The sequence below is a fragment of the Eriocheir sinensis genome, chromosome 1 (genome assembly GCF_024679095.1).
Source record: "Eriocheir sinensis breed Jianghai 21 chromosome 1, ASM2467909v1, whole genome shotgun sequence".
Lineage (NCBI taxonomy): Eukaryota > Metazoa > Arthropoda > Malacostraca > Decapoda > Varunidae > Eriocheir > Eriocheir sinensis.
In genome coordinates this window covers 42,734,173-42,804,749 of record NC_066509.1, presented here as the reverse complement: position 1 = coordinate 42,804,749, position 70,577 = coordinate 42,734,173, and the positions used below count along the sequence as shown (strand labels likewise).

The following is a 70,577-nucleotide window of genomic DNA, read 5'->3' as shown; positions in this document are numbered from 1 at the left end:
GTGTTTCCAGCTTCCTTTCTTTTTTAATCTTCCTTAATTTTTCATCTCTCGAATCAAATGTAGTAATCCCCATTTTCTTTTTTTCTCTCTCCTCACTGGTGGCTAGTTGGTGTGTGTGTGTGTGTGTGTGTGTTTGTCGTAATCGGTTTGGTTTGGTTTTCCTTTCTGTCTATCTGTCTGACTCTTAAACTGTACTTTTCTCTTTTTCCTTTGGCCTCTTTTCCTATTTTTTCTCCTCCTCCTCCTCTCCATTGATCCTAGACTGCTTCCCTCTTGTTTTTGTAATCTTATTTCCTCTTCCTTCCTACCCTCCTCATTTGTATCTTTTGTTTCTTCCTCCTCGTCCTCCTCTGAGTCTCCCTCCTTCCCTTCCTTCATCTTCCTTTTTTCCCTTCCTTCACCTTCCTTATTTCCCTTTCTTTTTTTTGTTTACACCTTTTCCCCCTTACTCTGTCTTTCTTTATTTCCACTTCCTGCTCCTTATCTTCCTGATGTTTTCTTCACTTCTTTCTCCTCCTCCTCTTCCTCTCCTTCTTCTTCATTATCCTTCTGTTCACTTTTCCTATATTACGCAATTCTTTCCTCCTCCTCTTCCTCTTTTTCTTCCTCAAATGTTCTTCTTGCCCGACAAGAACTTTTTATTCTTACTAAATGTCGTCTTGTTCATAAGATACTTTAGAAAACTTTACTTTAATTATTTATTATTATTATTGTTCTCTCTCTCTCTCTCTCTCTCTCTCTCTCTCTCTCTCTCTCTCTCTCTCTCTCTCTCTCTCTCTCTCTCTCTCTCTCTCTCTGAAAACGATAAGCCCCCCACTCTCTCTCTCTCTCTCTCTCTCTCTCTCTCTCTCTCAGAAAATGTAACCAGAAGAGAGTAAAAGAGAAGGAGAGAGAGACATACAGAGACCGACAGACACAAACAGACAGGCTGACAGACAGACGGCCAGACACACAGACAGCCACAGTAACACACGTTTAATGAATCACCTTCCCATTACGCTGGGCCCATAATTAATTAACCTGCTAATATTGAGCTGACCTGTCCGCGTCACCTGGGCTCAGCGCGGGGAGAAGGTGCTGCAGGGAATGGTTGGGGGTAAGGGGAGGACCGAGCGGGGGAAGGAAGGTTTGGGAATGAGAAGATATGAGGCAGGATAAATCGTAGAGGGGAGGGATAAGGGGAGGAAGAGAGGAAGAAGGGGAATGATTAGGGAAAGAGAGGGGAGAGAAAAGGAGGTATGAACGAGAGGTGAGGGGATGAGGGGATATGAGGCATGATACATCGTAGAGGGGAGGGATAGGGGGAGGAAGAGAGGAAGAAGGGGGATGATTAGGGAAAGAGAGGGGAGAGAAAAGGAGCTATGAACGAGAGGTGAGGGGATGAGGGGATATGAGGCAGGATGAAGTGTGCAGGGAGTGAGGAAGGAGAAGGGGAGAGGTAAGGGAGGAGGTAGAGGAGGAGGGAGGGAGTAGAGGTAGGGGAAGAGGGATAGATGTGGGAGGGATGAGAGGTGAGGAAACATGGAAACATGGACTAGCAGGCAGCAGAAAGCCTGTTGGGTCATTACTAGGCTGCCTGCTTTCAGTGATCTAATCAATCCGTTTGCCATAGGAGTGGATTGCAGGGAAGGATTAAAGCACTTGTGCAATGTGCACCTACTCTTGGATACGTTCAGTTCACTCCCGATGCAGCAAAGTGGCGATCAATGCGTTTCTTGAAGGAGTTGATGCTCTCTGCGCTAACCACTTCTGCAGGAAGGCTGTTCCAGTGGCGAACAACTCTATTCGAGAAATAACTCCTGCCGATGTCGGTATTGCATCGCTTTGCTTGAATTGTTTTTCCGTTGTTTCTTGTTCTCAGGTTGGTTTGTAGCGTGAAGAGTTTGGAGTGATCAACGTTGCTGAGCTTGTTCAGGTACTTAAAGACTTGTATCATGTCTCCCCGCAGTCGTCTCTTTTCCAACGTGAAGAGGTTGAGTCGCTCGAGTCGCTCTTCATAGGGCTTCGTCCTCAGTGATGGTATCATCTTCGTGGCGCGGCGCTGTACTCTCTCAAGTAATTCAATGTCTTTCCTGTAATTTGGAGACCAGAATTGCACGGCGTATTCCAGGTGGGGCCTTACCAGCGAATTATACAAGGATAGTTCCTCGCTATGAACCCGAGCATTGTATTGGCTTTCTTACAGGCGGACTTGCAGTGTTTTGTTTGTTTCAAGTCACTGCTGATGGTGACCCCGAGGTCTCTTTCCTCTTGCACTACATGTAGTGGTTCGCCACCCATGTGGTATGTGTGGTTGCTGTTTCTGGATCCGATATGCACTACTTTACATTTGGTAGTGTTGAAGGACACCTGCCATTTTTTTCACCACCGAGTGATCTGGTCCAGGTGTCTCTGGATAAAATTTCGCAGTCTGCTGTCGTGAGGGCCTTCCCACCCACCTTTGTGTCGTCGGCAAATTTTGAAAGAGTGAATTTTAATCCTAGTTCTAGGTCGTTGATATATATGATGAAGAATATGGGTCCCAGCACTGACCCCTGTGGCACTCCACTTGTGACCGGGAGCCACTCGGAGGCCTGTCCGTTGAGTACAACTCGCTGTTTTCTTAATGTGATCCAGTCCTTGATCCACGGTGTCAGATTGGGTGTTAGAGGAAGAAGGAAAAGTGACAAAGAGGAAGAAGGGTGACAACTGGGGAAAGAATGAAGAGATGATGGGTCAGAGGAAAGGAAGCGTAGGAAAGAAGAGAAAGAGTGGGAGGAGAAAGGAAGGCGAGTGGTTGAATAGGGGACGATATATGAAGAAAGAAGATAGCGAGGAGAAGATGGAGGGGAGAGGCAGGAGATGGGCAACGTGAAGAGGTATAGAAAAGGGTGAAGGGGCTTGAAGGGTGAATGAGGGTGAAGGGGGTAATTATGTTAAATGTGAAATGATAATGAGAACGAGAACGCCGAGGCTAATGAGTGCTAATGAGAATGAAAAGGTGGTGAGTAGATAATGAGGTGATGGGAGTGGTGATGAGTGAGTTATGAAAATGGAGGTGACTTGACTGGTGGGTGGTGATGATGAGGTTCTGGTGATGTTAATAATGAGGGTGATGATTCTGATGATGATCTTACTGGAAGGATAAGGAGGGAATGAGAAAGGGGGTGACGTGTGGTGATGAAGATGGAGATGACGTGGTGATGAGGTTATGAGGGTGACGATGGAGGGATGGCAATTGTTATGTGAAGGCTTACGCAGGGGGACAATAAGAACGGAGGTGACTGTTGGTGGTGGTGGTGTTGATGTGGTGATGAGGTAATGGTGCCGATACAGGAGGTGGTGATGAGTGGTAATGAAATGAAGGGCGAGTGTGACGAGCAATTTTATTAATTCTTTATCTATACATCTTTAACAACTCATTTCATTATTTTTCTTCATTCTTCTTTACATACTTCATTCAGTCTTTATTTCAGTTTTCTGTCTTTCTCTATTCACATATTCATTTAGAAGCTGGAAAGTTTATTAGTTCACATTGATGTGTTTAATTGCATGCTTCTATATTTTTTTACGTATTCAGATAACGTTATATACTAATAATTCTCTTATCCCAAATAACATGGTACACACCAAAAACTTTCGCCTGATAGTTAAAAAATACGAAAAAAAATATCTCAATGCTTACTGTACATTTTCCTTTTTTTTTCCAACGTTTATTCATTCCACGTACACACCCTGAACGTGACCGTATAACAAAGGCTTCTTTACATACATACGTACATGAGTACGCACACATACATATACATAGGCATAAACATACATACATATTTTTTTTATTCTTCCTCGCTCCACGCGCCGAGACTTATTCATTACTTTAACAGCAGCAACTTTTAGTTCTCCGTGAGCCTAAGGTATTGCGCGCATATTCAGAACACTTGGAGCATTGCCGCCATCTGCCCCGCGAGCCAGTGGGGGCGGTAAGGTGGTAAAAAGGAGACCCTTCACGTTAACTCGATTAATATATTTTCGGTCAAAACCTGTTAGCACGAACACACCATCAGAATCACAGAATCAGGAATACGAAAGTCACTACGTTTTACATCAAAGAGCAATAAACCATTGTTGAGTCACTACATTATATCAAAGAGCAATAAAGCCCTGTTGAACAATTAAATCATCATTTAACCCGCACATCAGAATATGGCAATGGCAAGAGATATCATTCAGAAAGACACAATTATACCTCACGTGTCGGGGTCTATTAATCACTTATGGGTTCTTTGTTGTGTGACCCTTAACCACACTGTCCATGCGAGGAAATAGCTCTTCTCCTCTCCGCTGCAAGCCCTCCTCTCTGCTCCTCAAGTCAACCAACCCAGCCAGAGGGAGGAACTTTGCCCCGCGGAACCCCCGCGTCAGCAGTCTCTATCTCCCCTTTCCGCTGTGTTGACATCTTGGTGCGGCCATCTGGCCTCACTATACCATCTCACACCACTGCTTTGCATTGGTCCCCATCTTCAATCCTACAATCCTCCCTATCCTCCCTCTACATCGCCCTTTCTATGAATGTATGTACCACATTACACAGCATATAATCTGTCATAATCAGCCTAAGCGCACTAATAACCTATGTCAGCCTTCGGGCGGCAACATGGAGAGTAATTAAAAAAAAAGGTAAAGGTGAGAATATTCGTTTTTTTTAAACATCTCACTTTATCTCCTCCATATCTTTCCCTCCCTCGCCTCTTTCTCCTTTCCCTATCGTTCTCTTTCTCGCTTTTTCCTCCCTTCCATATCCTTCCCATCCTATCTGCTTTCTCCCTTTTTCTTCCTTACTTCCATCTTTCTTTTCCTACTTTTCCCTCCTTCCCTCAATCTCTCCCTTCTTCTGCTTTTGTTCTCTCTCTCTCTCTCTCTCATTACATTTACTTTAATTTCTCCCAGGTCACGTCTTATGCTTACAGGACACACACAAACACACGACGAAGCTGTGGGTGCTGTATATTATTAGTGTGAGTGTAGGAGGAGGAGCAGGAGGAGGAGGAGGAGGAGGAGGAAGAGGTAAGGCAGCGAAGGTAAGAGGAGGAAGGAGGGACAGGGGTAAAGGAGGAAGGGAAGATGAAGAAGGTAAATGAACAGAGAAAAAAGGTGTTATAATTATCTCTTGTGAACAGACTTGGAGATTAGAAACACCATCACCATCATCATCACTTTTATTATCATCACTACAACCACTACCACTAATATTATTACAAGCATCATCACGGGCACCAGTACTAATACTGCCATTATCACCATCATCATTATTCCCACATCATCATCCTCTTCATTATAACCATCACAGTGAGTCATTCCCATCGGCCAGTATCGTGGTTCAGAATTAAAACAGCCGTCAAATTAGCATCAGATTAATCCATATATTTTGCATTATGAACCAATATTATAATGATGAATGGCGGCCCTCATGTGTGTGTGTGTGTGTGTGTGTGTGTGTGTGTGTGTCGTAAAGTATAGAGTGGAAACCTCCGGAAACGAAGACAAACAAACAAACAAATGCACGCTGTTTACCCACTTCCTCTAATCCTCCTCCTCCTCCTCCTCCTCCTCCTCCTCCTGTTCCTAACAACCTCTCCTTTTCTCCATTTCTCTAAACTTTCCTAGTCTCTTACATCTCTTTATCTAATTTTATTATGATATTTATTTTCATCTCTCTTTCATCCTCACATTTGTCTCTGTGTCTGTCCTGTTCGTCGTCTGTTTTCACGAGACAGTTTCCGCTCATCAGCATATTCTGTTTAGCATTTTTTTATCGAGGATTCTAAAGGATTTTTTTCCTTTCCCTTTTTTTACCTCGTGCAGCGGATATGCTTCAAGCTTTTCCTCTGTTTGTTTTTTCGTCATTCAGGGACACAACCTTTTAAATAATACACTTTGTGCATGCACTTTAATTTTTTCTATTCTGCGTTAATCTCAATAAACGGTACTTGACAATCTTCATGAGATACAACTCTTTAGTCTGTTTACTTTTCACTTATGCTTCAGGTCATCTATACAGTTTGTCTTCTTTTGAAGTACTGAACATTAAACACCATTCTCAATTCAACATAAATCACGGTACATAACTTCCACACTCCTCAGCTAATACAACTCTTACATAGTTAACTTACACATATACTTCACACCGTAAATTTTGTTTGTTTTACAGGAAAACACTGAATATCAAACCCCATTACTAGTTAAATTTAAGTTTCGATAAACAATGTTAACACTCTTATACTTTTAACTCCTTATATACTGTTCAGCCTAACTTTTCGCATAAACTTCACATCATCTATACTGTTAGCCTTCCATTACATCACCGAACATTATGAATCCCGTCAGCCGTACAAGGTTTTCCTCATTTTCGCACATATGTATATTTCAAATCACCTATACAGTTTGCCTTCCACATAAACCAAACATTAAAAACCCTATTAGCCGCCCAGCCATCCTCCCAATATACTCACTTACTCATTATACTTATCAATTTTCACATATACTTCAAATCATCCATACAGTTTACCTTCCATATAAACCAAACATTGAAAACCCAATTAGCCGTCCAGCCATCCTCCCAATATACTCACTTACTTATTATTCTGATCAATTTTCACATATACATCAAATCATCTATACAGTTTGCCTTGCACATCAACAATTAGCATTACAAACCCCACCAGCCGCTCAGCCTTCCCTGCCCCCATACTCCCGGCCAGCCTTTAGGCCCCGGCCCGCCGCCCCGGCCCACACTGCAATATAATTAGTGGAGGAAAAGAACAGCGGCCTGGCTTTTATGTACTCTCGAGGATAATGACGATTGGAAGGAAGGATTTTACAGTTGACTGCCAAGAATATATATGGATACTCTCTCTCTCTCTCTCTCTCTCTCTCTCTCTCTCTCTCTCTCTCTCTCTCTCTCTCTCTCTCTCTCTCTCTCTCTCTCTCTCTCTCTCTCTCTCTCTCTCTCTCTCTCTCTCTCTCTCTCTCTCTCTCTCTCTCTCTCTCTCTCTCTCTCTCTCTCTCTCGACCTCTTCCTACCACCGATTCCAAATGTTTTCCTTTTATTTTTATTTTTATTACCTCCTTTACGAGTATTTTACTCCGCTATCGTCTAGTTCACTCTTTCCTCCTCCTCCTCCTCCTGCTTCTCCTCCTCTTCTTCCCTAATATGAGGATAACCTTGGCTCTCATCTCATACCTCTCATACCCTTCCTTCCTTCCTCCTTTCCTTCCTTCCTCTCGTCCTTCCTTAATTCCACCTTCCCTCCCCTCTCTCCCTACCTTAACTTCACAATGGCTTTGGAGAATTATTGACGTAATAATTTTGTGGAGAAAGACCAGCCAACAAAACGCCCAAGCACACACACACACACACACACACACACACACACACACACACACACACACACACACACACACACACACACACACACACACACACACACACAAACCCGAGGTGAACTTTTCGCCAACCTTAAATAACGTCTAACCAGACAATATAAAAACGAAGAAGAGAAAGCAGAGAAAACAGAATAAAAGCGAGCACAAACAGGACTCGCCGGGCCGCGGAGAGGAAGATAAATACAACTACGTCAAGGAAAGCGACGACGATGATGATGATGATGCGGAGGTGAAGAAGGTGAGGAGCGAAACGTAATGAGACAGGTGTGAGCGGAGGATGATGCACCTGGATTTGTATAGAATGATGATGATAGTGATAATAACAATAATAATAATAATAGTAATAATAAAATAGTCACACAGACACAGAGACACCTCAAGGATCACCAAAACCACCACCACCACCACCATCATTATCACCACAAGCACCGCCAAACAGGCAACTCCTGAAGGCAAATACATCTTCTGCTGTTGTGAGGAGGAGGAGGAGGAGGAGGAGGTCACCTTGGCTATCACCTACTATTCAAGCCGACGAGGAGGAGGAGGAAGAGGAGGAGGAGGAGGAGGAGGAGGAGGAGGAGGAGGAGGAGGAGGGAAGGAAAAGAATCAGGAGGAAAGAGTGGATTGGTGAGTGTGGAGGAGGAGGAGGAGGAGGAGGAGGAGGTAAGGATCGCAAAAGGAATGTTGCTATTGGAAGAGAGAGATTAATGGTTAGACTTTCAACAATCTCTTAATTATATACTGCATACATTTTACACCACCACCACCATCACCACCACCACCACCACTGATAATGTGGATATTGGACTTATTCATGAAGGGAAAAATTAAAGGGAGTAAGAATAAAGGAAGGAGGGGGAGAGAGAGAGAGAGAGATAAATTTAGATAGATTTAAATAGAAAATCAGACCACAGAGACCACGGTCCAGACTAGGTGGTCTGTCCTTAAACCTAAGTGATTTTACATTAATCAGAAGGCTCCAAAACGTTGCATTTCTACTCTAGTTGATATTGTTGAAGGAGAGAGAGAGAGAGAGAGAGAGAGAGAGAGAGAGAGAGAGAGAGAGAGAGAGAGAGAGACGAAAAAGAAAAATCATATGGAGCAGGCGATATTGGGTGGATGGAAAATAATGAAGGGAAGATTAGAAGGAGGAAAGGATGATGGAATACGGTGGAAGGAGAAGAAGGGCGCGGTGCATGTGGAGGGAATGGAAGAGGGAGGCGGGAAAACATGGAACAGGACGAAGGGAGGAATGAGGACAGGACGGACAGGAAGTGAGGGAATAGGAGGAGGGGGAAGGGAAGGTGAAGGATCAGGATGGAAAGTTAATGGAGAAGGATGTGCAAAGAAGACAACAAGAAGAGAAAACAGTATGAGAATAAAAAAAAAGGATAAAATGATAAATGGTTAAAGAGAAAGGATGTGAAGTAAAGAGGAGAAATAAGAGAAAACAGACAATAAAGGAAGAAGAATGATAGAGGGGATGTGATAGGCAATGGGAGAAGGGAAGATGAAATAACTCATGGATAGGAAGGGAGAAGAGAAGGGGAAGAGGGCGGAAGGGACGGAAGTGACAGAATGTAAGGATGAGAAAAAGAAAAGGAAGGAAAATGTAAAAGTATACAATTTCCCGTGTTTTAAGTGATTTTATTTTATGTCTAAATCAATGATACCATTTTAAGTGTTACCTCTCTCCTCTCCTCTCCTTTCTCTCTCTCTCTCTCTCCCCCATGGCTGCCTAAAACAGTCAACACCAAGAGACCATAAAAAGACACCAAGAAAAGAGAAAAGAGAACTTGACACTTTCTCAAACTGACTCAAAATAAAACTAATTGTCAGGAAAAAACAATAGGAGTCATTTTGTGAGAAAAGAAAAACAAGAAAGGAAGAACGGAAGCGACTGAATGAAAGAATGAAGTGAAAAAAATAGGATTTGAAAATGGGAAGAAAGAAGGAATGAATGAATGAATGCATGAATGAATGAAGGAGGAGAGAAAAAAGAAAGGAAAAAGGAAGAAGGAAAGAAGGAATGAAGGGAATGACGTATAAAGCAATGCGGAAAGATGGAAGGAAGGAAATGAATGAATGAGGGGAGGAGGGGAAGGGAGATTGGTTTGTAATTGCTCGTGTGATGAGGATTCGACTTTCATTCCTGAGACTCGCTTCATTTTCTCTCCTCCTCCTATTCCTCCTTCCCAGCCTTCTCTCCTCTCCCTCTCTGTCTCATATACTATTCCGAATCCTTCCTCTCTCTCCACTCTTATTTCTTCGCCTTTACCACTTTTTTTTCCCTTTCCTTTTCAATATCATAAATCCTTCCTGTTGACCTTCTCTCTCTTCTTGTCCCCCTCTTTCTCTCCTCAAGGTCACACTACACCAGCACGTTAACGGGCTGTGACCATACCGGATCGGGCCGGGAACACAAAGAACACAAAGAAAGAACAAACAACAGCAGACCTGCTGGTCCTTTCGAGGCTGTTTGTGACAAGCTACACTAACTATCTAATCAAAGGTGGAAGATGAAGGACAGCAAAGGCGAAGGCTCCTCCCCACCCCCCCCTCCTTCCAGCCAAAGCTGGCAGGAAAGGAAAACATGCAGCATGGAAAAACTGCATGGAAATTATGTAGGAAAGAGGAAAGAACTACCATTACTGCAACCACTAACAGGGCGATACAAGCGGACAAGGACAACAGTATCCGAAAGAACTTAACGTTATTACGACAATGAGTAATATTTTAGATGCTGGTTGATTCAAAATAGTTGTCTAATTTTGTCTTTATGGCCGTAACGGTTGTACTATCAAGTCCCTCACCGGGTTGGGAGTTCCAAACATTAACGACTCGATTGAAGAAGAAGTGTTTAGCTTCGTGAGACGAGAATCTTTTACCACTTATCTTCAAATTGTGATTTCTTCTTGTTCTATTTGATCGATCAATTGTGAAGTAATCTTCCGCATTAATATCACTGAATCCTTTAAACATTTTAAACACTTCTATTAGATTGCCTCGCATTCTTTGTTTTGATAGGCTGAATAAATCTACTTCCTGAAGCTTTTGTTCATATGATAAATTTCTCATCCTAGGAATCATCTTTGTTACTCTTCGTTGAACCCGTTCCAACTTTTTTATGTCTTTTCTGTAATAGGTAGACCAAAATTGTACACAGTACTCTAGATGGGGTCGAACCAACGAATTATACAGTTTTAATATTACTTTTTCTGATTTATTATTAAAGACTCGTCCGATGAGGCCAACCAATTTGGTTGCAGTTTTAACTACCTCTGAACAATGCTGACCGGGCTTTAAATCGCTTGATATAGTGATTCCAAGATCCTTTTCTTTACTTACTGCAGAAAGTTGTTGGCCATTCATTACGTACCGAAGGCGATTGTTATTTTTTTTCCGATGTGCAACACTTTACATTTGTCAACGTTAAATTTCATTTGCCATTGACTGGCCCAACGTGCAAGTCGATCTAGATCTGATTGTAAAGCTTCTTCGTCGAGTGTCGCAGTTACTTTACTAGCAATTTTTGTGTCATCAGCAAATTTTGATACTTTGCAAGTGAGCCCATTATCGATATCATTAACATAAATCAAGAAGAGCATGGGGCCAAGCACTGATCCTTGAGGTACGCCGCTTCTGACATCGAGCCAGTTAGATTTAACACCGTTTAGAACTACTCTCTGTTTCCGCTCAGAGAGCCAGTCCACAAGCCAATTGTGAATGTTACCCGAGATACCGTGCGCCAATAGTTTGCTGAGCAATCGTTGGTGGGGGACCTTATCAAATGCCTTTTGAAAATCCAGATATATGATATCAACTGATCTGCTTTCATCGAACACCTAAAAAATAATGAATAAAATCAAGTAAGTTTGTTAATCACGAACGTTTACTACGGAAGCCATGTTGTGAATTTTTTATTATATTATTTTCTTCGAAGAATTTCACCATATTGTCGCGAATGATAGTCTCCATTAACATACAAACAATAGATGTCAGGCTAATTGGTCGAAAGTTTCCTGATGAGACTTGTCCCCTTTTGAAAATTGGTGTGACATTTGCTAGTTTCCAATCCGACGGAACTTTTCCAGCTGTTAAAGATTTATTGAATATGATGGAGAGTGGTTTACAAATTTGATGTTTGATTTTATTTAAGACCCTAGGGGTAATTTTGTTCGACCAGGAGCTTTGCTTACTTTAATCTTTTCAATTGTGCGTAAAATGTCACTTTCTACGATGAGCACGCCACTTAACATCTTTTCGGTCCTTCTAACCTCCGGCGGTTGAGGTGATAAACAATATTCGTCGGTAAATACGGATGCGAAAAAGTTATTTAGGATTGTAGCCATTTCATTTTCATCGTTCGTGTGGTTACCATTATCATTAGCAAGCGGTCAGATACCACAAGTGAGGGACTTTTTATTATTTACATAGCTAAAAAAATCTTTAGGATTAGATTTACTCGTTTCCGCTATATATTCTTCAAGATTTTTCTTGCCTCGTTTTATTAATTTCTTGGTTTCGCGGCGAATTCTGTCCAACTCTAGTTTGTCAGCCTCGCTCTGAGATGATATGTACCTACTGTATACGCGTTTTTTAAGAGATAGGCTATTTTGAATTTCGTTATTCCACCATTTGGGTTTCTTCTTAAAAGCTGAACGTTTGTTTCGATAGGTACTCATATGCTTATAGCATTGTTCAATATTGTGGTGAAGGCCCCAAAGATTTATCAATATCTGTTTCCGCCGAGATTTCAGTCCAGTCAGAATTATTTAGAATTGATCGTAGTCTTACGAAATTGCTCTCTGATAATCAGGCACCTTTTCTTTACTAGGAGTTACTTTACTTTCTTTCATATTGATGCTGAATGTGATTGTTTAGTGATCGCTAGAACTAAAAATTGGACCAACATTTACTTCGTTAACTAGATCAGCTGTCGTTGAAAAGATAAGGTCAAGTATATTATTTTCCCGAGTCGGTTCTTGAACGTGTTGATGTAAATCACTTTCTAGTAAATTTGTGTACAGGTCGAGCTCTGTATGACAGTTCAACGGTTCACCCCATCTTTTCACTGCAGTTAAAGTCCAACAATTACTACCTCGCAACTGCTACTTGTTTCTAGTAATAATTCACTTAATGCGTGGTCAGTATCAAGAGTCTGCCTGGCGGTCTGTAGATAAGTCCAATTACTATTTTACGAGATTTATTTTTAATTTCAATGAAGACCGTGTCTACATTGGTTATAATATATGTTTTCACGGATACTGGATGGAGAGAGTTGTGGATATAAAAGATAACGCCTTCACCCCGTCTGCTCTCTCTTTCATGACTAAAGATGGTATAACCAGGTAATATATATTCCGCAATGAAATCTTAATTTGAAGAGTCTATCCAAGATTATGTGACTCCGATGATGAGATCATGATATGTAGCTGCGAGGACTTATCAGTCTTCAAATTTGTTCCGTAGGCTACGAGCGTTTATATAGCAGTTTAATGTGATTCGAATCGGGGTTTCGCGGTTGAGTACTCTTACGGTGGAGCTGCTGGTGTTCTCCTCCGCGTTTTTTGGCTTTCGAAGAGCCACTTTGGTCACAGAGCAGCCTCCCGAAACGGCTGCTCCAACAGTTTAAGTGGATGCCATCAGCAAGGAACAAGTCTGAATCGTAGTAAAAACTGTTCCACAAGTTAGCGACTGGACGTTGTCTTGTGAGGAAGTGACTGAAGTCTGTTGTTTGTGCTGAAGGCCTTACTATAAAAGCTAGATTCGGCACCGACCCTCGGGAGGATTCCTGAGATTATGATGTTACTGGCATCCGTTTAACCTTTATACTGCTTGATCATGCGGCGGTATTTCTCAAGCAGTTCCTCAGAACGGGTTGTCTTTACGTCATTTGTTCCAGCGTGAATGACAAAGAGGGTGTTTCGGTCGGCATTTCTCGTGACATCATCGCACGCTGCGGTGATGTCGTCCAGCCTAGCACCTGGATAGCAGTAACGTTTTCTGCGGCCGTTTGATGAACGACCACAGAACTCAACCAGCTGGACACGCACCATGGAGTCCCAACTAGGCGAGTCTCAAACTCATTCTTCATGGTGTCTGCCAGCACCTGGAACCTATTGAAGGTAGTGGGGGTCAGTAAATCCTTGGTTGCCTGCTTCGGTTTGGCTCCATTCCTTACAGGTTGGAACCTGTGATGCAGGAAGAGAAGCGTTAAGTGGGGCAGGCTGGCAGGTGTCCTGTGAGGCAGGCTGGAGTTAACCTGTGAAGCAGGCTGGGGGTTAGCCTGTGAAGCAGGCTGGGGTAAGCCTGTGAAGCAGGCTGGGGGCCAGTGAGGCAGGCTGGCAGTTGTCCCAGAGGCAGGATGTCGGTAGTCCCAGAGGCAGGCTGGGGGTTAGCCTGTGAGGAAGGCTGGGGGTTAGCCTGTGAGGCAGGCTGGGAGTCAACCTGTGAGGCAGGTAACACGTCCTCCCGTGAAGCAGGAGATTCGTCTGGAGAGGGCACAGTCTCGGTGGAGGGCCTCTCCACCATCGATGGTGGAGTCACTGCCACATTATTTGAAACAAATTCCTGAAGGGCTTCGAATTTCATTTCAAGATCATTATGTTTGACTTTCCATTCAGTCACAGCTTTCTGAAGTTGTAATCTCTGAATGCAGAGGCGGCAAGTTCTACTCAGCTGGAAGTACTGAGCTGCAAATCGTCCGGGACAGACGTCACACTTACGGAGGTTCGAAGGCATTGTTAGAAATTTAAGCGAGTTTACAGTTTGGGCAGGAGGAGGAGGAGGAAAAGGAGGAAGAGGAGGAGGAGGAAACGGATGGATAGATAAAGAAACTATCTCTCCTCAACTCTCTTCTCTCTCTCTCTCTCTCTCTCTCTCTCTCTCTCTCTCTCTCTCTCTCTCTCTCTCTCTCTCTCTCTCTCTCTCTCTCTCTCTCTCTCTCTCTCTCTCTCTCTCTCTCTCTCTTCTCTCTCTCTCCCCTACCGTTTTTTCCTCCCTTCTCCCTCTTCCCGTCCTCCCACCTCCCTTGCCTTCCCTTCCTTCCTGTCTGATGTTTTCTCTCCTCCTTTTCCTCCGTTCCGTTGCCAATCAATGTCAAATGAAATTTAACGTTGACAAATGTAAAGTGTTGCACATCGGAAAAAATAACAATCGCGTTCGATACGTAATGAATGGCCAACAACTTTCTCCAGTAAGTAAAGAAAAGGATCTTGGAATCACTATATCAAGCGATTTAAAACCCTTTCGGCATTGTTCAGAGGTAGTCAAAACTGCAACCAAATTGGTTGGCTTCATCGGACGAGTCTTTAATAATAAATCGGAAAAAGTAATATTAAAACTGTATAATTCGTTGGATCGACCCCGTCTAGAGTACTATGTTCAGTTTTGGTCTCCCTACTACAGAAAAGACATAGAAAAGTTGGAACGGGTTCAACGAAGAGTAACAAAGATGATTCCTAGGTTGAGAAATTTATCATATGAACAAAGGCTTAAAGAAGTAAATTTATTCAGTCTATCAAAACGAAGAATGCTAGGCGATCTAATAGGAGTGTTTAAAATGTTTAAAGGATTCAGTGATATTAATGCGGAAGATTACTTTACAATTGATCGATCAAATAAAACAAGAAGAAATCACAATTTGAAAATAAGTGGTAAAAGACTCTCGTCGCACGAAGCTAAACACTACTTCTTCAATCGAGTTCTTAATGTTTGGAACTCTCTACCCTGTGATGTCGTTGATAGTACAACAGTTACGGCCTTCAAGAATAGATTAGACAAGTGTTTTGAATCCAACCAGCAACGAAGATATTACTCTTTGTCGTAATAACGTTAAGTTCTTTCGAATACTGGTGTCCTTGTCCGCTTGTATCGCCCGGTTAGTGGTAGCAGTAATGGTAGTTCTTTCCTCTTTCCTACATAATTTCCATGCAGTTTTTCCATGCTGCATGGTTCTTTTTCCTTTTCCTGCCAGCTTCGGCTGGAGGGATGGGGGGGTGAGGAGGAGCCTTCGCCTTTGCTGTCCTTCATCTTCCACCTTTGATTAGATAGTTAGTGTAGCTTGTCACAAACAGCCTCGTAAGGACCAGCAGGTCTGCTGTTGTTTGTTCTTCCTTTAGTGTTCTTTGTGTTCCCCTTTCCTCCATCCCTCCTGCCCTGCTCCTCCTTCATCACTTCTGCTACTCTCCTTTTTCAATCCTATTTTTTTTATTCATTACTTAATTATTCTCTCTCTCCCTTACTTCCTTCCTCATCACTCTTATTTCCTTCCTTCCTTCCTTCCTTCTATACTCGCCTCACACTTCCCTACTCCCTTTCTTTCTTACTTCCTTTTTTCTCCTTTATTTCCTACCCCCACCCCCCACCCCTTCCCCAGTGTCTCCTTTTCCTAGTTTCTTCCTCCCTTTTCCTTTTCCTCCATTTTCAGCTTGTATCTCTCTCCATTATTGCCGTTCTTTCTTATCCTTCTCAGTCCCCTTGTCCCCCTCTCTTATTATCCATCACTTAACGTTCACTTTCTCTCTCTTCCCGACACTTTTTTTTCTCTCCCTCCAATCACACATTTTTTATTAACTTTCACAAAATTTTCTCTATCTTTCTCTTCTTCCACTAACAGCTCCCTTTTTCCCTCCCTTTCTTTCTCTTCCTCCTCGCATTTACACTTCCCTTTATCACCTTCCCTTTCAGTTTCCTCCCTCCACTTCTTCTCTCCTTCCACTTCCAGCTCCACTTTTTTTCCTTCCCTTTCCATTATCTCTTCCGCCGGTGACGTCACGGCCGTAACCTTGGGACAAATACCAGTGTTATTATTCATATATTTCGCACAATACTTAAGATGGTGGGAGTAAACAATTACGGAATGGAAAAAATGCTCACTTTTTTCCCAAAAGCGCCATTATGTTAAACGTATCGGGCTGCCATTACGACTGTTTCCCAAGGCCGCGGAGAAGCCTGGCCAAGTTGTCACGGGTGACTTTACCATTCATGACGCTGAAGTCGTGTACAGCCATCACTAGGGTCACAAAACAGTCCGTGAATACCCCGGCAACTTCAACGAGAGGCTTTTCAAACAGGCGAACCGAGGCCAAGATTCTACCCAGCCAATCAGATCCCGTAGCTAACATTACCCTCCTTCCATCCAGCCAACCAGCTCCCGTAGCTAACATCACCCTCCTTCCATCCAGCCAATCAGATCCCGTAGCTAACATTACCCTCCTTCCATCCAGCCAATCAGATCCCGTAGCTAACATCTCCAGCCAATCACTCCCGTAGCTAATGAGTCATCTCCTTCCATCCAGCCAATCATGAGATCCTGTGACAATATTACCTCCTTCCATCCAGCCAACTAGCCCCAGAAGCTAACATCACCTCCTTCCATCCAGCCAATCATATCCCGTAGCTAACATTACCCTCCTTCCATCCAGCCAATCAGATCCCGTAGCTAACATTACCTTCCTTCCATCCAGCCAATCAGCTCCCGTAGCTAACATTACCCTCCTTCCATCCAGTCAATCAGCTCCCGTAGTTAACATCACCCTCCTTCCATCCAGCCAATCAGCTCCCGTAGCTAGCATTATCCTCCTTCCATCCAGCCAATCAGTTCCCGTAGCTAACATCACCCTCCTTCCATCCAGCCAATCAGATCCCGTTGCTAACATTACACTCCTTCCATCCAGCCACTCAACCTCTGTAGCTAACATCACCTCCTTCCATCCAGCCAATCAGATCCCGTAGCTAACATTACCTTCCTTCCATCCAGCCAATCAGCTCCCGCAGCTAACATTACCTTCCTTCCATCCAGCCAATCAGATCCCGTAGCTAACATTACCTTCCTTCCATCCAGCCAATCAGATCCCGTAGCTAACATTACCTTCCTTCCATCCAGCCAATCAGATCCCGCAGCTAACATTACCCTCCTTCCATCCAGCCAATCAGATCCCGCAGCTAACATTACCCTCCTTCCATCCAGCCAATCAGATCCCGTAGCTAACATTACCTTCCTTCCATCCAGCCAATCAGCTCCCGCAGCTAACATTACCTTCCTTCCATCCAGCCAATCAGATCCTGCAGCCATTACCCTCCATCCATCCAATCAGATCCGCAGCTAACATTACCTTCCTTCATCCAGCCAATCATCCCTGTAGCTAACACCTTCCTTCCATCCAGCCAATCATCTCCCGTAGCTAACATTACCTTCCTTCCATCCAGCCAATCAGCTCCCGCAGCTAACATTACCCTCCTTCCATCCAGCCAATCAGATCCCGTAGCTAACATCACCCTCCTTCCATCCAGCCAATCAGATCCCGCAGCTAACATTACCTTCCTTCCATCCAGCCAATCAGCTCCCGTAGCTAACATTACCTTCCTTCCATCCAGCCAATCAGCTCCCGTAGCTAACATTACCCTCCTTCCATCCAGCCAATCAGCTCCCGTAGTTAACATTACCCTCCTTCCATCCAGCCAATCAGATCCCGTAGTCAACATTACCCTCCTTCCATCCAGCCAATCAGATCCAGTAGCTAACATTACCTTCCTTCCATCCAGCCAATCAGATCCAGTAGCTAACATTACCCTCCTTCCATCCAGCCACTCAGCTCCTGTAGTTAACATAACCCTTCCTCCCCCCAGCCACTCAGCTCCCGTAGCTATCATCCCTACAAAGGTGCAACTAGCTCTAGATTTCGCCCCATGCAATGTCAACTGAGCCCTAAACGGCATATCTCAAACCGAGGTGATGTGGTAAATCTCGACCCTATGTGGGGTAAGAGAAAGGAAGGGTGACTCCATCTCAAGAAATCAAAATCCCGTGCCTGATCCCCACCCACGCCCACCCCAATCCAAGAACAGAAATTCCTGAGCATCAAGCACGGGGAACTCATCGCCCAAGAGGCTGTGCTGCAGCACGCTGGAAGGCCAGCACCAACACATGCACGCACAGCACACCACTCCGGCACCACACCGTGACGCACGGCGCCTCGATGGCCACCACCAGACACTACCACGGCCTCCTGGGGCTGGCGCGCGGTGCCACGGAGAGGGCGATAAGGAGGCAATGCTGGAGCCTCGCCCTCGCTGCCCACCCTGACAAGAACCTGCAGGACGTGGCGGCAGCCACGGCAATGCTCCAGCAGCTGCAGCTGGCGGTGCAGAATTTCTGCGACACCGACTCAAGGGCCACCACGACGGTGGCCCTCACTCCACACGGACGTGGCAAGGGCCAAGGAGGAACAAGGAGAGAAGAGCAAGGTGGAGGAAGGAGGAGGAGGAAGAGGGGAGCAGAAGGAGAGTGGAGGCTGTAGAAGTGGAAGAGGTATTAGCTGAGACAGACACGGAAAGGAGGGAGGAAGGAGGAAGAAAAAGAAGAAGAAGCTGACGTGCAGCTGACGGGCACAGAGAGGGAGCCGCCCTATCCGCTGGCTGGGAGGAGCCAGTGGCTTGCTCAGGTGTGCTGAACACCTCGTCTGCTTCAGCAACTGTGAGGAGTGCCTCAGCAGTATGACTGCCCAGGAGCAGCAAAGGCGCCTGCAGGAGCAGCGGGACCGTATCAGCGAGCGACGTGTCGAGCGGCAGGAACGACTGCAGCAGCTCAACAGCGATGGCAAGACGAAGAAGCGTAAGGGACGCAGGGCCCGGCGGCTACAGGCCAAGGCGGAGGAGGAGCTTTCTGGCGGCCTCGCAAGATCAGGTTCAACCTGAAGGACGTCCCCAAACCCGTCAAGGACTGGGTTCCTGTACCGCCTCTACCAGTCCAGGAAAGGCGGCATGGTGCAACAGTGGCGCAACCGCCTGCCGCCCCTCAACAACAGCGAGGCGGCGTGGCGGCAGGAGTTGGAAGCCCTGGCTGGCCAAGCAGGCTGGCAGGAGGGCCTGAGTACACGGGAGCGGAGTGTGCAGGAGGAGTGGGGAGCAGAGGCCAAGGACGAACATGGAGAGAAGGAGGAGGGAGTGCTTGGAAGGAAAGGGGTGAGGAGGGGTGGAAGAAAGGGAAGGAGGAGGAACAGGGTGAAGAAGGGAGGGTGGAGGAAGAGAGGTGGAGAAGGAACAGGGGAAGGGAAGGTGAAGGGAGTGATGAAGGTAAGGAGGAACAGAGAAGAGGAATGAAGGAGAAGAGAGAGAGGGAAGAGAAGGAGGAGAGAGAGGAAGGAAGGTGAAGGGAGTGATGAAGGGATAAGGAGGGAAGAGGCAGAGGAGAGGAAGGTGAAGGAGGGATGAAGGGATAAGGAGGAACAGGGAGAGGAGAGGAAGGTGAAGGGAGGGATGAAGGAAGTAAGGAGGAAGAGGCAGAGGAGAGGAAGGTGAAGGGAGGGATGAAGGGTAAGGAGGAAGAGGCAAAGAATTTGAAGGGAGGAGGAAGAGAGGGAAGAAAAGGAAGAGAGCAAGGAAGGTGAAGGAGAGAGAGGAGGAAGTGGGGCACTGTCAATGTCTGGGCTCAAGGATTTGAGGCCTGGAGGTGAGGCTTATTTTCCAGCGACAGACGCAACACTAGCACCGGCAGCAACAGTGGCACGTCAGGGGCAGGCGGGCGCGGCAAGGGCGGAGTTACGAGGCTTTTTTACTTTTCGTTTTGTCCTAAAAAAAAAAAATCCACAAAAATGAAAACAAAAAAATCTAAAAAAAATAAACAACACCAAAAAAAAACCAAAAAAAACTAGAAAAAAGTAAAAAAAAAATACTAAAAAAAAAATTAAAAATCAACAACACCAAAACAAAAAAAAAAAGTAAAAAAAACAAAAACAAAAATAAACAAAAACTGAAAAATACAAAAATAAAATAAAACTATATAAAAAAGGAAAATAATGCAGGAAGAGGAAGAGAAGGAAAAGGGAACATGGAGGAAAGAGGGAGGAGCAGGAACAGGGAGAGGAAGGGAAGGTGAAGGAAGAGGAAGGAGAAGATACAACAGGGAGAGGAAGGGAAGGCGGAGAAGGAGAGGAGGAGGATGAGGAGGAGGAACAGGAAGAGAGGAAGGCTGTGTAGGAGTGGGAAGAGGAATAGGAAAGAGGAAGAGTGGAGGGAAGAGGGAGAGGAAGAGAAGGAGGAGGAGGAGGAAGAAGAGGGAGAGAAAGAGGAGGAAGAGAATGAGGAGGAGAGAGGAAAACGAAGCTTGTTTTTTGTTTCTCTGTTATTCTGTCTTGCTTGCTATGCAGTGTGTGTGTGTGTGTGTGTGTGTGTGTGTGTGTGTGTGTGTGTGTGTGTGTGTGTGTGTGTGTGAGGGGAAGGGGTGGGATGCTGACCCTAAAACTTAAATATTGTGAGTGGGATGCTGACCTGGCTTAAATGTTAGGGTGGGATGACTGACCTGGCCGTGATAGGGGTGGGATGCTGACCTTGCCTTAGATGTTAGGGTGATGCACCCAAGTTGAAATGTCAGGGTGGGGATGCTGACCTTGCTTGAAAGCCGTCAGGGTGGGATGCTGAATTCTGGACAAATGTTGGGGTGGGATGCTGACCTTGTAGATGTTGGGGTGGGTTGCTGACCCTAGCTTAAATGTTAGGGTGGGATGCGGCCATGCTTAGATGTTAGAATTGGGATGCTGGCAGGAGTGCGTGGCATGGGAGCGGGATTACGGAGGTTATTCGGAGATGTGCACTTGCTGAGCATACAGCAATATCATCAATGTGTGTGTGTGTGTGTGTGTGTGTGTGTGTGTGTGTGTGTGTGTGTGTGTGTGTGAGGGAAGGGGGTGGGATGCTGACCCTGGCTTAGCAAATGTCAGAGTGTTGCTGGACCCTGGCTTAAATGTTAGGGTAGGGATGCTGACCTGAAAGCTTAAATGATAGGGTGGGATGACCTGACCCTGTTTTAGACAAAGGTTAGGGTGTGATGCTGATTCCCTGGCGTAAAAGGTTAGGGTGGATGCTGACCCTGGCTTAAATGTCAGGGTGGGATGCTGACCCAAACTTAAATGTCAGGGGTGGGATGCTGGAACCTGCTTAAATGTCAGGGGTAAGTGTGTGTGGGATGCTGACCACAAGCTTAAATATTAGGTGGGATGCTGACCTTGCTTAGATGTTAGGTGGGATGCTGGCAGGAGTGCAGCGGGCGGAGTACATGAGGTTTTTTTACTTTTCGTTTTATCTCAAAAAAAAAAATCAAAATAAATCTGAAAACAAAAAATCTAAAAAAATCAATGCCAAACAAAACCAAAAAACTAGAACAGAAGTAAAACAGAAAAAAATACTAAAACAAAAAATGACAAAAAAAATCAACAAATACCAACAAAACAGAAACAAAAATAGAAAAAGTAAAGTAACAAAACAAAACAAAAACAGAAAATAACAAAATAAAATAAAACTAAAAGGAAAAATGCAGAAAGAGAGAGAGGAAGACAAGGAAAGGAATGGAGGAACAGAGGGAGGAGCAGGGACAGGGAGAGGGAAGGAAGGTGAAGGAAGAGGAAGGGAGAAGATAGAACAGGGAGAGGAAGGGAGGCCAGGGAGAAGAGAGGAGAGGAGGAGGAGAAGGAGGAAGGAAGAGGAAGGTTGTGTAGGCTAGTGGAAGAGGGAAGAAGCTATGAAAGAGGAAGAGAGGAAGGGAAGAGGGGAAGAGAAAGGAGGGAGGAGGAGGAAGAAGAGGTAGAAAGAGGAAAAGGGAGAAGAGAATGAGGAGGAGGAAGGAATTTGTTTTATTTCTGTTTTCGTCTGTGCCTACTCAGCCTTGATGTGTGTGTGTGTGTGTGTGTGTGTGTGTGTGTGTGTGTGTGTGTGTGTGTGAGGGAAGGAGGATGCTGACCTGGCTTGTCATGCAATGTTGAGTGGGCGTTGACCCTGGCTTAAATGTTAGGTGATGCTGACCGGCACAAATGATAAGGGATGACCTGCCTTAGATGTGCCATAGTGTGATGCTGATTCGGCGTAAAGCAGGGACGCTGGACCGGTTTAAATGTCAGGGTGATGCTGACCCTGGCTTACAATAAAGTGGGATGCTGACCTACAAGTACAAATGTTAGGTGGGATGCTGACCTGCTTGTTTAGATGTTAGGGTGGGATGCTGACTGGCGTAAAGCGTTATGGGATGCGGCGTGGTTTAAATGTTTGGCCGGATGTTGACAGGCTTAAAAGGTGATGCTGACCCTGCTAGATGTTGGTGACGTTGGCGAGTATGCAAGTGGACATGAGGTTTTTTACTTTTTCGTTTATCCAAAAAAAAATTCAAAAATAAATTGAAAACAAAAAATTGCAAAATATCAACGCCAAAACAAAACCAAAAACTAGAAAAAGAAACAGAAAAAACATGTAAAACTTTACTTTTCGTTTTGTCAAAAAAAATCAAAAATAAATCCAAAAACAAAAATCTAAAAAAAAATCAACATAAACAAAACCAAAAAACTAGAAAAGAAGTAAACAGAAAAAACACTAAAAACAAAAATATGAAAAAAGGCGGGATGCTGACTGGCTTAATGTTGTGGGTGGGATGCTGACCCTGGCTTAAATGGGAAGACCTTGTTTAGATAGGATGCTATGGGAGGCGGGTGAGTTAGGTTTTTACTTTTTTGTTTATCTAAAAAACCAAAATAAACTGAAAACAAAAATCTAAAAAAAATCACCACTAACAAAACAAAACAAAAAAATAGAAAAAAGTAAAACAGAAAACACAAAACAAAATATGAAAAAAATTCTGGGCCAACACCAAAAACAAACAAAATAGAAAAAGCAAACAAACAAAACAAAAACAGAAAAATGAAAAATAACAAAAATAAAATAAAACTATATAAAAAAAAATGAATGCAAAGAGAGAGGGGAAGAGGAAGAGAAGGAAAAGGGGAATGGAGGAACAGAGGGAGGGCAAGGGACAGGTGGACAGAGAGGAAGGGAAGGTGAAGAAGGAAGAGGAAGGAGAAGATAGAACAAGGGAAGAGGGAAGGAAGGCGGAGAAGGAGAGAGGAGGAGGAGGGAGGAGGAGGAGGAGGAGGAGGAGGAGGAGGAGGAGGAACAGGAAGAGAGTGAAGGCTGTGTAGAGTGGAAGAGGAATAGCTGTGAAAGAGGGAAGAGTGGAGGAAGAGGAAGAGGAAGAGAAGGAGGAGGAGGAGGAAGAAGAGGTAGAGAAAGAGGAAAAGGAAGAGAATGAGGAGGAGAGAGGAAACGAAGAAGTTTGTTTTCTTTTGTTTCTCTTTTCTGTGTGCGCGCGCGCGTGTGTGTGTGTGTGTGTGTGTGTGTGTGTGTGTGTGTGTGTGTGTGTGTGTGTGTGTGTGGTGAGGGAAGGGAGGATGCTGACCTGGCTTAAATGTCAGAGTGGGATGCTGACCCTGGCTTAAATGTTAGGGTGGGATGCTGACTGGCATAAATGATAGGTGGGATGCTGACCCTGCCTTAGATGTTAGGGTGTGATGCTGACCCTGGCGTAAAGTTAGGGTGGGATGTTGACTTATTTAAATGTTAGGTGGGATGCTGTTACAACCTTGTCAGGGTGGGATGAGCTTAAGCAAATGTCAGGTGGGATGCTGACCCTGGCTTAAATGTCAGGTGGGATGCTGACCCTGGCTTAAATGTTAGGTGGGATGCAATGCTTAGATGTTAGGGTGGGATGCTGACCCTGGCTTAAATGTTAGGGTGGGATGCTGACCTGCTTAGATGTTAGGGTGATGCTGGCGGGAGGCAGGGTGGGAGCGGAGTTATGAGGTTTTCTTTACTTTTCGTTTTATCCAAAAAAAAAATCAAATAAACTGAAAACAAAAATCTAAAAAAAAATCAACGCCAAAACAAAACCAAAAAACTAGAAAAAGCAAAACAGAAAACACTAAAACAAAAATGAAAAAAATCAACAACACCAAAAAACAAAACAAAAAATAGAAAAAAGTAAAACAAAACAAAACAAAAAACAGAAAAATGAAAAATAACAAAAATAAAATAAAACTATATAAAAAAGGAAAAGAATGCGCAGGAAGAGGAAGAGGAAGGGAAAGGGAACGTGGAGGAACAGAGGGAGGAGCAGGGACAGAGAGGAAGGAAGGTGAAGGAAGAGGAAGGAGAAGATAGAACAGGGAGAAGGAAGGGAAGGGAGAAGGAGAGAGAGGGAGGAGGGAGGAGGAGGAGGAGGAGGAGGAGGGAGGAGGAGGAGGAATGGGAAGAGAGGAAGGCTGTAGGAGTGGAAGAGGAATAGCTGTGAAAGAGGAAGAGGGAGGGAAGAGGGAGAGGAAGAGAAGGAGGAGGAGGAGGAAGAAGAGGTAGAGAAAGAGAAAAGGAAGAGAATGAGGAGGAGAGAGGAAAACAGAAGAAGCTTGTTTATTTTGTTTCTTTCTGTTCGTGTGGGAAGGCGTGTGTGTGTGTGTGTGTGTGTGTGTGTGTGTGTGTGTGTGTGTGTGTGTGTGTGTGTGTGTGTGTGAGTGTGAGGAAGGGAGGGATGCTGACCCTGGCTAAATGTCAGAGTGGGATGCTGACCTGGCTTAAATGTTAGGGTGGGATGCTGACCTGGCATAAATGATAGGTGGGATGCTGACCCTGCCTTAGATGTTAGGGTGATGCTGACCCTGGCGTAAAAGTTAGGGTGGGATGCTGACCCCTGGCTTAAATGTCAGGGTGGGATGCTGACCCTGGCTTAATGTCAGGGTGGGATGTTGACCCTGGCTTAAATGTCAGGGTGGATGCTGACCTGGCTTAAATGTTAGGGGAGTGGGATGCTGACCCTGGCAAATGTTAGGTGGGATGCTGACCCTGCTTAGATGTTAGTGGGATGCTGGGGAGTGCGTGGGCGGAGTTACGAGGCTTTTCTTTACTGTTTTATCCAAAAAAAAATTCAAAATAAATTGAAAACAAAAATCTAAAAAAATCAACGCCAAAACAAAACCAAAAACTAGAATGAAGTAAAACAGAAAACACTAAACACAAAAAATGAAAAAAAATCAACAACACCAAACAACAAAACAAAAATAGAAAAAGTAAAACTAACAAAACAAAAAACAGAAAAATGAAAATAACAAAATAAAATAAAACTATATAAAAAGGAAAAGAATGCAGGAAGAGGAAGAGAAGGAAAGGGAACGTGGAGGAACAGAGGGAGGAGCAGGGACAGGGAGAGGAAGGGAAGGTGAAGGAAGAGGAAGGAGAAGAAGAACAGGGAGAGGAAGGGAAGGAGCGGAGAAGGAGAGGGATGAGGAGGAGGAGGAGGAGGAGGAGGAAAGGGAAGAGAGTGAAGGCTGTGTAAGAGTGGAAGACGGAATAGCTGGGAAAGAGGAAGAGGTGAGGGACGAGGGAGAGGCAGAGAAGGAGGAGGAGGAGGACGAAGAGGTAGAGAAAGAGGAAAAGGAAGAGAATGAGGAGGAGAGAGAGAAAGCTTGTTTTCTTTTGTTTTCTTTCTGTTATTGCTGATGTGCGTGTGTGTGTGTGTGTGTGTGTGTGTGTGTGTGTGTGTGTGTGTGTGTGTGTGTGTGTGTGTGTGTGTGTGAGGGACGGGAGTGGGATGCTGACCAAGGGTAAAATGTCAGTGTGTGATGCTGACGCTGGATTAAATGTTAGGGTGGGATGCTGACCTGGCTTAAATGATAGGGTGGGATGCTGACCCTGCCTTAGATGTTAGGGTGTGATGCTGACCTGGGATGCTGACTGGCTTAAATGTCAGGGTGGGATGCTGACCCTGGCTTAAATGTCAGGGTGGGATGCTGACCCTGGCTTAAATGTTAGGGTGGGATGCTGACCCTTGCTTAGATGTTAGGGTGGGATGCTGACCCTGGCTTAAATGTTAGGGTGGGATGCTGACCCTTGCTTAGATGTTAGGTGGGATGCTGGAGGTGGCGTGGGAAGGAGTTGAGGTTTTTCTTTTCGTTTTATCCAAAAAAAAAAAAATTCAAAATAAATCCGAAAACAAAAAATCTAAAAAAAATCAACGCCAAAACAAAACCAAAAAAACTAGAATGAAGTAAAACAGAAAAAACACTAAAACAAAAAAATGAAAAAAAATCAACAACACCAAAAAACAAAACAAAAAATAGAAAAAAGTAAAACAAAACAAAACAAAAAACAGAAAAATGAAAAATAACAAAAATAAAATAAAACTATATAAAAAATGAAAAGAATGCAGGAAGAGGAAGGGAAGGAACGTGGAGGAACAGAGGAGGAGCAGGGACAGTGAGAGGAAGGGAAGGTGAAGGAAGAGGAAGGAGAAGATAGAACAGGGAGAGGAAGGGAAGGCGGAGAAGGAGAGGGAGGAGGAGGAGGAGGAGGAGGAGGAGGAGGAGGAACGGGAAGAGAGTGAAGGCTGTGTAGGAGTGGAAGAGGGAATAGCTGTGAAAGAGGAAGAGTGGAGGGAAGAGGGAGAGGAAGAGAAGGAGGAGGAGGAGGAAGAAGAGGTAGAGAAAGAGGAAAAGGAAGAGAATGAGGAGGAGAGAGGAAGCTTGTTTTCTTTTGTTTCTCTTTCTGTTATGTGGTGTGTGTGTGTGTGTGTGTGTGTGTGTGTGTGTGTGTGTGTGTGTGTGTGTGTGTGTGTGTGTGTGTGTGTGTGTGAGGGAAGGGAGTGGGATGCTGACCCTGGCTTAAATGTCAGAGTGGGATGCTGACCCTGGCTTAAATGTTAGGGTGGATGCTGACCCTGGCATAAATGATAGGGTGGGATGCTGACCCTGCCTAGATGTTAGGGTGTGATGCTGACCCTGGCTTAAATGTCAGGTGGGATGCTGACCCTGGCTTAAATGTCAGGGTGGGATGCTGACCCTGGCTTAAATGTTAGGGTGGGATGCTGACCCTTGCTTAGATGTTAGGTGGGATGCTGACCCTGGCTTAAATGTTAGGTGGGATGCTGACCCTTGCTTAGATGTTAGGTGGGATGCTGGGGAGTGGCGTGGGGCGGAGTTATGAGGCTTTTCTTTACTTTTCGTTTTATCCAAAAAAAATTCAAAATAAATCAAAACAAAAATCTAAAAATATCAACGCCAAAACAAAACCAAAAAACTAGAATGAAGTAAAACAGAAAAACACTAAAACAAAAATGAAAAAATCAACAACACCAAAAAACAAAACAAAAATAGAAAAAGTAAAACAAAACAAAACAAAAAACAGAAAATGAAAATAACAAAATAAAATAAAACTATATAAAAGGAAAAGAAGGCGGAAGAAGACGAAGAGGAAGGGAACGTGGAGGAAAAGAGGGAGGAGCAGGGACAGGGAGAGGAAGGGAAGGTGAAGGAAGAGAGAAAGGAGATAGAACAGGGAGAGGAAAGAAGGTGGAGAAGGAGAGGGAGGAGGAGGAGGAGGAGGAGGAGGAGGAGGAACGGGAAGAGAGTGAAGGCTGTGTAGGAGTGGAAGAGGGAATAGCTGTGAAAGAGGAAGAGTGAGGGAAGTGGGAGAGGAAGAGGAGGAGGAGGAGGAGGAAGAAGAGGTAGAGAAAGAGGAAAAGGAAGAGAATGAGGAGGAGAGAAAAATGAAGAAGCTTGTTTTTTTTGTTTATCTTCTGTTATTCGTGGGCCTTGTGTGTGTGTGTGTGTGTGTGTGTGTGTGTGTGTGTGTGTGTGTGTGTGTGTGTGTGTGAGGGAAGGGAGTGGGATGCTGACCCTGGCTTAAATGTCAGAGTGGGATGCTGACCCTGGCTTAAATGTTAGGGTGGGATGCTGACCCTGGCATAAATGATAGGGTGGGATGCTGACCCTGCCTTAGATGTTAGGGTGTGATGCTGACCCTGGCGTAAAGGTTAGCGTGGGATGCTGACCCTGGCTTAAATGTCAGGGTGGGATGCTGACCCTGGCTTAAATGTCAGGGTGGGATGCTGACCCTGGCTTAAATGTCAGGGTGGGATGCTGACCCTGGCTTAAATGTTAGGGTGGGATGCTGACCCTTGCTTAGATGTTAGGGTGGGATGCTGACCCTGGCTTAAATGTTAGGGTGGGATGCTGACTCTTGCTTAGATGTTAGGGTGGGATGCTGGCGGGAGTGCGGCGTGGGGCGGAGTTACTAGGCTTTTCTTTACTTTTCGTTTTATCCAAAAAAAAAATTTCAAAATAAATCCGAAAACAAAAAATAAAAAAAAAATCAACGCCAAAACAAAACCAAAAAAACTAGAAAAAAGTAAAACAGAAAAAACACTAAAACAAAAAAATGAAAAAAAATCAACAACACCAAAAAACAAAACAAAAAATAGAAAAAAGTTAAACAAAACAAAACAAAAAACGGAAAAATGAAAAATAACAAAAATAAAATAAAACTATATAAAAAAGGAAAAGAATGCGCAGGAAGAGGAAGAGGAAGGGAAAGGGAACGTGGAGGAACAGAGGGAGGAGCAGGGACAGGGAGAGGAAGGGAAGGTGAAGGAAGAGGAAGGAGAAAATAGAACAGGGAGAGGAAGGGAAGGCGGAGAAGGAGAGGGAGGAGGAGGAGGAGGAGGAGGAGGAGGAGGAGGAACGGGAAGAGAGTGAAGGCTGTGTAGGAGTGGAAGAGGGAATAGCTGTGAAAGAGGAAGAGTGGAGGGAAGAGGGAGAGGAAGAGAAGGAGGAGGAGGAGGAAGAAGAGGTAGAGAAAGAGGAAAAGGAAGAGAATGAGGAGGAGAGAGGAAAACGAAGAAGCTTGTTTTCTTTTGTGTCTCTTTCTGTTATTCGTGTGTGTGTGCGCGTGTGTGTGTGTGTGTGTGTGTGTGTGTGTGTGTGTGTGTGTGTGTGTGTGTGTGTGTGTGTGAGGGAAGGGAGTGGGATGCTGACCCTGGCTTAAATGTCAGAGTGGGATGCTGACCCTGGCTTAAATGATAGGGTGGGATGCTGACCTTGCCTTAGATGTTAGGGTGTGATGCTGACCCTGGCGTAAAGGTTAGGGTGGGATGCTGACCCTGGCTTAAATGTCAGGGTGGGATGCTGACCCTGGCTTAAATGTCAGGGTGGGATGCTGACAAAGGCTTAAATGTTAGGTGGGATGCTGACCAAGGCTTAGATGTTAGGTGGGATGCTGACCCTGGCTTAAATGTTAGGGTGGGATACTGACACTTGCTTAGATGTTAGGGTGGGATGCTGGCGGGAGTGCGGCGTGGGGCGGAGTTACGAGGCTTTTCTTTACTTTTCGTTTTATCCAAAAAAAAAAAAAATAAATAAATCCGAAAACAAAAAATCAAAAAAAAATCAACGCCAAAACACAAACAAAAAAATGAAAAAAAATCAACAACACCAAAAAACAAAACAAAAAATAGAAAAAAGTAAAACAAAACAAAACAAAAAACAGAAAATGAAAATAACAAAAATAAAATAAAACTATATAAAAAGGGAAAGAATGCAGGAAGAGGAAGAGGAAGGAAAGGGAACGTGGAGGAACAGAGGGAGGAGCAGGGACAGGGAGAGGAAGGAAGGTGAAGGAAGAGGAAGGAGAAGATAGAACAGGGAGAGGAAGGGAAAGGAGAAGGCGAGGGAGGAGGAGGAGGAGGAGGAGGAGGAGGAGGAGGAGGAGGAGGAGGAACGGGAAGAGAGTGAAGGCTGTGTAGGAGTGGAAGAGGGAATAGCTGTGAAAGAGGAAGAGTGGAGGGAAGAGGGAGAGGAAGAGAAGGAGGAGGAGGAGGAAGAAGAGGTAGAGAAAGAGGAAAAGGAAGAGAATGAGGAGGAGAGAGGAAAACGAAGAAGCTTGTTTTCTTTTGTTTATCTTTCTGTTATTCGTGTGTGCGCGCGCGCGCGCGCGTGTGTGTGTGTGTGTGTGTGTGTGTGTGTGTGTGTGTGTGTGTGAGGGAAGGGAGTGGGATGCTGACCCTGGCTTAAATGTCAGAGTGGGATGCTGACCCTGGCTTAAATGTTAGGGTGGGATGCTGACCCTGGCTTAAATGATAGGGTGGGATGGTGACCTTGCCTTAGATGTTAGGGTGTGATGCTGACCCTGGCGTAAAGGTTAGGGTGTGATGCTGACCCTGGCTTAAATGTCAGGGTGGGATGCTGACCCTGGCTTAAATGTCAGGGTGGGATGCTGACCCTGGCTTAAATGTTAGGGTGGGATGCTGACCCTTGCTTAGATGTTAGGGTGGGATGCTGACCCTGGCTTAAATGTTAGGGTGGGATGCTGACCCTTGCTTAGATGTTAGGGTGGGATGCTGGCGGGAGAGCGGCGTGGGGCGGAGTTACGAGGTTTTTACTTTTCGTTTTATCCAAAAAAAAATTCAAAATAAACTGAAAACAAAAATTAAAAAAAATCAACGCCAAAACAAAACCAAAAAAACTATAAAAAATTAAAAAAGAAAAAACACTAAAACAAAAAAATGAAAAAAAATCAACACCAAAAAACAAAACAAAAAATAGAAAAAAGTAAAACAAAACAAAACAAAAAACAGAAAAATGAAAAATAACAAAAATAAAATAAAACTATATTAAAAAGGAAAAGAATGCAGGAAGAGGAAGAGGAAGGAAAGGGAACGTGGAGGAAAAGAGGAGGAACAGGGACAGGAGAGAGGAAGGGAAGGTGAAGGAAGAGGAAGGAGAAGATAGAACAGGGAGAGGAAGGGAAGCGGAGAAGGAGAGGGAGGAGGAGGAGGAGGAGGAGGAGGAGGAGGAGGAATGGAAGAGAGTGAAGGCTGTGTAGGAGTGGAAGAGGAATAGCTGTGAAAGAGGAAGAGGAGGGAAGAGGGAGAGGAAGAGAAGGAGGAGGAGGAGGAAGAAGAGGAAGAGAAAGAGGAAAAGGAAGAGAATGAGGAGAAGAGAGGAAAACGAAGAAGCTTGTTTGTTTTTTCTTATGTTATCGTGTGTGTGTGTGTGTGTGTGTGTGTGTGTGTGTGTGTGTGTGTGAGGGAAGGAGGATTGAGGTGCCGGATGGAAACATTTTTCTTTCTTTAGAGAGAGAGAGAGAGAGAGAGAGAGAGAGAGAGAGAGAGAGAGAGAGAGAGAGAGAGAGAGAGAGAGAGAGAGAGAGAGAGATTGGGTGATCGGGCGTGGCGGGCGAGCGAGCGAGCAAGCCAGCTAATGATCTAATGAATGAACGACCGAACGAATGACAAACGACCGAACGAACAAACGAACGAGCGACCGACTGACCACACGAACGAACGAACGAATGAGCAAGCGAATGACCAAAAGACCGACTGATCGAACGAACGAGCGACCAAACGAAAGAACCATCAAACCGAACGAACGAATGAATGAACGAACGGCCGGCCGAACGAACAAACGACCGAACGACGAACCGAGCGAACGACCAACAGACCGAATGATGGAACACCATCCGAATGATCCAATAACCGACCGACCGAACGACCGACCGATCGAACGAACGCTCGACCGGCCGACCGAACGAACGAAAGAACGACCAACCGACCGACCGGCCAAACGATGGACCAACCAAACGACCGAAAGACCGACAGACCGACCGACCAAACAAACGAGCGATAGAATGACCAAACGACCAATGGACCAACCAACCGACTGACCGACCGACCGCACGAATCAAGGAAGATTAGAGGGATGAGCAAGAGGAAGAATAGGAGGAGAAGGTAGAGGAAGAGAGGAATTAAAAGGAACAGAGAGAGGAAGGGACGATAGAGGAAGAGTGTGTGTGTGTGTGTGTGTGTGTGTGTGTGTGTGTGTGTGTGTGTGTGTGTGTGTGTGTGAGTTTGTGTGTGTGTGAGATGCTGACCCTGGCTTAAATGTCAGAGTGGGAGTCTGACTCTGGATTATATGTCAGTGTGGTATGCTGACCCTGTCATAAATGTCAGGGTGGGATGCCCCTGGCTTAAATGTCAGGTTGGGATGCTGACCCTGGTTTAAATGTCATGGTGGGATGCTGACCCTGGCTTAAATGTCAGAGTGGGATGCTGAACCTGGCTTAAATGTCAGGTTGGGACGCTGACCCGGGCTTAAATGTCAGGGTGGGATGCTGACCCTGGCTTAAATGTCATGGTGGGATGCTGACCCTGGCTTAAATATCAGGGTGGGATGCTGACCCTGGCTTAAATGTTAGGGTGGGATGCTGACCCTGGCTTAAATGTCAGTGTGGGATGCTGACCCTGGCTTAAATGTCAGGGTGGGATGCTGACCCTGGCTTAAATGTCAGGGTGGGATGCTGACCCTGGCTTAAATGTCAGGGTGGGATGCTGACCCTGGCTTAAATGTCAGGGAGGGATGCTGACCCTGGCTTAAATGTCAGGGTGGGATGCAGACCCTGCCTTAAATGTAAGGGTGGGATGCTGAACATGGCTTACATGTTAGGGTGGGATGCTGAACTTGGCTTGAATGGCAGGGAGGGATGCTGACCCTGGCTTAAATGTCAGGGTGGGATGCTGTCCCTGGCTTAAATGTTAGGGTGGGATCCTGACCCTGGCTTAAATGTCAGGGTGGGATGCTGACCCTGGCTTAAATGTAAGGGTGGGATGCTGACCCTGGCTTAAATGTCAGGGTGGGATGCTGACCTTGGCTTAAATGTTAGGGTGGGGTGATGACCCTGGCTTATATGTTAAGGTGGGATGCTGACCCTGGCTTATATGTAAGGGTGGGATGCTGACCCAGGCTTATATGTTAGGGTAGGATGCTGACCCTGGCTTATATGTAAAGGTGGGATGCTGACCCTTGCTTAAATGTTAGGGTAGGATGCTGACCCTGGCATAAATGTAAAGGTGGGATGCTGACCCTGGCTTAAATGTTAGGGTAGGACGCTGACCCTGGCTTAAATGTTAGGGTGGGATGCTGACCCTGGCTTAAATGTTAGGGTGGGATGCTGACCCTGGCTTAAATGTCAAGGTTGGATGCTGACCCTGGCTTAAATGTAGGGGGGGGATGCTGACCCTGGCTTAAATATCAGGGTGGGATGTTGACCCTGGCTTAAATGTTAGGGTGGGATGCTGACCCAGGCTAAAATGTTAGGATGGGATCCTGACCATAGATTCAATGTTAGGGTGGGATGCTGACCCTGGCTTATGGGTTAGGGTGGGATGCTGACCCTGGCTTAAATGTTAGGGTGGGATGCTGACCATGGCTTCTATGTTAGGGCAGCGACGGAAGAAGAAGAAGCAGCGACGGAAGAAGAAGAAGCAGCAACGGAAGAAGAAGAAGCAGCGACGGAAGAAGAAGAAGCAGCGACGGAAGAAGAAGAAGCAGCGACGGAAGAAGAAGAAACAGCGACGGAACAAGAAGAAGCAGCGACGGAACAAGAAGAAGCAGCGACGGAAGAAGAAGAAGCAGCGACGGAAGAAGAAGAAACAGCGACGGAAGAAGAAGAAACAGCGACGGAAGAAGAAGAAATAGTGACAGAAGAAGAAACAGCGACGGAAGAAGAAGAAGCAGCGACGAAAGAAGAAGAAGCAGCGACGGAAGAAGAAGAAGCAGCGACGGAAGAAGAAGAAGCAGCGACGGAAGAAGAAGAAGCAGCGACGGAAGAAGAAGAAGCTACGGAAGAAGAAGAAGCAGCGACGAAAGAAGAAGAAGCAGCGACGGAAGAAGAAGAAGCAGCGACGGAAGAAGAAGAGGCAGCGACGGAAGAAGAAGCAGCGACGGAAGAAGAAGAAACAGCGACGGAAGAAGAAGAAACAGCGACGGAAGGAGAAGAAGCAGCGACGGAAGAAGAAGAAGCAGCGACGGAAGAAGAAGAAGAAGCAGCGACGGAAGAAGAAGAAGCAGCGAAGGAAGAAGAAGAAACAGCGACAGAAGAAGAAGAAGCAGCGACGGAAGAAGAAGAAACAGCAACGGAAGAAGAAGAAGCAGCGACGGAAGAAGAAGAAGCAGCGACTGAAGAAGAAGAAGCAGCGACGGAAGAAGAAGAAACAGCGACGGAAGAAGAAGAAGAAGCGACGGAAGAAGAAGAAGCAGCGACGGAAGAAGAAGAAGAAGCGACGGAAGAAGAAGAAGCAGCGACGGAAGAAGAAGAAACAGCGACGGAAGAAGAAGAAGAAGCAGCGACGGAAGAAGAAGAAGCAGCGACGGAAGAAGAAGCAGCGACGGAAGAAGAAGAAACAGCAACGGAAGAAGAAGAAACAGCAACGGAAGAAGAAGAAACAGCAACGGAAGAAGAAGAAACAGCAACGGAAGAAGAAGAAGCAGCGACGGAAGAAGAAGAAGCAGCTACGGAAGAAGAAGAAGCAGCGACTGAAGAAGAAGAAGCAGCGACGGAAGAAGAAGAAACAGCGACGGAAGAAGAAGAAGAAGCAGCGACGGAAGAAGAAGAAGCAGCGACGGAAGAAGAAGAAACAGCGACAGAAGAAGAAGAAGCAGCGACGGAAGAAGAAGAAACAGCAACGGAAGAAGAAGAAGCAGCGACGGAAGAAGAAGAAGCAGCGACGGAAGAAGAAACAGCGACGGAAGAAGAAGAAGCAGCGACGAAAGAAGAAGAAGCAGCGACGGAAGAAGAAGAAGCAGCGACGGAAGAAGAAGAAGCAGCGACGGAAGAAGAAGAAGCAGCGACGTAAGAAGAAGAAACAGCGACGAAAGAAGAAGAAGCAGCGACGGAAGAAGAAGAAGCAGCTACGGAAGAAGAAGAGGCAGCGACGGAAGAAGAAGCAGCGACGGAAGAAGAAGAAACAGCGACGGAAGAAGAAGAAACAGCGACGGAAGAAGAAGAAGCAGCGACGGAAGAAGAAGAAGCAGCGACGGAAGAAGAAGAAGAAGCAGCGACGGAAGAAGAAGAAGCAGCGAAGGAAGAAGAAGAAGCAGCGAAGGAAGAAGAAGAAGCAGCGAAGGAAGAAGAAGAAGCAGCGACGGAAGAAGTAGAAACAGCGACGGAAGAAGAAGAAGAAGCAGCGACGGAAGAAGAAGAAGCAGCGACGGAAGAAGAAGAAGCAGCTACGGAAGAAGAAGAAGCAGCGACTGAAGAAGAAGAAGCAGCGACGGAAGAAGAAGAAACAGCGACGGAAGAAGAAGAAGAAGCAGCGACGGAAGAAGAAGAAGCAGCGACGGAAGAAGAAACAGCGACAGAAGAAGAAGAAGCAGCGACGGAAGAAGAAGAAACAGCAACGGAAGAAGAAGAAGCAGCGACGGAAGAAGAAGAAGCAGCGACGGAAGAAGAAGCAGCGACGGAAGAAGAAGAAGCAGTGACGGAAGAAGAAGAAACAGCGACGGAAGAAGAAGAAACAGCGACGGAAGAAGAAGAAGCAGCGACGGAAAAAGAAGCAGCGACGGAAGAAGACGAAGCAGCGACGGAAGCAGAAGAATTAGCGACGGAAGAAGAAGAAGCAGCGACGGAAGAAAAAGAAGCAACGACGGAAGAAGAAGAAGCAGCGACGGAAGAAGAAGAAACAGCGACGAAAGAAGAAGATGCAGCGACGGAAAAAGAAGAAACAGCGACGGAAGAAGAAGAAGCAGCGACCGAAGAAGAAGAAGCAGCGACGGAAGAAGAAGAAACAGCGACGGAAGAAGAAGAAGCAGCGACGGAAGAAGAAGAAGCAGCGACGGAAGAAGAAGAAACAGCGACGGAAGAAGAAGAAACAGCGACGGAAGAAGAAGAAACAGCGACGGAAGAAGAAGAAACAGTGACGGAAGAAGAAGAAACAGCGACGGAAGAAGAAGAAGCAGCGACGAAAGAAGAAGAAGCAGCGACGGAAGAAGAAGAGGCAGCGACGGAAGAAGAAGAAGCAGCGACGGAAGAAGAAGAAGCAGCGACGGAAGAAGAAGAAACAACGACGAAAGAAGAAGAAGCAGCGACGGAAGAAGAAGAAGCAGCGACGGAAGAAGAAGAGGCAGCGACGGAAGAAGAAGAAGCAGCGACGGAAGAAGAAGAAACAGCGACGGAAGAAGAAGAAGCAGCGACGGAAGAAAAAGAAGCAACGACGGAAGAAGAAGAAGAAGCAGCGACGGAAGAAGAAGAAACAGCGACGAAAGAAGAAGATGCAGCGACGGAAAAAGAAGAAACAGCGATGGAAGAAGAAGAAGCAGCGACGGAAGAAGAAACAGCGACGGAAGAAGAAGAAGCAGCGACGGAAGAAGAAGCAGCGACGGAAGAAGAAGAAGCAGCGACGGAAGAAGAAGAAACAGCGACGGAAGAAGAAGAAACAGCGACGGAAGAAGAAGAAGCAGCGACGGAAGAAGAAGAAACAGCGACGGAAGAAGAAGAAGCAGCGACGGAAGAAGAAGCAGCGACGGAAGAAGCAATGAAATCTCTATTTGAAGTGTCTATCCAAGATTCAGTGACTCCGATGATGTGATAATGATTTGTAGCTGCGAGGACTTCTAAGTCTTCAAATTTGTTACGTAGGCTACGAGCGTTGACATAGCAATCTTTAATGTGATTCGAGTCGGGGGTTTTGCGGGTTGAATACTCCCTTACGGTGGAGCTGCTGGTGTTCTCGCCTCCGCGTTTTTTGGCTTTCGAAGAGCCACTTGGTCACAGAGCAGCCTCCCGAAACGGGCTGCTCCAACAGGGTTTAAGTGGATGCCATCAGGAAGGAACAAGTCTGAATCGTAGTAAAAATTGTTACACAAGTTAGCGAACAGGACGTTTTCTTTTGAGCAAGTGACTGAAGTCTGTTGTTTGTGCTGTAGGCCTTACTGTAAAGGCTAGATTCGGCACCGACCCTCGGGAGGATTCCTGAGATTATGATGTTACTGGCATCCGTTTTACATTTATACTGCTTGATCATGCGGCGGTATTTCTCAAGCAGTTCCTCAGAATGGGTTGTCTTTACGTAATTTGCCCTTGCGTAAATGACAAAGGTGTTTCGGTCGGCATTTCTCGTTTGTTAAGTTGGTCCTGATGTTTGAGCCAAGTAACACAGGTAAACACATGCCAGCGCTTGGACCGGGTGAAGTAGTGAAGGTTTGTTAAGTTGGTCCTGATGTTTCAGCCAGGTAACACAGGTAAACACATGCCAGCGCTTGGACCGGATGAAATAGTGAAGGTTTTTAAAGTTGGTCCTGATGTTTGAGCCAGGTAACACAGGTAATCACATGCCAGCGCTGGGACCCCGGTGAAGTAATGAAGGTTTATTAGTTTCCTTCAACCTCCAGGAAATGTACGTCATGAATTTACCAGGAAGAGTTATTATGATACACTTTTCATGGCACAAAACTGAACTACACACACACACACACACACACACACACACACACACACACACACACACACACACACAAACTTATTCAGTGATTTAGGGGGTAATTAGGCTCTAAGGACAAATGGAAAGCTGATCGATTGCTTGTGCCTGTTGTTAATTATTTCTCCTTGTATGCTGTGCCAAAAGGTCATTGGAAGAAAAAAAATGAATAAATAAATAAAGTTACGTAACGAACGTCACAAATTTCAAAATGAAGGGCTGAGCTAAATGAAAAGAAAAAATGGGACGGAAAACGAAATGCTTAATGAAAAGAAATGGTGCAAAACGAAAGTCCAAAAGCTAAATAAAACGAAAACAGGGATGCAAAGCGAAAGGCTAAGACCTAGATGAAAAGAAAAGAGGAATGCAAAAGAAAGGCTAAAAGCTAAAGGAAAAGAAAAGAAGAGGGGTGCAAAACGAAAGGCTAAAAATTAAATGAAAAAAAAAATAACGAAAGGCCGAAAGCTATATGAAAAGAAAAGTCACCAGGACTGCAAAGTGAAAAGTTAAGAGAAATTAAATAAAAAGAGGGATGCCAACAGCAACTGTTGTTTCCAGGCGGTCACCCATCCAAGTACTACCCATCCAACGTCGCTTAACGTCGCTGATCGGACGAGAAGCGGTGTTTTCAACGTGGTGGCCGTTGCTAGAAAGGGGAATTGGCTTTGATTTTTGAGGCAGATAACACAGGTAAACACATGCCAGCGCTTGGACCGGGTGAAGTAGTGAAGGTTTGTTAAGTTGGTCCTGATGTTTGAGCCAGGTGACACAGGTAAACACATGCCAGCGCTTTGACCGAGTAAAGTAGTGAAGGTTTGTTAAGTTGGTCCTGATGTTTGAAGCAGGTAACACAGGTAAACACATGCCAGCGCTTGGACCGGGTAAAGTAGTGAAGGTTTGTTAAGTTGGTCCTGATGTTTGAGCCAGGTAACACAGGTAAACACATGCCAGCGCTTGGACCGGGTAAAGTAGTGAAGGTTTGTTAAGTTGGTCCTGATGTTTCAGCCAGGTAACACAGGTAAACACATGCCAGCGCTTGGACCGGGTGAAGTAGTGAAGGTTTGTTAAGTATATCCTGATGTTTGAGCCAGGTAACACAGGTAAACACATGCCATCGCTGGGACCCCGGTGAAGTTATGAAAGTTTGTTAGTTTCCTTCAACCTCCAGGAAATGTACGTCATGAATTAACCAGGAAGAGTTATTATGATACACTTTTCATGGCACAAAACTGAACTACACACACACACAAAAAAAAAAAAATATTCAGTGATTTAGGGGGTAATTAGGCCATGGGACCACGCCCTCTAAGGACTAAGGAAACCTGATCGATTGCTTGTGCCTGTTGTTAATTGTTTCTCCTTGTATGCTGTGCCAAACGGTCATTGGAAGAAAAAATAAATAAATAAATAAATAAAGTTATGTAACAAGCGTCACAAATTTCAAAACGAAAGCCTGAGCAAAAGGAAAAAAAAAAAGGAAGGAAAACGAAATCCTTAATGAAAAGAAATGGTGCAAAACGAAAGTTCAAAAGCTAAATAAAACGAAAAGAGGGATGCAAAGCGAAAGGCTAAGACCTAGATGAAAAGAAAAGAGGAATGCAAAAGAAAGGCTAAAAGCTAAAGGAAAAGAAAAGAAGAGGGGTGCAAAACGACAGGCTAAAAATTAAATTGAAAAGAAAAAAATTAGAAAACATAACTAAAGGCCGAAAGCTATATGAAAAGAAAAGAGTCACCAGGACCGCAAAGTGAAAAGTTAAGAGAAATTAAATAAAAAGACAGATGCCAACAGCATCTGGTGTTCCCAGGCGGTCACCCATCCAAGTACTATTCAGATCCAACGTCGCTTAACTTCGCTGATCGGACGAGAAGCGGTGTTTTCAACGTGGTGTGGCCGTTGACGAGAAAGGTGAACTGGCTTTCATCTTTGAGGCAGGTAACACAGGTAATCACATGCCAGCGTTTCGACCGGGCGAAGTAGTGAAGGTTTGTTAAGTTGGTCCTGATGATTGAGCCAGGTGACACAAGTAAACGCCAGCGCTTGGACCGGGTGAAGTAGTGAAGGTTTGTTAAGTTGCTTCTTATGTTTGAGCCAGGTAACACAGGTAAACACATGCCAGCGCTGGGACCCCGGTGAAGTAAAAATAAACAAATGAATGAATAAATAAATAAAGTTACGTAACCAGCGTCAACATGTTTAAAACGAAAGGCTGAGCTAAATGAAAAGAAAAAAAAGGACAGAAAACGAAATGATTAAGGAAAAGAAATGGTGCAAAACGAAACTCCAAAAGCTAAATAAAACGAAAACAGGGATGCAAAGCGAAAGGCGAAGACCTAGATGAAAAGAGAGGAATGCAAAAGAAAGACTAAAAGCTAAAGGAAAAGAAACGAAGAGGGGTGAAAAACGAAAGAAAAAAAATAGAAAACATAACGAAAGGCCGAAAGCTATATGAAAAGAAAAGTCACCAGGACCGCAAAGTGAAAAGTTAAGAGAAATTAAATAAAGTGAGGATGCCAGAAACTGGTGTTCCCAGAGGTCACCCATCCAAGTACTTTCCAGACCCAACGTCGCTTAACTTTGCTGATCGGACGAGAAGCGGTGTTTTCAACGTGGTGTGGCCGTTGACGAAAATGACCTGGCTTTCATCTTTGAGGCAGGTAACACAGGTAATCACATGCCAGCGTTTCGACCGGGCGAAGTAGTGAAGGTTTGTTAAGTTGGTCCTGATGATTGAGCCAGGTGACACAAGTAAACGCCAGCGCTTGGACCGGGTGAAGTAGTGAAGGTTTGTTAAGTTGCTTATGTTTGAGCCAGGTAACACAGGTAAACACATGCCAGCGCTGGGACCCCGGTGAAGTAAAAATAAACAAATGAATGAATAAATAAATAAAGTTACGTAACCAGCGTCAACATGTTTAAAACGAAAGGCTGAGCTAAATGAAAAGAAAAAAAAGGACAGAAAACGAAATGATTAAGGAAAAGAAATGGTGCAAAACGAAACTCCAAAAGCTAAATAAAACGAAAACAGGGATGCAAAGCGAAAGGCTAAGACCTAGATGAAAAGTAAAGAGGAATGCAAAAGAAAGACTAAAAGCTAAAGGAAAAGAAAAGAAGAGGGGTGCAAAACGAAAGAAAAAAAATAGAAAACATAACGAAAGGCCGAAAGCTATATGAAAAGAAAAGAGTCACCAGGACCGCAAAGTGAAAAGTTAAGAGAAATTAAATAAAGTGAGGGATGCCAACAGAAACTGGTGTTCCCAGGAGGTCACCCATCCAAGTACTTTCCAGACCCAACGTCGCTTAACTTTGCTGATCGGACGAGAAGCGGTGTTTTCAACGTGGTGTGGCCGTTGACGAAAATGACCTGGCTTTCATCTTTGAGGCAGGTAACACAGGTAATCACATGCCAGCGTTTCGACCGGGCGAAGTAGTGAAGGTTTGTTAAGTTGGTCCTGATGATTGAGCCAGGTGACACAAGTAAACGCCAGCGCTTGGACCGGGTGAAGTAGTGAAGGTTTGTTAAGTTGCTTCTTATGTTTGAGCCAGGTAACACAGGTAAACACATGCCAGCGCTGGGACCCCGGTGAAGTAAAAATAAACAAATGAATGAATAAATAAATAAAGTTACGTAACCAGCGTCAATATTTTTTAAACGAAAGGCTGAGCTAAATGAAAAGAAAAAAAAAAGGACAGAAAACGAAATGATTAAGGAAAAGAAATGGTGCAAAACGAAACTCCAAAAGCTAAATAAAACGAAAACAGGGATGCAAAGCGAAAGGCTAAGACCTAGATGAAAAGTAAAGAGGAATGCAAAAGAAAGACTAAAAGCTAAAGGAAAAGAAAAGAAGAGGGGTGCAAAACGAAAGAAAAAAAATAGAAAACATAACGAAAGGCCGAAAGCTATATGAAAAGAAAAGAGTCACCAGGACCGCAAAGTGAAAAGTTAAGAGAAATTAAATAAAGTGAGGGATGCCAACAGAAACTGGTGTTCCCAGGAGGTCACCCATCCAAGTACTTTCCAGACCCAACGTCGCTTAACTTTGCTGATCGGACGAAGCGGTGTTTTCAACGTGGTGTGGCCGTTGACGAAAATGACCTGGCTTTCATCTTTGAGGCAGGTAACACAGGTAATCACATGCCAGCGTTTCGACCGGGCGAAGTAGTGAAGGTTTGTTAAGTTGGTCCTGATGATTGAGCCAGGTGACACAAGTAAACGCCAGCGCTTGGACCGGGTGAAGTAGTGAAGGTTTGTTAAGTTGCTTCTTATGTTTGAGCCAGGTAACACAGGTAAACACATGCCAGCGCTGGGACCCCGGTGAAGTAAAATAAACAAATGAATGAATAAATAAATAAAGTTACGTAACCAGCGTCAACATGTTTAAAACGAAAGGCTGAGCTAAATGAAAAGAAAAAAGGACAGAAAACGAAATGATTAAGGAAAAGAAATGGTGCAAAACGAAACTCCAAAAGCTAAATAAAACGAAAACAGGGATGCAAAGCGAAAGGCTAAGACCTAGATGAAAAGTAAAGAGGAATGCAAAAGAAAGACTAAAAGCTAAAGGAAAAGAAAAGAAGAGGGGTGCAAAACGAAAGAAAAAAAATAGAAAACATAACGAAAGGCCGAAAGCTATATGAAAAGAAAAGAGTCACCAGGACCGCAAAGTGAAAAGTTAAGAGAAATTAAATAAAGTGAGGGATGCCAACAGAAACTGGTGTTCCCAGGAGGTCACCCATCCAAGTACTTTCCAGACCCAACGTCGCTTAACTTTGCTGATCGGACGAGAAGCGGTGTTTTCAACGTGGTGTGGCCGTTGACGAAAATGACCTGGCTTTCATCTTTGAGGCAGGTAACACAGGTAATCACATGCCAGCGTTTCGACCGGGCGAAGTAGTGAAGGTTTGTTAAGTTGGTCCTGATGATTGAGCCAGGTGACACAAGTAAACGCCAGCGCTTGGACCGGGTGAAGTAGTGAAGGTTTGTTAAGTTGCTTCTTATGTTTGAGCCAGGTAACACAGGTAAACACATGCCAGCGCTGGGACCCCGGTGAAGTAAAATAAACAAATGAATGAATAAATAAATAAAGTTACGTAACCAGCGTCAACATGTTTAAAACGAAAGGCTGAGCTAAATGAAAAGAAAAAAAGGACAGAAAACGAAATGATTAAGGAAAGAAATGGTGCAAAACGAAACTCCAAAAGCTAAATAAAACGAAAACAGGGATGCAAAGCGAAAGGCTAAGACCTAGATGAAAAGTAAAGAGGAATGCAAAAGAAAGACTAAAAGCTAAAGGAAAAGAAAAGAAGAGGGGTGCAAAACGAAAGAAAAAAAATAGAAAACATAACGAAAGGCCGAAAGCTATATGAAAAGAAAAGAGTCACCAGGACCGCAAAGTGAAAAGTTAAGAGAAATTAAATAAAGTGAGGATGCCAACAGAAACTGGTGTTCCCAGGAGGTCACCCATCCAAGTACTTTCCAGACCCAACGTCGCTTAACTTTGCTGATCGGACGAGAAGCGGTGTTTTCAACGTGGTGTGGCCGTTGACGAAAATGACCTGGCTTTCATCTTTGAGGCAGGTAACACAGGTAATCACATGCCAGCGTTTCGACCGGGCGAAGTAGTGAAGGTTTGTTAAGTTGGTCCTGATGATTGAGCCAGGTGACACAAGTAAACGCCAGCGCTTGGACCGGGTGAAGTAGTGAAGGTTTGTTAAGTTGCTTCTTATGTTTGAGCCAGGTAACACAGGTAAACACATGCCAGCGCTGGGACCCCGGTGAAGTAAAATAAACAAATGAATGAATAAATAAATAAAGTTACGTAACCAGCGTCAACATGTTTAAAACGAAAGGCTGAGCTAAATGAAAAGAAAAAAAAGGACAGAAAACGAAATGATTAAGGAAAAGAAATGGTGCAAAACGAAACTCCAAAAGCTAAATAAAACGAAAACAGGGATGCAAAGCGAAAGGCTAAGACCTAGATGAAAAGTAAAGAGGAATGCAAAAGAAAGACTAAAAGCTAAAGGAAAAGAAAAGAAGAGGGGTGCAAAACGAAAGAAAAAAAATAGAAAACATAACGAAAGGCCGAAAGCTATATGAAAAGAAAAGAGTCACCAGGACCGCAAAGTGAAAAGTTAAGAGAAATTAAATAAAGTGAGGGATGCCAACAGAAACTGGTGTTCCCAGGAGGTCACCCATCCAAGTACTTTCCAGACCCAACGTCGCTTAACTTTGCTGATCGGACGAGAAGCGGTGTTTTCAACGTGGTGTGGCCGTTGACGAAAATGACCTGGCTTTCATCTTTGAGGCAGGTAACACAGGTAATCACATGCCAGCGTTTCGACCGGGCGAAGTAGTGAAGGTTTGTTAAGTTGGTCCTGATGATTGAGCCAGGTGACACAAGTAAACGCCAGCGCTTGGACCGGGTGAAGTAGTGAAGGTTTGTTAAGTTGCTTCTTATGTTTGAGCCAGGTAACACAGGTAAACACATGCCAGCGCTGGGACCCCGGTGAAGTAAAAATAAACAAATGAATGAATAAATAAATAAAGTTACGTAACCAGCGTCAACATGTTTAAAACGAAAGGCTGAGCTAAATGAAAAGAAAAAAAAAGGACAGAAAACGAAATGATTAAGGAAAAGAAATGGTGCAAAACGAAACTCCAAAAGCTAAATAAAACGAAAACAGGGATGCAAAGCGAAAGGCTAAGACCTAGATGAAAAGTAAAGAGGAATGCAAAAGAAAGACTAAAAGCTAAAGGAAAAGAAAAGAAGAGGGGTGCAAAACGAAAGAAAAAAAATAGAAAACATAACGAAAGGCCGAAAGCTATATGAAAAGAAAAGAGTCACCAGGACCGCAAAGTGAAAAGTTAAGAGAAATTAAATAAAGTGAGGGATGCCAACAGAAACTGGTGTTCCCAGGAGGTCACCCATCCAAGTACTTTCCAGACCCAACGTCGCTTAACTTTGCTGATCGGACGAGAAGCGGTGTTTTCAACGTGGTGTGGCCGTTGACGAAAATGACCTGGCTTTCATCTTTGAGGCAGGTAACACAGGTAATCACATGCCAGCGTTTCGACCGGGCGAAGTAGTGAAGGTTTGTTAAGTTGGTCCTGATGATTGAGCCAGGTGACACAAGTAAACGCCAGCGCTTGGACCGGGTGAAGTAGTGAAGGTTTGTTAAGTTGCTTCTTATGTTTGAGCCAGGTAACACAGGTAAACACATGCCAGCGCTGGGACCCCGGTGAAGTAAAAATAAACAAATGAATGAATAAATAAATAAAGTTACGTAACCAGCGTCAACATGTTTAAAACGAAAGGCTGAGCTAAATGAAAAGAAAAAAAAAGGACAGAAAACGAAATGATTAAGGAAAAGAAATGGTGCAAAACGAAACTCCAAAAGCTAAATAAAACGAAAACAGGGATGCAAAGCGAAAGGCTAAGACCTAGATGAAAAGTAAAGAGGAATGCAAAAGAAAGACTAAAAGCTAAAGGAAAAGAAAAGAAGAGGGGTGCAAAACGAAAGAAAAAAAATAGAAAACATAACGAAAGGCCGAAAGCTATATGAAAAGAAAAGAGTCACCAGGACCGCAAAGTGAAAAGTTAAGAGAAATTAAATAAAGTGAGGGATGCCAACAGAAACTGGTGTTCCCAGGAGGTCACCCATCCAAGTACTTTCCAGACCCAACGTCGCTTAACTTTGCTGATCGGACGAGAAGCGGTGTTTTCAACGTGGTGTGGCCGTTGACGAAAATGACCTGGCTTTCATCTTTGAGGCAGGTAACACAGGTAATCACATGCCAGCGTTTCGACCGGGCGAAGTAGTGAAGGTTTGTTAAGTTGGTCCTGATGATTGAGCCAGGTGACACAAGTAAACGCCAGCGCTTGGACCGGGTGAAGTAGTGAAGGTTTGTTAAGTTGCTTCTTATGTTTGAGCCAGGTAACACAGGTAAACACACAGCGCTGGGACCCCGGTGAAGTAAAAATAAACAAATGAATGAATAAATAAATAAAGTTACGTAACCAGCGTCAACATGTTTAAAACGAAAGGCTGAGCTAAATGAAAAGAAAAAAAAGGACAGAAAACGAAATGATTAAGGAAAAGAAATGGTGCAAAACGAAACTCCAAAAGCTAAATAAAACGAAAACAGGGATGCAAAGCGAAAGGCTAAGACCTAGATGAAAAGTAAAGAGGAATGCAAAAGAAAGACTAAAAGCTAAAGGAAAAGAAAAGAAGAGGTGCAAAACGAAAGAAAAAATAGAAAACATAACGAAAGGCCGAAAGCTATATGAAAAGAAAAGAGTCACCAGGACCGCAAAGTGAAAAGTTAAGAGAAATTAAATAAAGTGAGGGATGCCAACAGAAACTGGTGTTCCCAGGAGGTCACCCATCCAAGTACTTTCCAGACCCAACGTCGCTTAACTTTGCTGATCGGACGAAGCGGTGTTTTCAACGTGGTGTGCCGTTGACGAAAATGACCTGGCTTTCATCTTTGAGGCAGGTAACACAGGTAATCACATGCCAGCGTTTCGACCGGGCGAAGTAGTGAAGGTTTGTTAAGTTGGTCCTGATGATTGAGCCAGGTGACACAAGTAAACGCCAGCGCTTGGACCGGGTGAAGTAGTGAAGGTTTGTTAAGTTGCTTCTTATGTTTGAGCCAGGTAACACAGGTAAACACATGCCAGCGCTGGGACCCCGGTGAAGTAAAAATAAACAAATGAATGAATAAATAAATAAAGTTACGTAACCAGCGTCAACATGTTTAAAACGAAAGGCTGAGCTAAATGAAAAGAAAAAAAAAGGACAGAAAACGAAATGATTAAGGAAAAGAAATGGTGCAAAACGAAACTCCAAAAGCTAAATAAAACGAAAACAGGGATGCAAGGCGAAAGGCTAAGACCTAGATGAAAAGTAAAGAGGAATGCAAAAGAAAGACTAAAAGCTAAAGGAAAAGAAAAGAAGAGGGGTGCAAAACGAAAGAAAAAAAATAGAAAACATAACGAAAGGCCGAAAGCTATATGAAAAGAAAAGTCACCAGGACCGCAAAGTGAAAAGTTAAGAGAAATTAATTAAAAAGAGGGATGCCAACAGCATCTGGTGTTCCCAGGCGGTCACCCATCCAAGTACTATCCAAACCCAACGCCGCTTAACGTCGCTGATTGGACGAGAAGCGGTGTTTTCAACGTGGTGTGGCCGTTGACGAAAATGACCTGGCTTTCATCTTTGAGGCAGGTAACACAGGTAATCACATGCCAGCGCTTCGACCGGGCGAAGTAGTGAAGGTTTGTTAAGTTGGTCCTGATGTTTGAGTCAGGTGACACAGGTAAACGCCAGGGCTTGGACCGGGTGAAGTTGTGAAGGTTTGTTAAGTTGCTCCTTATGTTTGAGGCAGCTGGGATCCCGGTGAAGTAAAAATAAATAAATGAATGAATAAATAAATAAAGTTACGTAACCAACGTCAACATTTTCATAAACGAAAGGCTCAGCTAAATGGAAAGAAAAAAAAAGGGACGGAAAACGAAATGCTTAATGAAAATAAATGGTGCAAAACGAAAGTCCAAAAGCTAAATAAAACGAAAACAGGGATGCAAAGCGAAAGGCTAAGACCTAGATGAAAAGAAAAGAGGAATGCAAAAGAAAGGCTAAAAGCTAAAGGAAAAGAAAAGAAGAGGGGTGCAAAACGAAAGGTTTATTAAGTTGGTCCTGATGTTTGAGCCAGGTGACACAGGTAAACGCCAGCGCTTGGACCGGGTGAACTAGTAAAGGTTTGTTAAGTTCCTCCTTATGTTTGAGCCAGGTAACACAGGTAAACACATGCCAGCGCTGGGATGAAGCATGCCTTGTTGATGGGAGCTCGCAACGGGGAGTTGAGGCGAGAGCTTATCACCATGGACGCCTCCCGCACGCTTCAAGAGACAGTGACGAAATGACGGTAGTATGAGGCCACCGATGTGACGTACTCTGAAATAGAGACCCCGTCCACTGCCGTGAGAGGCGTCTCACAGTACAAGAAGGGTAAGAAGGCGGCCCACGCGGAGAAAGCTGGTGCCAAAACATCCACGCCCCCCTCCAGCACAGCCTGCGGCAGCTGTGGCACGCAGAACGGCTCCAAGCCGTGTCCAGCCGCCGCGGCACCCTGTCACGGTTGTGGCCGCGAGCGGCACAGGATGTACACCGTTAGGTGTTCCGCCAAAGGGGTTCAATGCGGCGTGTGCCTTTCCGTGGGGCACTTCGACCGATTCTGCAGCCTCAAGAAGCCCAAAAAACCCAAACTGAGGAAGGGTCCTTCCCCTGGCGTGGTTCGGACGCAGCCACCTGACACGGCCCCGCGCCACTCCGAGGAGCGTGCGGGCCACGTCCGGCGAGTGCACTCCAACACGCGCCCCAGGGCCCAACCTTCCCCCACCATCCGCGTCGCTGTCACCCAGGGCGACACGTCTGGCCGGATTGACGTGATACCCGACACCGGCGCTGATGTTACGGTGATTCGCCTTCAGCACCTCAAGAACTTATGCCTCCACCAACGCGACTTGCAACCGCCCCCCGCCATCAACTATTACAACGCGGACGACTCACAGATGCAAGCCGCGGTGGGCTCCTTCCAAGTAGAGCTCACGTACGGCGATAGGTCGTGTGAAGGCTGGATAGACGTGCAGTCCTCTCTTACCACGCCTCTGCTCTCGTGGGAGCACTGCAAGGCGCTGGGTGTGGTTCCCGCCGACTTCCCGAGGCAGATACCAGCCGCCCGGCCCGCCGCGGCCGCCGCCCGGGTAAGCGAGGCGCGGGGCATGCAGCAGCGCACCGCGAGCCGCCAACCAAGGCCACGCAGCGGCCTCCGCACCTCACCCGAGCCAGCACACGCAGCCACCACCCGCCCTCCATATCCACGTCCCCGTCGGAAGCTAAGGAGTATTTCCTGAAGGAGTACTCGGACGTGCTGGTGACGAAGGAGGCCTTAAGGACCGAGCCATTGAAGGCGATGGCGGGTCCCCCGATCAGAATCCACCTGCGGGAGGACGCGCAGCCGTTCGCCATACACACTCCCAGGGTCATCCCTCTCGCCTTCAGGAATGCAGCCAACCAAGAACTGGATTCTATGGTGACTCAAGGCGTCATTGCCCCCGCGGGCGACGACCCATCCCCTTGGTGTCACCCCTTAGTGGCTGTGGCCAAGCCTAACGGTGGCGTCCGCATCACCACCGACTTGTCGAAGCTAAAGAGCCAGGTGTTCCGTCCAGCCACCTTCGCCCACGCCCTTCACAGCAATACGGAGCGTGGACCCGGAGGCGCGGTTCTTCACGACGGTCGACGCCCTTTGTGGTTACTGGCAGATTCCGCTGGCAGAGGAAGATCAGCCACTCACCACTTTCATCACGCCTTACGGACGTTTTCGCTACTGTCGAGGCCCCATGGGTTTCGCCGCCACGGGCGACGCCTTCTGTTTACGCGGCGACACGGCACTCCAAGGCGTGACCAACTGTGTGAAGGTAGTGGACGAAGTGCTACTCTCCGACAAAGACTACTTCACGCACCTCCGCAGCATCGATAAGGTACTATCTCGGTGCAGGACGCACGGCATCACTCTCAACGCCGAGAAGTTTGTCGTGGCTGCTCCGACTGTGTCCTTCTGCGGTTACCGGCTCTCAGGGGATGGTATTGCGGCCGACCCGGAGAAAGTGCGAGCTATAGCAGACTTCGCCACGCCTGCCAATCTGACGGATCTCAGGTCCTTCATGGGATTGGTGAACCAGCTGGCAGAATTCTCTCCCGACATCACCGCCGCCGCCTTACCTCTTCGTCCCCTGATGAGCCCGAAAAGGACGTTCACGTGGACACCTGACCATGACCAGGCCTTCAAAAAGGTGAAGGAGGCCCTGTCAAGTCCTCCGGTCCTTGCCACGTTCAACCCAGCCCTCCCCACCACCCTGCAGACAGACGCCTCGCGCCTGTACGGCGTAGGTTACGCCCTCCTGCAGGACCACGGAGGAGGAAAGTTCCGCCTGGTCCAGTGTGGCTCGCGATTCCTCACCGATACTGAGACTCGCTACGCCACCATCGAACTGGAGCTACTGACAGTGGTATGGACCATGTCGAAGTGCAAGTTTTACCTGATTGGCCTACAACACTTCGACCTCATCACCGACCACAGGCCCTTGGTCCCGATCCTGAATAGCTACACGCTGGACGCCGTCGAGAATCCCGCCTCCAGCGGCTGAAGGAGAAAATCTCGGCGTTCATCTTCACAGCGGTGTGGCGTGCGGGCAAAGACCTCTGCATCCCCGATGCCCTTTCCCGCTTTCCCGTCAGCCGCCCGACGCCGGAAGACGAGATGCTCGGCACGAATGCCAGCCTCTCCGTCAGCAGCGGCGTCACTCTGCAGGCCGTACACTCCCTCGCTCGCCCCCAGCCTTCGTCAGCTCCTGACGAGGATCTGGCACTCGAGGAGTTGCGGAAGGCGGCCCGCGACGACCCCTCCTACACCAAGCTCCTGGAGAAGGTACGGACCGGGTTTCCTCGCGACCGCTTTGACCTCCACAACGCCCTCCGCCCGTACTGGAAGTTCCGGGAGGACCTCTACGCAGATGAGGACCTCGTCTTGTATGGTGCTCGTGTGGTCGTCCCTGCAGCCCTTCGTCGCCGTGTCCTGTCCCGCCTCCATGATGGTCATCGCGGGGCCGAGGCCACCAAGCGCCGCGCTCGTCAGGCCGTGTATTGGCCCGGCATAGACGCGGACATCGTCAGCACTGTCCGCGCCTGTGAGCCGTGCAAGGTATGCTACCTAGCCAGCAGCAGGAGCACTTGTGCGACGACAACCCCACCAGGCCCTTTGAGTCAATGTCGGCCGACTTCTTCACCGCGGCTGGGAAACACTTCCTAGTCGTCGTCGACCGACTCTCTGGCTGGCCTGTGGTGGTCACCTGCGGCTCCGACACGACGTCTGCCGCCACCATCCGCTACTTCCGGCACCTCTTCCGTGATCTGGGTGTTCCTGTGCGTCTGCGGACGGATGGAGGCCCTCAGTTCACCAGCCGGGAGCTCGCGGAATTCCTGGAGCGTTGGGGGGTCCGCCACAACGTGTCATCGCCCAACAACCCACAGTCGAACGGACACGCCGAGGCTGCAGTGAAAGCAGTTAAACACCTCATCCTGAAGGTGGCCCCGTCCGGTAACATCGACTGTGAGGCGTTCGACAAAGGCCTTCTGGAGCTGCGTAACTCACCGAATTCCACGCGCCACTCCCCGGCCCAGGTCTTGTACGGCTGTCCTCTCCGTTCCTGTGTCCCTGCCCATGCCAAAGCCTTCGCGAAGGAGTGGCAGGCCAGAGCCGAGAGCTGTGACCGCCGCGCCGCTACCCGTGCCCGAGATGCCAAGGCCCGGTATGACGCCCATGCCCGCCCGCTTCAGCCGCTGAAGATAGGTGCTCTCGTGCGCATCCAGGACCCAACCACGCAGCGTTGGGACAAGGTGGGCACGGTAATGGGCGCCAGCCGGTCTAGGGCCTATCACGTCCGGATGCCGAGCGGCCGCATCTTGTGGAGGAACCGCCGTTTTCTTCCGCCGGTTCCGCCCCTGCAGTCGACACCCCGGCCGCGGACGAGTCTCCTCCACGCCCGGACTCACCTCACCTTCCTGTGCCCCGTCGCTCGGAGCGGCTCAGAGCCAAGGCACCCGCTCAAGACTAGGACTATGAGCGTGAAGGGGGGAGGGAGATGTGGGTAATGTTAGTTCTGAATATAGGCACCTTGCCTGGGGCAACACTAATCCCGCGGTGTCAGCGGTTTTGACCGTTGTCGCCCCTCAGAGGCTGGCAGTGCCTCAGGGGCCAGTTCACCCCGTCTCTGTATCGCGTACGCACGTACTAGTTCTCTCTCTGTTACTTTCCATAGAATATACGAACTTAAGTTTATTCAGTGTTTGTCTATCCAATGCTTACAAGTGTCGACAAGTACCTGACCAACAGGATTGGATGGATGTAGTTGACGAGGATGATAGAGTGAAACAGAGAAGTGACGAAAGACCTATAGATGGTAAGAAGACGGACGGAAGAAAGGAAGTTGAGGGAAAGGGAAATAAAGGAGATGGAGTAGGAAGAGAAGAAGCGGAAGAGAGAAGGAAATAAATAAAACTAGAGAAAAGAAATAAAATAACGAAAGCTTGCAAAAACGAGGGAAGTAAGAAGGAAAGAAGTTGGAGGGGAAGGAAAAACATTCAACAAGAGAGGAAAGATGAAAAAAGGAAACTGAATAAGAGAGAGAAATGTGGATACAGCGTGCCAGATGGAGGGAAAGAAGGAAGTAAGAAGGAAAGATTTGAAGGGAAAAGCAGGTAGATGGAGGGAGAGGCGAAGCCACACCGCAGCGAAAGCGAAAACGTCGTCCTGAGTTCATTCAACCGAAGCATTGACCACCACCACTACAAACACTGCCGCCACCGCCACCACCACCATATGCAGGAAGGGAAAACACGTGGTGGTGGTGGTCGAGAGAGAGAGAGAGAGAGAGAGAGAGAGAGATTCTTTTGGTTACCGTCATTCATGTGTTGTTTTCTTTTTCCCTCTCGTCCTTTGCCTCCCTAACAATATTTTAGTGTCTCCTATTCCTCCATTCCCTTTCCCTTTCCGAGCAGTGCCACAGGGCCAGGAACAGACGAAGATTAAAAGATGGGCGTCCCATGTCGCGCCACCTCAGTCTGGCAACGCTGTAAGGCAGGGCTCATGCCCACCACCTGCCTGTGCTGGGTGCTGCTGCTCCCTATCCTTCATAACGCAACGGGACCACGGCTTGTCATTCTCGTGTGATGACAGATATTGCTGCATGGATTATAGACAGTACTTTGGTCTTTCAGCAATGTGTCAGATAGTCAGATTTTTTAGCCCAAAGCTGGGCTAACAAAAATTGCCTTGGCCGACTATATTTCAAGTCGCCCAGGCGGGGTATTGGGAAAAGTTTTCAACTAGCAATAATCGCACCTCGGATGAACCTCATTGGTTACGATACTGCCACTGCGCAAAGCTAACATTTCTGATTTTTTTTTTTTTTTTTTGTAGAGGTTTATTGTGCAACTATACAATATTTGTGATGCCCGTGATTTGCATCCATTACACGCACATGCTCGGATACATAATAAATACACGGAAACAATATTATATAATAATATTATAAAATAATGACGCCAAAAACATACAACATGAATCATAATAATGCGAAGAAAATGGAACTTAATCCACAATGATAATGCTCGCCAAGAAAAAATTTTCGCAGCATTAGTTACGTTACGAAGAGGGCATTAGGCTAACCGATGATGCTGACGATGATGATGATGATGAAAACAAAACAGAAGGAAATGAGGAGAAAAATGATAACGACTAAAACATGACAACACAGAAACAATACAGAAATTACACTAATACTAATACTCATAACACTGATAATACATAAACAAGAAACAAGACAAATAAAGGGAAAAAAGAACTAGTAGACATGATAAAATAGAAAAAAATACAAAAATGATAATGATACAAATAACACTAACACGTAACCACCACGATATATATAGAAAAAAAATACGCACAAACAGACGGACGAGGACACACACACACACACACACACACACACACACACACATAAAAAGACAAGTAGATACAGACCGGCAGACAGACACAAAGGCAAAAATAAAAGAAAGACACACACACGAAGCAGGAGAAACCCAAACAGACAGACAGACAGACAGACAGACACGAAAAAACAAATACACAGACACACACAGACACACACAAAGGAATACAGGCTGAGACAAGGAAGTCACCATGACGCAATAGTCTCGAGATGGCCTCTCTCTCTCTCTCTCTCTCTCTCTCTCTCTCTCTCTCTCTCTCTCTCTCTCTCTCTTACCTAATCTTCTGAACGAGGAGAATCGAAGAAACATTTGAATCAGAAAAAGAGGACTGAACGCGATGTGAAGAAAGATCAGAAGGAGGAAGAGGAGGAGAAAGAGTGAGGCAGGAAGAAGAGAAGGAAGAGTGGAATGGATAACAGTTCCGATGCCGGCTATTGACTTCCACTGCCTCCTCTTTGTCCGTCGTTTAAGGGATTGGAGGAATATGTTGAAAGATTTAAGAGGATTGCAAAAGTTCTGATACATTAACTCTAGAACTGTAACGCTGGGTCCGGGCGGACCCACGCTGTCTCTACGCTTTGATATTTGAGCTCTTTTTCCAAAGTGGTGGCTGTATGCGAGTTGTGGTTCTGGCTGAATCCATTTGACACTCAGAGCTTGATGATGGGTTATGCCATCTACACTATGCACGCCCCTGATACGAGGTAGGAGGTAGTGTGGGTCTGGTCGGACCCACAAATTCCAGCCATGTGATTCTTACTCATGACACTTCATACAGAAAAAAAATATTATTATAGTGCTTGTGTACATACAAGTACGAGACATAGAGGCACGCTGACTCAAGGCAAGTATAGAGAGGTATTGTCACTCTCATAGAACGTGAAGAACCAAATTTTGAAATGAGCTTTTTTATTAGGACCTCTCGGATGTTTTTTATGTTATAAACTACTACAATAAAATAAAATAAGATGTAGATTTTTTGTTATATACCCTATCAAGCAATTGTCGGTGAATAAAAAATATATATAGAAATGTTCACGGCATCTCATCCTGGACGATGATTGGCTGGCATCTCGATAAGCTCCGCCCCTTCCTCGAGCCTAATTAAGCCCCGCCCCATCCTCATTGTCTGCCCAAACCGACGGCTTCACACACCTCACTCTCACCCTGTTTCCTGACCCCAACATTAATTTTTACGAAAACCTGAGACCACCATCATCTTCCTGAGAAAATTCTGCATCACACTAGCTTAAAATTGTAACAATGATGTAAAATTACACATACGAAAATCAGAGTTAAATGAAGTAGGGAATAAATATTTTCTTGCAATTATTTCCCTTCAACTCCTTAGTACTCAGCTGGTTTTCGTCGCATCACTTTTATAAGCCCAGATCCTAAATCTGCATGCTTTTCTGCTTTTGATGGTGTGTGGTACGTCCGGAGGTAAAAATATGCAGAGGGTCAAAATCACCTCCGAACATATGCCACACCGTGACGGAGTTCTTTCGCCTCGGCATTTGTTTACTCAAGTCAGACTCGCCGCTCACCTCAGAGCAATAGAAGTTGCCAACGAGTGATTTCCTCCCGCCTGTATGACGATACCTTCTCTATACTTGCCTTGCGCTGACTTACTCCCTCACTACAAACAATAACCGCCGTGGTGTACTGGCCCAGTGACGCGTAGTAACAACAAAGAATAACCAACATACAAGCAGTGATACATCTTCGTCTGTACCTGTCAATTACTATGTTCGGTACAGCGCCTGGTTTTCCTCGCCTCCTCCTCCTCCTTTTCTTGTTTGACCTCCACCTCCTTTTCTTCCTCATTGTATTTCCTGTATTTATTGTCTCTGCCCTTCTTTTCTTTTCTTCCTCCTCCTCTTTCTCCTTCTTCTACTCCTAAATCGTGCCTATCTCAATCTACACATCCATTTCCACTTAGCTCCTCTCTGCCCTCTTCACTTCTTCCTTTCTCTCATCCCTTCCCTCCTTCTACATCTCTCAAAAGTTTAATTACGACATTTTTTTTACAGCAAGGTAGGCAGCTCAGGGACAAATATCAATACAACAGCAAGACAAAATCTCGCTCGGCGCTGCCCAAGCAAAAGAAAAGAGATTGAGACGCCAGCGGAGAGGTCGATAACTTCAGATGGAGAGGTGTCTTGATATTCCCTCCTCTTCAAAGCGTTCAGGTCGTAATTATAACTATAACTATATATATATAGATATATATATATATATATATATATATATATATATATATATATATATATATATATATATATATATATATATATATATATATATATATATATATATATATATATATATATATATATATATATATATATATATATATTAATTCCAGCCCAAAATACAGAAAACAATATATCCAACAAAGCTTTTTTATATAGTAATTCCTTTCATAAATTTAACTTTTGCTTGTCATGGCATATTTTAACTAACTCATCCCAAAAAATAAAACAACTAATTCCAGCCAAAAATACAGAAAAAAACCCGGTTGCATTACTATAACAAAACTAATAATAATAATAATAATAATAATAATAATAATAATAATAATAATAATAATAATAATAATAATAATAATAATAATAATGATAATAATAAAGATTAACGATAATAACATTCCAACCTTCCTCCTCTTACTCGCTCTAGTGACCACAATAAGACAGAGGAGAGAAAGCAACAACAGCCTAACCAACACACACCGGACAACAAAAACACCCTACCCTGTGACCTCTCTCTCTCTCTCTCTCTCTCTCTCTCTCTCTCTCTCTCTCTCTCTCTCTCTCTCATTTCCCTTCTATATGACATCGTAAAACACAAATGAAAGACAAACAAAAGGTCACCCACGTGTTTGCATGGTGTGTGTGTGTGTGTGTGTGTGTGTGTGTGTGTGTGTGTGTGTGTGTGTGTGTGTGTGTGTGTAATTAGCCTGCTTCATCCGGTAGAAAAGAAGCAAAAGTTAACTATTCTTGCTGATCAAACACCTACTCTCTCTCTCTCTCTCTCTCTCTCTCTCTCTCTCTCTCTCTCACACACACACACACACACACACACACACACACACACACACACACACACACACACACACACACGGGTACACATACAATCACAGATATGTATACATAAACCCACATTCTGCTGTCGACACACATACTCATACATATAAACCTACACACACACACACACACACACAGACACACACTCATTCACCGCTATCGCCGCTTGTGCCGTCACGCTTGTAATGCCGTGGCCGTATTTCACTGTTTGGGGGAGCTGATCCCCCCTCACCCCCTCTCTCCACATCGCCTGCCCTCCCCCCTTCCCAATCCCCCCCCCACACCTTCCTCTACCCTCTTCTACACTCCATGGCCCCCCTACCACGTCCCTCTCCCCTGTCCCCTCTTTCCTTCCCCTTCCCCCTTACTCTTACCCCTCTCTCTTATACTCTCCTCCATGATCTCTTTTCTCTCTCTCCCTTCCCTCTTATCTCTCCCTTCATCACCTCCCACCATTGCCCTACTTTCCTACCTCTTCCCATTCCCCTATTTTCAACTCCCCCTCGCCCCGCCACTCCCATTCCCATATCCCCATCACCACAAATCACAGTCGCCTGATGTTCATGTACTCCCCATCCATCATCCTCCCTCTCCTATATCTGACGTCACAATAGCCCTTCCCTGCCCCTTCCTTGTCCCTTCCTAACCCTTCCTCGTCTCCCTTTATTCACAGTCAATTTCCCTTCCCTCCATCCCCCCTTCGTGTTTTGCTCTCTCTTATTTGCCCTTTACCTTTTAGATATATTGTTTTTTCTTGGTCCCTCTCAGTCGTTTCTTGCCTCATACATTACCCGCTCCATGCTTTTCCTTCTATTTCTCCTTGTCTTCTTTGCTCTCAACCTCCCCAGTTTTCAGAAGTCTGTTTGAAGGGAGGCAAAGACTGTTACGTAAAGGTGGCACATGTCATCCTCATACACTTTACAAACCACCTGTCTTATTAATTTCCAACTTTTTCCTTTCTTTTTTCGGGTGGTGGCTGGGACAGTCCTCCACACAGACATTCACTAATCTATGTTTTCTTTTTATTCTCCTTCTTTCAGGGTGTAGGAAGGCGGCAGGTAATCAGTGATATAAGAGCAAAGAAAGAAGAAATGAGGAAAGGAAAGAATAAAAGAAAGCGGAGTAGAGGAAAGAGGAAATTAATCTGGGAGAGCTGGAGGAAAAGATGACAATCGATCACACATACAGTTTCCAAGACTCCTCCTTTCGGGCAGTGAGAGGGAGGGGTGGGGTGGTGGGGTGCTACACATACAAAGAGTCACATACATAACGGACGCACATACACATTTCAATCCTTCTTCTTTCGGTCAGTGAGAGAGCGAGGAGGCAGGTACTCCTTATGCAAAGATCACATATGTATATTTTTTCTTTCACAAAGCCTTGATCCGCAGAAAGGCAACAGTAATGGCGGCCCATACGTCGACTTCCAGCACTTGGCGTCTGGCTCGAGCCGCGGCCTGCACTGAATCCGAAATATCATCCTCTTGCCTAGCCATTCATGCAGGAGATGGTGGTGGGGATTAAGGGAGAAGGAAGGGGAGGGAGGAAGGGAAGGAGGAAGGAGAGGAGGAGAGAGCGGAAGAGGGGGTGAAGGAAGGGGAGGAGGAAGGAGGAGAAGAGAGAGCAAGGAGGAGGAGGAAGAGTGATGCAGGAAGTAGAAAGAGTAAAAGATGCAGAAATAGATGAGAGGGAGAGGAGAAGGAGGAAGAGGAAGGGGGGAGAAGGGCAGAGGGAAGGGGAGAGGTGGAAAGGGTGAGGCAGGAAGTGTTGAAGATGTGGAGGAAGAGAAAGCAAAAGGAGAAGCAAGGGAGTGATGCGAAAGAAGAAAAGAGTAAAGATGCTGACGGAGAGTAAGAGGAGGAAGAGGATGGAGTGTGCAGTAATGAGAGAGAGGGATGGGAGGGGGCGGAAGGGAGGGTGAGTGTGTGGAGATGGGGAGGAGGCGGGAGCAGGAGCGAGGAAGGGGAGAGATGGAGGTAGAAAGAGTGGATGATGGGGAGGGAGAAAGTAAGGGGATGGAGTGTGAGGGAGAGGAAGACAGGAGGAAAGGATACATATCTAAGATCTAGTAGAAGGTTAGCTCTGCCCATGCAGCGTACTGACAGGTACAGAAAGTCATTTGTACCTAAAAGCATTCTTCTCTTTAACCACCTATCATCACTATAACTTTTAGGTGTAAGTAGTCATAATAACTGTATATGATAGTTTGTGATAAAGGTAGAAATAACTTATTACTGCATGTATACGATTTTTACATGAATAGCCCAAGTAATGTTTTTAGTAATGCTTTTAATGTTTTTAAATGCTTTTTTGGCTTCATGGATTTTATTTATTTTTAATGTACAAATAACTACTAGGGAGCTCTTAAGCCAAAATGAATTTCATTTTGTATACAAAATTTAATGTATCACAATTTGACGAATAAAGTAGCTATCTATCTATCTATCTATATGAAGAAAAATAGAGGAGGAGGAGGAGGGAAGGGAGAGGGAAAGTTAGAAGGAATTATAGAGGGAGAAGAAAGGGGAGATAGAGAGGCAAGGGAAAGGTAGCAGGCAGGAGGTAGGAGAGGATTGAAAAATGAAACTGAAAACAGAACAAAATATAGGGAAGGAGCATGGAAGGAAGATATGGGAGGGATGGTGAGTAGTGGAGTAGGATGAAAGAAAATGTGAGAAGGGAAACAGGAAAGGATGGATGGAAAAGATATGGCGGCAAGGAGATATGGAGGAAAAAAGGGAGAATATAAGAAACAGCAAAAAAAAAAAAAAAAAAAAGACATTGAAAAGAACAAAAAAAAACAATAGCAAACTCACCAAAATAAAGGAAAAGAATCAATAAAGGAAATAAAAAAGATATAAAAGGAGAACAACGAAAATGTAAGAGAGGGATAGAAAAGCAGATAGGAAGTAGGCATATTTAAAGAAGGAGAAATAAAAGGCAGGAAGACAAATAGAAGCAAAGCAATGAGAGAAGGAAACAAGGAGATAAAGAGGCTGCCGGAAGATGAATTACGAACTGTTAAAGAGACAAAGGGACGGAACGATTTATAAAGAAGTGAAAGGAGAAGAGAGAGACAATGACAAATGGAGACAGGAAGAGGAAGAGAGAGACAGGAAGAGGAAGAAAGAAACAGGAAGAGGAAGAAAGAGACAGGAAGAAAAAAAGAAAGAAAACAAACAAAATATATATAAACAGAAGACACACAGAATGCCAAGACACGAGAGAAAACGACGTAATGGGAGTGAAAGTGTTGCAGAAAACTGAAGAGAAAAAAACAAAAAGAAGCAAACGTGAATGTAGTGGAAAAAGAGAAGATAGAAAAGTTTGCAAGGAAAGAAAAATCTGGAAAAATGGAAACGAATAAACACGAGTGAAGAGGAGAAAAGATGGGGAGGGGGGCTAGAAAGACACAGTGGGAAGAAGAATAAAAAAAATAAAAAAAAGTTAGGAGAAAGGAGAAAATGAACAACAGAAAGTAAGTAAAGGGATTAAGGAAAGAAAAAAAGACATGGAAACAGACGAGAGAGAGAGAGAGAGAGAGAGAGAGAGAGAGGAGACGGAGGGGGGGGAGGAGGTGAGACAGAGGGTTGAGGCTGTGAAAAGAGAGCAATGAGGAAGTGTGAAGTGTTAACAAAATAGGCCAAGATTTGTTCCTCGAGTTATTTGTTTCCTCCTGACGCGGGAAGGAAGGAAGGGAGAGAGGAAGGAAGGGAGAGAGGAAGGAAGGAAGGACGGGAGAGAGGAAGGATGGGAGAGAGGAAGGAAGGGAGGAGGGTAAGAAGAGAGGAAAGTCAGATCCAGTTATCTGTATCACTTGCTCTTTCTTTTTGTATCCGTGTGTGTGTGTGTGTGTGTGTGTGTGTGTGTGTGTGTGTGTGTGTGTGTGTGTCACTTTGGTAGTCATCAGCACTCATCTCTTTCTTTCAGGTATTTTCAGTTCGTTTAATTTTTTCTGCTCCGTTTTAAAACATTTCGTGTCTGTTCGTTGTTTCGTTAGTCTCTTAGTCAAGCAATAAGTCGGTTAGTCGTCAGTTTTTCTGTCTTAATGTGTTTGTCTGTCTAGATGAAGCTAGTTACTGACTCTCCCGATTTTTTCTGCTTATATGTCACCGTGTCTGTCTGTCTGACTGTCTGTCTGTATGTCTTTCTATTTGTGTATTTCTCTGCATTTGTCTTTGTTTGTTTCTGTTTGTCTGTCTGTATGTCTCTCTCTCTGCCCCCCCTCTCTCTCTCTCTCTCTCTCTCTCTCTCTCTCTCTCTGTGCCAGCAGGATCGTGTACGGCAGGAAACGTTTCGTGCTTCTAAACTACAACTTTGACTCATGAGGCTCAGGGCGGAGAAATGAAAGAAAATAAGAAAGAAACTGCATCGAAAGAAAAAAATATACATCACTTAGGAGAAAAAAAAAAGCCAACAATGAGATAACGCACATAGAAAGGAGAGACGCTTGCACACCTTTGTTCTAATTTTTTTTTTTTTTTTACAACAAAGGAGGCAGCTCAAGGGCACACAAAAAAATAAAACAATAAAAAAGAAGCCCGCTACTCCCTGCTCCTAAAGTAAAACAAAAGAGGTGGCCGAAAGGAAGATCAAATACAGGAGGAGAGGTGTCCTGATACCCTCCTCTTGAAAGAGTTCAAGTCGTAGGCAGGAGGAAATACAGATGAAGGAAGATTGTTCCAGAGTTTACCAGCGTGAGGGATGAAAGAGTGAAGATGCTGGTTAACTCTTGCATAAAGGGTTTGGACAGTATAGGGATGAGCATGAGTAGAAAGTCAGGTGCAGCAGGGCCGGAGGGGGAGGCATGCAGTTAGCAAGTTCAGAAGAGCAGTCAGCGTGGAAATATCGATAGAAGATAGAAAGAGAGCAACACTGCGGCGGAATTTAAGAGGTGAAGACTATCAGTATGAGGAGGTGCTGATGGGACAGAGCCTTAGCCTCCCTCTGTCCAGAAGAGCTGTGTGGTGGAGCCCCACATGAGATGCATACTCCATACGAGGGCGGACAAGGCCCCTGTATGTGGACAGGAACTGTGCAGGGAGAAGAACTAGCGGAGACGGTACAGAACACCCAGCCTCGAGGAAGCTGATTTAGTAAGAGATGAGATATGAGGTTTCCAGTTGAGATTTTGAGTTAAGGATAGACCGAGGATGTTTAGTGTTGAGGAACGTGATAGCTGGGTGTTGTCAAAGAATAGGGGATAGTTGTTTGGAAGATTGTGTCGAGTGGATAGGTGGAGAAACTGTGTTTTTGAGGCGTTGAAGGACACCAGGTTCTTCTTGCCCCAATCGGAAATAAATAATAGTAAGGTCTGAGGCTAAGCGTTCTGCAGCCTCCAGCCTTGAGTCGTTAAGTTCCTGAAGAGTGGGTCTTCTATTAAAAAAAGTTGAGTAATGCAGAGTGGAATCATCGGCGTAGGAATGGATAGGACAGTTCGTTTTGGAAAGAAGATCATCAATGAACAACAGAAAAAGAGTGGGAGATAGGACAGAACCCTGTGGGACACCACTGTTAATAGATTTAGGGAAGAACAGTGACATCTACCACGGCAGAAATAGAACAGTCAGAAAGGAAACTGGAGATAAAAGGTACAGAGAGAAGGATAGAAACCATGGGAGGGTAGTTTAGAAAGCAAAGATTTGTACCAGACCCTATCAAAAGCTTTTGATATGTCCAGCGCAATAGCAAAGATTTCTGAAACAGCTAAGAGATGAGGATTGAGGCCAGAGAGGGCATAGAAAACATCATTTGAAGAATCTTTATAACAGGCATAAAGGAGTCAGAGGGGGATGAGTGAGGAGGAATATGCCCAGAATCGTCCAGAGTGGAGTTTTAGAAAAGTTTGAGAAAGAGTTCAGCCTTAGAGATAGATGAGACAGCGTGTTGCCGTCAAGACTAGGAGTGGAGGAAAGATGAAGAAGTGAAGTTGGAGGAGATGCTTTTGGCTAGATGCCAGAAGTTTGGGAAGAGTTAGAGAAAGCAAGGTTTTGACATTTTCTATTAATGAAAGAATTTTGGTTAGTCGGAGAATCGATTTGGCACGAATTCGGGCAGAAATGTAAAGTTCATAATTAGCATTAGTTTGAAGGCTCTGGTACCTTTGTGAGCTACCTCTCTCTCATTGTGCTTTGCAAGAACAAGCGTGATTAAACCAAAGGCTTTGCGTGAGGAGTAGAGAAAGAACGAGGAATGTGCCTCCATTCCAGAGACAATCACCTCTGTGATGCGCTGAGCACACACAGAGGGTCTCTATCTGGAAGCAATAATCATTCCACGGGAAATCGGAAGAAGTACATCCTCAGGTCGTCCCACCGAGCTGAAACAAAATGCCAAAGCATCGCCTCTTCGGTGGGTCAGAGGGTGTACAAGAGTGATGGACAGGATGCAGAAATAAGATTGTGATCGGAGGAGCCCAACGGAGAGAACAGTTTGACAGAATAAGCAGAAGGGTTGGAGGTAAGGAAGAGGTCTAGAATGTTGGGCCGATCTCCAAGACGGTCGGGAATACGTGTAGGGTGCTGGACCAACTGCTCTAGGTCGTGGAGGATAGCAAAGTTGTAAACTTGCTTACCAGGATGGCCATTGAAAGAGGATGAAAGCCAAAGCTGGTGGTGAACATTAAAATCTCCTAGGATGGAGATTTCAGCGAAGGAGAGTGGGTCAAGATGTGCTCCACTTTAAATTCAAATAGTCAAATAATTTTACATAGTTAGTGGGATTAGGTGAGAGATAAACAGCACAGATGTATTTAGTAATAGAATGACAATGAAGTCTTAGCCAGATGGTGAAAAATTCAGAAGAGTCAAGGCTGTGGGCACGAGAGCAAGTGATGTCGTTGCGCACGTAGGCGCAACATCCAGCTTTGGATTGAAATTTAGGATAGAGATAGTAGGAGGGAACAGAGTAGAGATTGCTGTCAGTAGCCTCAGAAACCCTGTGTTTCAGTAAGGAAGAGAAGGTGAGGTTTAGGAGGAGAGATGATGTTCCACAGAATGATAATGAATATAATGATTAGCAAACAGAAAATAAATGTCATGATACTTATAGATGAGAAAGGAAGAAGACAAAGTTCATACGAAAATAAAATACAAAGAATATGAAACAAATGCAAATCTTCACCTTCCTCCTCCACTCCTCCTAAAATAAGAAAAAAAGAAAATTAATTGCAAATAAAGAATAAAACTGTCAGCAATGTCATGGCAACAGGTGGAAAATATAAAGGTTAAAACAAAAAGAACGAAAAAAAAAAGAAAACCTGTGCGCACCTTCACCCCTCAAATAAATAAAAGAAAAAATAATGAATTGCTCGGAAAGGAAAACAATGACAACGTTAAAATGAAAAAGAAGAAAAATTTGAGAATTCAAATTGCATTCACCGGACACCTGATGCAACAGACCAACAAAGAAAAAATGAGAAGCTAAAAAAAATCAACAAATAACTCAACCTCCATCAACCAAACACTAAACATTAAAAAAAAAAAACTTATACACAAGAGAAAAAAAGAAAATATAACAGTGATACAAAAAGGGATGAAACAGAATCCAATAGTGACTTTAATTCAGAATAAAAATAAGAAAACTGTTATTGAAAAGAAGACAAGTGAGAATACTAATGGAAACAGTTTACTGGAAGACAAAAAATAAGAAAGAAAATAACTTCCCACTTACTTAAATTGGGAAATAAACTAATGATGCGGAGCTTAATTTCCTTCACGTTCCTTCCACTTGCATTAGTCCACCACCACCATCTGTTCCTCTCACCTGTTTTGCGCACCTGTGGAAACTGATCTACAACCGAACGTCTTCCTTTCCTCCGCTTAAAGGTTACCCACACTGCTTGGACCCCAAATCCTTTCCCTCTTTCCTTCATCTCTGCTCCCATTCACTTCTCTTCCTCCCCCTTCTCATCTCCTCCTCTCCTCCCCTCCCCTTTGCGTTACGACCTCCAAGGCATCAACGCAACCTTCCAAATCTCACCTCATGTCAGCAAATCACCGTCTACTTCCTTCCACCTGCTACTCATCCCCAGGTCCCCCAGTAAAACATGGACCCTAAATTCCCCAGCAAGGTGACACAGTGCCTAAGAATGATTATCTCCTCCTCTTCTGTTAATATATCCATCCTCCACAACTCCCTTTTTTCTTTCCTCATTTTCTAATTTTTCCTCATTTAAGAATGCCCTTCCTCCGAGTACCCCTGGGCGAGGACCCTAGCAGGCTGCTTAGCCTCTCAGAACCTCACCTTATGCCAAACTAATCACCCCGCCACTTCTCCACCTGCGACTCCTCCACAGTGATGCCATTAATTATCCACCCACTGACGCCTTTCCCCTCATGATACTTTCTTTCACCTGCTGACCTGCACATGTGTGAATGCAGTTTTGTACCACCTCTTCCGTTTCCCCCACGAGCCCCCATCTATCTCACTTTTTTTTTTTTTTACCTGTGGAATGCCTCCTTCTCACCCACGCACACCATTTTCCCCACGAAACTTTCTATAACCTGTCACGTGAGTCTGCCCAGTGCAGTGCCCTCCATCTGAATCTACTGTGCTTGTCACGGCTTGTTTACCTGCCAGGGTGGTTCACGTCCATCAGTCATCGCGGGACAGGAAGGCGTCACAGAGGAGGCATCTCCCGCCAGCCTCACCTTTTTACCTGCCACTTTAGTCCCCATTACAGTCTCGCTTCTCACATTATCTCCGGGTCACACTGCCCTCCACTTATTCTGGCGTCACTCTCCTTCCCTGCACGTCGTTCTTTTTTTTCTCCTTCTGCCGCCGTTACCTTTTCTCAATTCCTGCATTTTTCTTCATCTTATTTTCTTTATCTCTACCTATGTATACCTGTATCTTTTTGGATCAATTGAGGGAATCGCTTCAGAGTTCCTAACACAGAAGGCCCTTACCAACTTGCCCAACTGGGAAGAATCGCCCCCAACTAGAAATATCGGAAATTAATATATTATTTTCAGTTTATGCCATAGTATTATGGATGTGGGTGTGAGAATACACAGCATATATGAGCACTTTTATTTTTTGCATTTTTCACATAGGGTATTGAGTGGAAATATGGAATACACAGATTTTCAAAGGCATTGTAGTAAAAATCGGTCGCGCCACATCAGTTCCTGCAGATATGGAGGTGACAGAGTCTCGCCTGCAGCCTCTTCATCGCATTGTCTGTTATACACCACACTTCCACTTCATTTCTCGAAAGTCGATGTTGTTTAAGCCAATTCGATCAAAACTAAGGCAAAGGATCCTCAGTCAGTTAGAGGTGGAGCACGACAGACCTGAATGTGCTCACGGGCCATGTCCAACTACAGACTGTCCTCCTTGCTCCCTCATCCTCTCCACTTTTATTACGCCCTTCTCCGCTCCTTCCTTCACTTTCTTCCCTTCCTCCCTCCTTCCTCTTTCCTTGCTCTCCTGCAGCTACACAGCTCAAGGTTCTCTCCCTCCAGGTGGCGGCAGTGGGACAGGTGAGGAGCAATGTCAATCATGCGAGCTTCAGGTCACTTAACTTAGAGCTCCAGGTACAGAAGGAAGTCCCAGGAATAGTCACGCGACTCATTAACCTGTACTTTTTTTAATGCACTCATAGTTATTTATAAGTACAGCCCCTCGCACCCATCTGGTTCATCAATATCTATCTATCAATCTGTCTGTCTGTCTGTCTGTCTGTCTGTTCTGTCTGTCATTTGTCTGTCTGTCGTTTGTTCTGTCTATTCGTCTGTCTCTGTCTATCTATTGGCTTGCTGTCTACGTTCATTTGTCTATTTGTCTATGTATGCTGTGCTTATGTATGTATGGCATGTGCGTATGTATGTGTCTATCCTAAATGTCAATCATGTCAATCAATCTATCTATCTACCAATCTATGTAACTATAATCTATCTACCTTTGTAATCAAATCCATTTAGGCAATCAGTCCCAACTTATCTATATATCTCGTATTCAGTAATTCAATTTTATCAATCGGTCAAATAACTAATCAATCTACCTTTTGTTTGTCTTGCGCCTTCTTCACGGATGCTAACACTCAATCCTGGACAACCTGCATGCACACACCTTTTAACAATTTGCAGGTGTTCACGGCCCTCCTCAACACCTGAGTCACCTTCACCTAGCATAGCCTGACTTTTTACACTTGCATAATTTTACAACGTTCCACACCTGTATTGGAGGCCACACTTAAGCACCAGATATTATTCCCAAAACACCTTGAGCTTCGCCACCTTCTTACATCACCTCATTCTATCCTTCCTCCGTCATCCCTTCCTCACTTTTCCTCCTTTTAATCTGTCCTCTTGTACCTCCCTTCCTTTCTTCCTCCCTCGACCTCAACCCTTACTACCTCGCCCTCTCTCCATGTGCAACCCTCCATTCCTTCCCCTTCCTCTAATTTATTCTTTTCTTCTTTTCCACTAACACCATGAATCTCTCAACCTCTAGTACTTCCATCATCATCATCGTCATCTCATCTTTATCATCATCGTTTATATTATCATCATCTGTCATGTCATATAAGCTTCATTCCCAACCTTCTCCACCTTAATGTTTACTGTTGTTGCCCTCCATCATCTTCCGTACAAAGCGTTTCGAAATCCCATCTCTCTTTTCGATTCTCTTTGTCCTCTATCTAACTGCTGCTCTGCGGGTTCCGTCCCTCATAGTCCCACTTCTGTTGTCTGTCTGATTAATGGGTTCTACGCGTGATGTGACCTGTCCAAGTTCTGGATTCATTACTCCTGTAGTCGTCACTTATTGCCTTGGCTGTAAATACCTGTTAGCGATGAATAACAACCTATGGAATCTCATTTAGCTTTCAAACAGCCTCTTCATTAAAGTCCACATGCACGTTACATAGTCTATCTATTAGTTTAGTTTATTCTTTTAGTTCATCTATCTATTTATCTGCCTGTCTCAATCAACCCGCTTATCCTAATAAATATATTTACCACCTGTGTGTAGACTGATCCAGTTCATCTATGAGGTTCTCAACTGGATACCATGGCACCCTGATGGTGCCACACAGTCTAAGGGAATGCCACAAATCATTAATTTGAATCATTCTTTTTTTTCTTCTATTTTATGTTAGTATTGATGCCATTTATAACTCTTTTGTTAAATCTTAATTCGACTGATGAGTTCTGTTTGAGAGCATGTACTGTACCGCATGTTAATTCTGGTTTGAGTATGGATAATGATTTTTAATTAGATTAATTAAAGTAATTCAAAACAGGTACAGTTCGTGTAGCAAGAAGTTAATTCATGTGAGGAGGGGGGGGAAAAAGGGAGCCACAAAGGGTTTATATATAAGTTCTAGGTGCCATCACTGAAAAAAACAGAACCTCTGATCACCACCTGTGTATTATGTGTACGAGTCTCCATGAGGCCGGAATACACCTCAAAAATCTGTGCCATTATCACCATTACCGACACGCACGCGCAATTCCATATACCACTCCACACTCAACCCACAACCATACCGCACAAAATAATTACTCAACATACCTCAAACAGCTTCACATATCATCTGCATCCTGCCCACCCACTCACCCATACTCCTCCTTAGCACACTTGTATCCACCCCACACACACACCTGCACGTGAAGCAATCCACACGTGCACAGCCTCCCTCTGTTGACATACGTAGACACGACCACGAGGGGAGGCGGAGTGCATGTAAACAGAGCGAGGGTATGCTTGTACACAAAGAGAGGAGGGGAGGAAAGGGGGAAAAACAGGAAGGGGAGAGCGAAGGCGAAGAACAAAGGTGAGTATTAGCAAGAGATTGTAAGGTATTGGGGAGGGTGTAAGTAAGAACAGGGAGGAAAGGAAAGAAGTATGAGGCAAGGAAGGCGATGAAACACAAGGAGCAAAGAGTGTGACAGAGTAAGTGGAAAAGAGACGAAGGAGAAAGAGTAGAAAAGGTAAGGAAGGTAAAGGACTGAGGGAGGGAAGGTAAACTATTATTAAGAAGGTGTATGGAGTGGCGTCTAAGAGGGAGGGAAGGAAAGGGGACAAGGGAAAGAATTAGAAGGTAAGGAAGGTGAACGACTGAGGGGAGGGAAGGTAAAATATTGATAAGGAGGTGTGTGGGTGTTAAGTGTGGGAGGAAATGAAGAGAGAAAAAAGTGAAGTAGAGGGAGGGAAAGGAAGGGAAAGGAGGGTTAAAGGGAGTGCAAGTGATACAAAGATCTTGAGCAAGAAGGTGTGGAGGAAAAGAGAGAAAGGTAGGGGGAGTAGAAAATAAAAGAGAGGGCAATTAAGGAAGGCAAGGGGTTGTATAGATGGTCGCGATAAGAGAGGAGGAAAGGAGAGGTCCATAAGGAGGAGAGAGGGAGGGAGACAATGATTGGAAAAGACGTAGAAAAGTTTTGAGAGAGGCAGAAAAAAAGGAGGTCACATGATGAAAAGGTGTGTGCTTCTGGAGGTGAAAAAGGTGTGAGGGAGGAAACAAGGAAAATAGAGCTGTACAAGTTTAGGGAATAGCTGAAAGGAAGGAAAAAAAATGAAAAAGGACAAGAAGAAAGACCGAGAGAAAAAAATAAAAAGATGCGTAACGAATTGAGGAAAATGAAGTTAAAAAAGAAGACCGAGAAAAAAAATAAAAAGATGCGTAATGAATTGAGGAGAAATGGAGTTAAAAGAAGACCGAAGAAAAAATAATAAAAGATGCGTTATGAATTGAGGAAAATGGAAGTTAAAGAAGACCGAGAAAAAAATAAAACATGCGTAATGAATTGAGGAAAATGGAGTTAAAAAGAAGACCGAAGAAAATAAAATAATAAAAGATGCGTAATGAATTGAGGAAAATGAAGTTAAAAAGAAGACCGAGAAAAATAATAAAAGATGCGTAATGAATTGAGGAAAATGAAGTTAAAAGAAGACCGAGAAAATCAAAATAAAAAGATGCGTAATGAATTGAGGAAAATGAAGTTAAGTTATGAAAAGGAAAACGAAGGAGAAAGAAAGAAAACTAGGGAAAGAGGAAAAAATACATGCAAAGAAAGAAAAATCTGGGAAGAGGAAACCAGGAAAAGCATATGAAGGAAACTGTGGAGGAAAGAAGAGTGAAGGGAGAAAGAAGTAAGAAAGAAGAAGAGAGTGAGGGGGAGGAGGGAGAGGGGTGGAGTGAAAAAGGCGTATAAGAACTGATATACCTGTATACAAACAATACACATAACGAAGCCACTCGCTATTAGTTTTATACGGCAAACCTTTTCGTGTGCAACTTTATTTCCTTTTCTTTTTATCCCCAGGGCGAGAGAGGGATGCTGCAACCTGACCCTGTGCAAAACATTTGACTTTCAAGAGAAGAGACGCACGTAAAATTCTGTATTCTGTTCTCGTTTCAAATATATCTCAATGACCGAACTATATCAACGCAGGGAGTTAATGCCCGATAATCAACTACCTTAGAACAATTAACGAACCTACACTACATACACAATTGTTCACTCCTCCCATTTTTCCCTTCTCCCACCTGACAAAACTCCATATCAACGCCCAGGATTGTTATGCCCGATAATCAACTACCTTAGAACAGTTAACGAACCTACACCATACAATTGTTCACTCCTCTATTTTTCCTTCTCCACCATGACAAAAACCATATATCAACGCAAGGTGTTGTACTGATACAATCAACTACTGTAGAACAGTTAACAGAACCTACACCCATACAATTGTTCACCTCCTCCTATTTTTCCTTTCTCCCCACCTGACAAAACTATATCAACGCATAGAGTTATGCCAGATAATCAACTACCTTAAGGAACAATTAATTGAACCTGACACTTGACATACACTTGTTCACTCCTCCTGTCTTTCCTTCTCCCCACCTGACAAAACTATATCAACCAGGTGTTATGCCTGATAATCAACTACCTTAGAACAATTAACTTAGACCTACACCATACAATTGTTCCACTCCTACGGTCTTTTTCCTTTTTCCCCAGCTGTATACTCACTTCTCAACTCCACTTCCTTATATTCTTTTCTTTTACCTTCACTATACTCATATATATACTGAGTGAATTGTTAATTACAGGGTTTTACTATACCTTTGATTTAAGAAAAACACTATTCATATAATTTATCATCGTAACCAAAAAAGGGAGACGGAGATGAGGATATTGGCAGGTCATGGTAACTTTTGGTGTAGTTTTACGTTATCAAATAAATGCAGGTGTTCTATAAAGTCCCATTCGAATACTTTATCATATTATTAAGAAAAAAAAAATAACTTGGTAGACGGAGATGAGGGAAGTGGGAGGGCATAGGTAGATAATTTTATTTAGTTTGTCCTGAATTAATCTTACTTTTATATTACTTTTCCATTCGTTTCCTTTCCCATAAAGTCTCACATGGATCTGATTTAACGATTTCCGTGTGTTCTTACTAATAAAAGCTTTGCCAGTAACTCTAATCTTCACTTATATTGCATATTACTGTCATTTCTAAGTTTCCATCTTCCATCTCCATGCCATCTCTCTCTCTCTCTCTCTCTCTCTCTCTCTCTCTCTCTCTCTCTCTCTCTCTCTCTCTCTCTCGTTTTTAT

General features: G+C 44.8%; 9 non-coding genes and 4 pseudogenes across 9 annotated transcripts; all 13 read right to left on the bottom strand.

The window, feature by feature from the left end:
* Window positions 1-37,845: 37,845 nt before the first annotated feature.
* LOC126997591 (5S ribosomal RNA) lies at window positions 37,846-37,960 on the bottom strand (annotated as a pseudogene).
* A 1,132-nt stretch (window positions 37,961-39,092) lies between these two features.
* On the bottom strand, window positions 39,093-39,211 carry LOC126997312 (5S ribosomal RNA). Its single transcript, XR_007752002.1, has one exon. It is a non-coding gene; the product is annotated as a 5S ribosomal RNA (ribosomal RNA).
* A 607-nt stretch (window positions 39,212-39,818) lies between these two features.
* On the bottom strand, window positions 39,819-39,936 carry LOC126997581 (5S ribosomal RNA; annotated as a pseudogene).
* A 610-nt stretch (window positions 39,937-40,546) lies between these two features.
* Window positions 40,547-40,665, bottom strand: LOC126997512 (5S ribosomal RNA). Its single transcript, XR_007752166.1, has one exon. It is a non-coding gene; the product is annotated as a 5S ribosomal RNA (ribosomal RNA).
* A 615-nt stretch (window positions 40,666-41,280) lies between these two features.
* LOC126997547 (5S ribosomal RNA) lies at window positions 41,281-41,397 on the bottom strand (annotated as a pseudogene).
* Window positions 41,398-42,007: 610 nt separating this feature from the next.
* Window positions 42,008-42,126, bottom strand: LOC126997505 (5S ribosomal RNA). Its single transcript, XR_007752162.1, has one exon. It is a non-coding gene; the product is annotated as a 5S ribosomal RNA (ribosomal RNA).
* A 609-nt stretch (window positions 42,127-42,735) lies between these two features.
* On the bottom strand, window positions 42,736-42,854 carry LOC126997500 (5S ribosomal RNA). Its single transcript, XR_007752158.1, has one exon. It is a non-coding gene; the product is annotated as a 5S ribosomal RNA (ribosomal RNA).
* A 612-nt stretch (window positions 42,855-43,466) lies between these two features.
* On the bottom strand, window positions 43,467-43,585 carry LOC126997496 (5S ribosomal RNA). Its single transcript, XR_007752156.1, has one exon. It is a non-coding gene; the product is annotated as a 5S ribosomal RNA (ribosomal RNA).
* Window positions 43,586-44,199: 614 nt separating this feature from the next.
* Window positions 44,200-44,318, bottom strand: LOC126997493 (5S ribosomal RNA). Its single transcript, XR_007752154.1, has one exon. It is a non-coding gene; the product is annotated as a 5S ribosomal RNA (ribosomal RNA).
* A 614-nt stretch (window positions 44,319-44,932) lies between these two features.
* On the bottom strand, window positions 44,933-45,051 carry LOC126997485 (5S ribosomal RNA). Its single transcript, XR_007752149.1, has one exon. It is a non-coding gene; the product is annotated as a 5S ribosomal RNA (ribosomal RNA).
* Window positions 45,052-45,657: 606 nt separating this feature from the next.
* On the bottom strand, window positions 45,658-45,773 carry LOC126997575 (5S ribosomal RNA; annotated as a pseudogene).
* A 612-nt stretch (window positions 45,774-46,385) lies between these two features.
* On the bottom strand, window positions 46,386-46,504 carry LOC126997462 (5S ribosomal RNA). The gene has a single exon (XR_007752133.1). It is a non-coding gene; the product is annotated as a 5S ribosomal RNA (ribosomal RNA).
* Window positions 46,505-52,176: 5,672 nt separating this feature from the next.
* On the bottom strand, window positions 52,177-52,317 carry LOC126997630 (U4 spliceosomal RNA). The gene has a single exon (XR_007752224.1). It is a non-coding gene; the product is annotated as a U4 spliceosomal RNA (small nuclear RNA).
* Between the last annotated feature and the right edge of the window lie 18,260 nt (window positions 52,318-70,577).